This window comes from Saccostrea echinata, unplaced genomic scaffold (assembly GCF_033153115.1).
Source record: "Saccostrea echinata isolate AGI-Se365-2 ecotype Australia unplaced genomic scaffold, CSIRO_AGI_Sech_v1 ptg000032l, whole genome shotgun sequence".
In the NCBI taxonomy this organism is placed as follows: Eukaryota; Metazoa; Mollusca; class Bivalvia; order Ostreida; family Ostreidae; genus Saccostrea; species Saccostrea echinata.
Genome location: NW_026889781.1, coordinates 7,210,388 through 7,282,476, shown reverse-complemented (window position 1 = coordinate 7,282,476; position 72,089 = coordinate 7,210,388). Strand labels below are relative to the sequence as shown.

Genomic DNA, 72,089 nt, shown 5'->3' with positions numbered 1-72,089 from the left:
TAGATGCCTTTTAACCTAAAAAATAATCCATATAAATACGAAAATTCAACTCATTTTCTCAACGTTTTTTTCCTCGCTTCAAATTTAACGCCATGTTGACATTCGGGACTCTCTGGATTATTCATAAAAAATGCACAGAGTTCGGGTTATCGCCCGTGTTTATTTTGCAGCATTGCCAATACACAGAACGAATTCTATCGTTGAACCGGGTCCGTACGACAATATCATTTTAACGATAGAACGTTCTATCTATGAAATAGCATGCTCACACCAAAGAGGGCAAAAATGACTATTTCGACGTATTTTACCATATTAGTGTGTTTTCTCTCTTTTTTTGAAAGTATTATATCTTCAAAGTATTCATAAATATATATACCATTTTCTTTACAAAATCAAAACCCAGTCTACCTAAAAATGTTTTCTTTTTATATGACATCTTTTTTTTTTTTTTTTTTTTTTTTTGAAATATTCGAATTTCAGTTATTCAAGGGTCCTATCACAGACAGGATTTAAATGGCGTTTTCTGTTATAAGCTGTTTGGTGTTTTGGTTAAAGTGAATATTTCTTAGAAAAGATACTATTAATGAGGATTTTATCGCTTCGGTTCAAATACTAAGATTTTTGCTTAACCATAAAATATTTTTTTTTTGTCGGGAGATTTGTCCATAGATTAGCTTTATTTGTCATCTTTACATCCCATTCAATAAAAAGAAATATGCTCTGAAAAACCTAGTCCATAAAATGAATTTAATTCTTATACATTTGAAGCCAGAGGCATTTTGAACGCCTTGTTCGCTTATCATCTTATGTACAAGAAAGGTATTCTCTCATCACATTTGCTTTATTCAACAAATTCAGAGCTCTCTATAGGACTGTTGTAGTAAGTTATGATTTTTTTTTTAAATGAAATAAAATCTTAGTGTAACATAACATAGTTATCGAAGTAAATTCACTTACCTTTGATGTATGCATGATTATGTTTGTCGACAGATTGTATGCGAGTGTCAGACACTATTTAAAGACAATCGATTCGAATAAAGATAAAGACATGCCTTATGATTGGCTGTCTATTTTTTAATTGACAACTTCAAGTTGAAATGAAAACCATTTTATTGCTTTGTTTCTGAAAACTATACATTCTAACTCTCAATTCTGCGGTTCAGTTTATATAAAACATGTTTTAACATTTTACCATAATGAATTATTTTTTTCATTGTAAAGTAGAGATTATATTACTAACAGATTTATGAATTTTATTCCGGAATTAATACATTTAATGCTTCTCATAACAACCCTCTTAATGAAGACACATAAATATTGTTCATTGAATTTAGACCTTAAACGTCACCAATTTGAAAAGGAACTACTTCTATTATGGGTTGTACTTCTGGGAAATATGGCATTAACTGCATTAAATCATGGCTTTTACATTTTTTATAATCTAATGAAGAATATTTTTTTGTCCGCATCGTTTGATGTTGTACATGTAAAATAAAGTTATAATTGATATTGTTAACAAAAAGACAGAGGAAGGGTGTGATCCGTGTATAAATAAAAGTCGTAGGGCAAACGTAAAGAATAAAAAGTATTGATATGGCAAACAGTCTTTGTAAAGTACAGAAACTATAAGAAAGATCTTAAAAGGTAACTACGATAAAATACTGTAGAAAATGGAAGTCTACGTAAAATCTTTTCAAACTCTGTGGAAATAAAAACTATAATCGCAAACAGAGTCAACATTGTAACATTATTTTGAATTTAGTTTCTTTTTTTATATTATTTTCATCATAATCATATTTTGATCTATTTTCATTATTGCAGAGAGTGTTTTCTTATATTTTTTTGAAAGAAAACAAACAAATGACAGGTACTAGCTAGTAAGTATTTGAAATCTCAATCAAGATTTCTTTTACGAAATAATCTTCCATCAGAAAATATACATTATTCATTCAAGGCTTGCAATTTACGCAACGAGTTGCATGTTTTTATGCCCCAGCCTCTATGTATAGTTATGGAAAATATAGATGGAGTAAAGCTTTTGAAAATAAGAAACACATGGTTAACAACGTTTACCTGATTCAATATGGCTATGCTGTTCTTCAATAGAAAGTTTTTTTTTCCTCCTATATATTCCTATGTAAACCTTGATCCCCTGTTGTTGACCCACCCTACACTTAAATGCCACGATTTGAGCAGACTTTAATCTAAGCTATCTTAAAATGCCTCCATATTAAGAAGAATAATCATGGCTGTGGTGTTCTCGAGAAAAAAGAAATATTTTTTAAAGATGTGGTCCAATCTTAGCCCTCGGGATCATGATTTGAGCAAACCGTAATCTATACTACCTGTGGATACTTCCATATCAATACGACTTATCATGGCTTTACTGTTTTTTAGAATATTTAAATAGATTTTTTTTTCATATATATTCCTATGTAAAAATTTGATCCCCTATTGTGGTCACATCCTATCTTCGTGGGTCATGATTTGAACAAATTTGTATTTACCCCATATGATGAAAGTTTCACATAAATATCATATTTGGAAAAGGAAGATCTTGAATTTATTTTGACTTTGGTTCATAGAAAATTGCAGGTTTGTATGATTCTCAAATTCATACACACTTTGGAAGTTTTGTGTCTTTATCAAAATTATATCAAAAGTCTTTTTTTTTCTTTGAAATGTTGTCGTAAGTCTGTTTTCAGTTTTTGGTCTTTAGGGCTGGCGTTTCCCATATTATAATTACACATGAGTTAAGCAAGGGTTTTTGCACTTAATTTTTGCCTTTAAGTCATTCAGTGCAAAATTATTTCTAAAAAAATAACATTATGTTTTTAGTATATATAGTAGCTTTCAAGTGTATTTATAAGTACACTTATTTTCAAAAAGAGAAATAATAATAAATATAGTACATGTATAACTATATATTACGTGAAAATTAGTTTCACAATTTACGTAAATATCACCTACTTTCATGAACTCTGCCTATAGGTGTTACATAAAGATTTTTTTTTCCTGATAATCGAATTCATCATCTTCAACACAGACATTCTAAAAATGATTTTTTTTTTAAATTTTGAATAATTTTAAGATGAAACGCACACAGATATTAGACTTGGTGTAATAAATACATATTTTTTTCTCAATTAAGATTTCCTGTTTACCGAATAATTTGCCACAAAAAAATACGCTATTTCATATCAGACTTGTATTCTACGTTTGTTTGGTTATATATCTTATGAAAAATAATTAAATGTACTACTTGAGTAGGTGATACAGCCATTTGAATTTCTTGATCAATATCTACATATGCATACTAATAGTCACAAGCAGTATCACTATCATTAGTGACTAAGAGGGTTGATCTAAAAGTAATGTACTGTCAAACCTCGTTACCTCCAACTCGAAGGATAAAAAAAAAAAAAAAAAAAAACTTCGAGATATCTGACGATTCCAGATACCTGGGGATAAAATACAATCCGAAAACTGTGGTTTGGACTTCCAAAATACATCGAAATATAAATAGTACTCGATATATCTATAACCAGTTAGATTTTGGTTCTAAAGTTATAAAAGTAATTCCTAGACTATATCCGCTGTTTAAGGGCAAACGGGGAAGAAGGAATGTTGGCGGTTAATACAGTAGCGGCGCTGTGGGGCCGTAATACAACATAAACGAGAAAGGTGCCGTATTCCTAATGGTCTTCCAATATAAAGTCCAAGAACTGGTAAAATCAGGTTTCCAAATTTATTGTGGACGATGGTAAATAACAATCAACATGAATTTCAACAATAGCTTACAAGTCAACCGAGTTGGATGTGGCCGGTAGAGCATCGGGCCTCCAAAACTGAAGAAAGTATAATGGACATAGCTTTTTGTAATATTGGGAGTAAACAATAATTTCATCATGACACTGGCTGAATTAATTGATGGACAGGTGTGTTTCTTTGATAGAATGGATATAAAAGACATTGCTAAATAATTATGTAAACAAAGTTATTGATATAAGATTAACAGGTCCTGAGGCATTTACACCTAACGAGTATCAATTCTTTTGACAGTCACTTTAAAGTCAATTGGAATGTCTTAATCCTGCTTCAAAGAGAATGAGAAATAAACAACTAAATAATAGACATGCAATGTTAATAGTTAGAGAATTTAACAGATAACGTCCAAATTTAGCATAATATTTTAAAAAGTTATTTATTTCAAAAACGTTAATTTTGCTCGGTGATAATATCCTTTGGCCTCCGGGAAAACACGTCCTCATGTTTTAAAAATTAAAAGAATGGTGAGCACTGTCACTGGTAATGTCTGTGGAAGTTGTTGTAAGTGTAGTACATGTACGAGTTGGGTCCATTCTGCCTTTCGTAATCAATGATGTCCTCTAACCTATCGATTTCCTGGTCTTGGTCATCGATTTGATCGCGGAGATTTTCGATCTCTTGACTTTGAGAGTCAATCGTAAAACGTAGGGAATTGATCTCTTGAATTTGACCCTCAACTTGAAAGCGAAGACTACTGATGTCGGCGTCTTGCTCCTCTGACCGAATCTGTTGTCTTCTCATGGTTTGATCTGCGGTGTATAGCTGTGTTGACAACTGTAAAATTTCCTCCGTTTGCTTCTGATTCTGTGCAGAAAGCTCTGATACACGCTCTGAAGTCATTTTATTGTTTTTATTTGCATTGTTTAGTTTTATCTTAAGATCGATTTTTTCCTGCTTTAATTCCGGATTAGCTTTCTGTAGGTTTTGGATATTTGTTTCTTATTGCGAGACTTTTGCGGAACTTTCTTCTTGAACGGAGATGAGTTGTTGTTTTTTTTTTTTTTTTTGTTGATTCAAAGTTTTGCTCGGCGGTTTGCAGTTTCTGAAGCAATTCCTTGATCCTGATTGTTGAGTTTTTAAGTTGTTCTTTTGTTCTTGAAATTTGACATCGAAGGGTAGAAGTAATGTCCACACATCTATGGAAGGCAGTTTGTCTGAGGTTGTAGAATGGTAATTCTCTCAAACATTGTTTTCTGTCCAGAAAATGACGAATTCTATTTGCATCACGCAGTTTACTTAAATTTGACTTTTTAGGGGGAAGGTTTTGGCACAGTGTCCATATTTTCCACAGTTATAACACACTGATGGAGATGGATGCTTAAAGATGCAACTATATCGCGGCCGAATGGAATTTGTTGAAGTCCATGGTGGTCAAAAATAAAAGTCCATCGTGAGGTTTGTTGATTTCTGGGGAAATTAAACTCATGGGCAGAACATCTCGCTTGCGTAGTGAAAGGTACAGCACAAAAGGGAACGTCCCGATTCTATCACCAATTATAACCAGTTAGATTTTGGTTCTAAAGTTATAAAAGTAATTCCTGGACTATATCCGCTGTTTAAGGGCAAACGGGGAAGAAGGAATGCTGGCGGTTAATACAGTAGCGGCGCTGTGGGGCCGTAATACAACATAAACGAGAAAGGTGCCGTATTCCTAATGGTCTTCCAATATAAAGTCCAAGAACTGGTAAAATCAGGTTTCCAAATTTATTGTGGACGATGGTAAATAACAATCAACATGAATTTCAACAATAGCTTACAAGTCAACCGAGTTGGATGTGGCCGGTAGAGCATCGGGCCTCCAAAGCTGAAGAAAGTATAATGGACATAGCTTTTGTAATATTGAGAGTAAACAATAATTTCATCATGACACTGGCTGAATTAATTGATGGACAGTGTTTCTTTGATAGAATGGATATAAAAGACATTGCTAAATAATTATGTAAACAAAGTTATTGATATAAGATTAACAGGTCCTGAGGCATTTACACCTAACGAGTATCAATTCTTTTGACAGTCACTTAAAAGTCAATTGGAATGTCTTAATCCTGCTTCAAAGAGAATGAGAAATAAACAACTAAATAATAGACATGCAATGATAATAGTTAGAGAATTTAACAGATAACGTCCAAATTTAGTATAATATTTTAAAAAGTTATTTATTTCAAAAACGTTAATTTTGCTCGATGATATATCCATGTTCGAGATACAGAGGTTTCGCTGCAAAACTAATACACCTTTGCTTTTTTTTTTTTTTTTTTTTTTTTTTTTTTTTTTTTTTTTTTTTTTTTTTGCGCCGAAGCTCTCTTTTTGATGTTCTTTGTAACTGTATGTAGTAAAGCAATGCACAATGACTAATAATATGACGTCATAATGTGTACTGGTTACAGCATGTACATGCATTGGACAATAAGTTTAAACTTTCTCTGTATAAGAAGTAATAGTCCTTAAGCATTTTAATTAGTTTATTTGCCTAGAAATACCTATACTTAGCCTTAACTCATTTGCGTAAGTGTTTTCACATTACTGAAGAAAATTTAAACTATCTTCCAACCATAATCCCTGTTTTTTTTTTTCTTATATTATACATTGTTCTATAATTTTTTTCGGACATAAAAAAATCTAAGTCATTTGGGATTCCCCTGCTGAGCGTATGACTATTTTTAAATACTGAAGCAGACGCTGTGAAATGTCGTCAGCTCTAAAGAAACAGATCGTGCTATTTAATAAAGAAGGTAGAAATAAATCTGAAATTGCCAAAATTACGGGATATGATCGCTGCACAGACTCCAAGTTCTTCAAGAGATTTTCTGTGCGGCAACGTGTCATAAATAACACATGAAGCGGACGACAAAAGCATACAACTGATCAGTCAGATCGCGTCTGAAACAGGCTGGTTCGTAGGAAACATTGAGTGATCTAACATCAGAATTAAATAGATATATACCAAATGTCAAAGTGATCAGTTCAGCGTAGATTACTTTTAAAATAAATCATAGTCGTCAAAAATTGCCAAAAAATAAAAAAAAAAGTTGCCAAGACTCTTCAACATCTCAAAAGTAAACAAATTGTGATGAATGGTGTCTTGATCAGAAATACTGGTCTCTGGTTTCAAAATTGGAAAACATATTTTTACTGATGAAACTCAAGACATGTTAGAAAGAGAAAAAAGTTTTTTTTCTGGAGAAAGACAGATACAAATTGGAGATCGGAGTGCCCTTTGATACGTTCAGTCCGTAAAGGTGGAATACGCCTCTCTGTTTCGTTTTGTGCTGTATTTGCTATTAAGGAGTGGACTTACTAACGCCAAAAAAAAAAAAAAAAAAAAAAAAAATGGAAATTTAACAGAGATAAGTACATTACACATCTGGTTAGTAATTTGTGGCATGTTTTTGTCATAATCTTCAGTATTAACACCTGGATATTTCACAACAATAATATTCCTGCCCACATGTCAGCTAGGGCTATAGATCATAAAAGAACAAACTAATGTCCTTCCTTAGACTGGCCACCTCAATAACCACTCCTTATTCTCATAGAAAATTTAAGAAAGTAAATTAAAATTAAACTTTCCAAGGAGCAATATAGCATAAAACAAAAGAAGAAATTGTTGACTGTGTACTGCACATCTAGACGACCCTCACCAAAGCGCATATACAAGGTTTATATGGGACCTTACCCACAAACTAATAAATGCTGTAATTAAAACTAAAGGTCATGCAACCAAATAGATAAAAAAAATGTCAGAAGTCGGTAATCAGCTATATTAAGGTAGGTGGGTTTTTTGTGACATTGAACTGTAAGTTCTGAGCAAGATCGACGTCACGATAACGTGAAACACTTTTTTTACAGGTATAATTATTTCAATTTATATAACATGTATAATTAATTCAATATATTAACAGTAAGCTAACAAAACACAAAAATGTTGCCATTTAGGGGGGGGGGGGGCTCAAACTAATTTGTAGAATTATTAAATGTTTACATGTATATTGAAACATTTTTTTTTTAAATGCCAATATGGATATTAAGATTTCATTGCTTATTCTTGAATATGTGTATATATAGAACATTCTTTTTGAATTACAGAATATTTAATTTATCACACTGTAATAATGATTTTAGTGTGTACACGCCAGACATCATAAACTTTTCATTTCACATGTTAAATAGTATCATTTAGTAAATCAAAAAAAAAAAAAAAATAAATAAATAAATAAATAAAATAAAATAAAATTAAAAAATTTAAAAAAAACAAAAAAAAAAAAAAAAAGAGAGAGAATCGTCCGGGGATTGAACGCGGGCCTCTCGCTTGCTAAGCGAGCAACATACCACTACACCACGGAGGCACTTGATTATTCAGCAGATTAAATTCAAACATTAACTCACATATACATGTAATGTTTACTTTCACGTTTGATATTGTCAAAATTTTAATCAATACATGGTGTCTAATTTAGCCTTTACTAAACAGTTCTAATAGATGTAATAAGAATATAATGTCCGCCGACAACTTGTATTATATGTAATAACTCTCCACAAGCATTTAATACAATACATGTAAATAACAGGTTTGGCTTTCCAGAAAGCCTGAAATGTCCTCTCTTTGGCTTCATTAATGTCACAGAATAAACAGTGGAATGTAACATTTTTTCCCTCAGCGATTACAAGCAGAAGAACTTTTTTTAAAGGGGGGGGGGGGCAGAATAAACAGTGGAATGTAACATTTTTTTGCTCAGCTATTACAGACAGAAGAACTTTTTTTTCAAAAGGGGGGGGGTACAGAATAAACCATGGAATGTAACATTTTTTTCCTCAACGATTACAAGCAAAAGAACTTTTTTTCAAAAAAAAAGGGGGGGGGTAGTCAGAAAAAAAAAATACAACTTACCTGAATAATCTTTCACTAGGAAAAAAAGGGGGTGTTCAAACTCGAAATTCTTATTTCGTGGATGGGAGGGAAGATTTAAACTTTTTTTTGACTTTTTGGGGTATGAATATGCTGCAACAAAGAAATGTGGGGAAGGTAGAGGCAAGCTACCTTTCAGTAAACATTTGCAACAGTAATTTCAAATATTTTTTGTATATGTGTTTAAAAAATGTAACCTTTGAGCAGTATTCGTAAAATTTGTAAACAATTGTTATACAAGATGATGGGTTAAACCTTAGCGTTCCTATTGACTTTACATCACAGCAGCTTACTCGGACAACTAGCCAAGAAGTTTAAAGCGCTAACTTGAATTAGTCCGGTGCCATATAGTGAGACTCCCACCCCCAAAGTGAGACGTCCCCCCGGAAATATGGCTATATATAGCGGTAAGACTCCCCGGTGGGGGGGGGGAGAATTACTATATAGTGAGTCTTCCCCCCTAAACGACCATAGTGAGGCTTCCCCCTTCCATGTTCAGTAGTATTTTATTTACATCGACGATGTATATATATTTGCATTTTGATAATGATCTTATAAAATACATGTAGATACATGTATGAATAAATATAGAAGTGCGCATTAAAAATTTACCGTGCACAGTAAATAACTGAATTGTTCCAAAATGATTCTTATCAAAAGAAATACATTTAACAGTTAATAGATCATTACTCGTGGACTCTTGGAATTTGCTTATGTTAACCTTCATAGGGAATGCAATAAATACAATATAGTAAAGAAAGATGCATACTTGTAACAATAACGTACATTTTTCATTCAGTTATCTCACATCAATATACATGTACATGTCATCCCAAAATTATTTTTGGCTAACAAACTGGTAAAAGGCTGTTAAGATGTTTTAATTATTAATTAACGGAGAACTTTTATTCATATACTGAAAAATATTGTTTTACAATGAAATAAAATATTCCGAAAACTACATTTGAGGGAAAGTCTCACTATGAAAGAGGGGAGAGACTGGCTATATAGTGAGACCTCCCCGTGAGAAGTCGATCTTTCGGGGGGAAGTCCCACTGTATAGCCAGTCTTCCCGGGGATATCTGACTATATAGCCAGCCTTCCGTTGAAATCTCACTATGGGGAAGTCTCACTATACGACACTGACCCTCAATTGATATCGAAAGATTTTCCACTTTTAAATATATAGTTTATCCAAAGAAATAACTCTCACATGCATTTAAATATAGGTCAATAATAAAATTTACACGTTATAAGCTAAAATTAGGCATTTATAAATGATCTGAAAGAGTACCAATTTACCAACCCTGATATTTAGGCTGTTCAAGGAAACAATCATTTTATATAATAATATTTCAGGAACAAGAGAAGTGATTTGATAGCTTTTTTGCCACTAACCAATAATGTAATTTAAAATTACACAAAGAGAATGATTGCAGGTGCTTAATTTAATTATAAATTCTCAAAATACGAGTCGGGTAAAGAAATTGCGTCTTTTATACAAAGGTAACAATATTGTATTTCTGACATTTATTTTTTATATAATAAAAAACAAAGAATAGTGCAGACATGCGTAAAAACTCACAATGATTATAATCTTTCTTCCAATGCCTGTAGTTTTAACATTAACTACTTGTTTAAAAAATATTTTAAAAATGGCATCAGGTTATTGAATGACTAAGATGCACATAAAGGTAAAATTTTCGACATCAATTCACATCAGTCGTATTTAAACTTTTAATGCGAGTATTTACTTTGATTTTGTTTTTTGTAAATTCTTGGATCCACGCCTTGGCTGATCTAATCGATGCTATGTAAAGTGTACTTTGATACACACGCGCTGGCCGTCATTTACGTAACAGCCTAGATAACTGCATGTTATTTGAAGACCCATCTTCGCAAGCCAAGGGTTTTCGGTCCGCTCCGCTCCCCACAAACCCTTGGCAGATTACGCCACTAAAATTGTGGCCCGCAGTGGCGACTCCTAGCGGATGTTCTCTATATTAACTTCAAAATCCAGCCAATCGGGTAAGGGCTTTCATAATACTGTTGGTATAAACACAACAATGGCGGAGGCGATGAAAGAAAAGGTTGAGGAAGAATTTCAAGTGAAATTAACGACAGATCAGTTACGCGCTATAGAAAGCATACAACAGGGGAAGGATGTATTCGTAGGACAGGGAGTGGAAAGTCACTCATCTATGAGAGTTCTCCCGTTATGTTTGGACAATCGGCCGTTTGTGTCATAGTTTACCCGCTTTTCAGCATCATGAAAGAGTAGGTGAACAGATTCTCAGGATTGGGTTTCCGAGCAACATATATCGGAAAGTCAGATTGCCGAAAAGATGATGTATCGAGGGGTTACTACCAGTTCGTATTTGGAAGTCCTGAAGCCTTGGTTGGAAACGACGAGTGGAGAGAAATCTTTCGGAATCCAGAGTTTTCAGCAAGACACAAGTTGACAGTTGTCGACGAAGCCCATACAGTTTATCAATGGTATGTACCTCTAAAAATTTCATAATTTCACAGCTATTTTATTTTTTCTAGGATTCCAACTATATTAGAACAAAAAAAAAAAAAAAAAAAAAAAAAAAAAAAAAAAAAAAAAAAAAAAAAAATGGACAATGGTGTAAATTAAATTGAGATTTATACAACCACATCTACCTGATTTATTTTACTCTTAATAAGTAGCATATAAGGTCCGGGGGTTTAAAAAAATCTTATTCCCTCTATTTATAAATACAATACACATGTGTATATATTGAGCATTCTTTGCTACTTATTGATCAGGTACCTGTGTTACAACATAGATAAAATCCCTTAAGAAAATAAAATTAAGTTACTCTGATATTTTTCAGGGGTAAAGGGCAGAAGAATGAGGAAGCCTTCAGAACATTTTTTTCAAAGATTGGTGAGCTACGATCCCTTAGCCTGACTGTGCCCTTACTTTCGCTGACAGCAACAGGTAGTCCATCGAACAGGAAAAAAAATTAAAGAAAAGTTTATGCTTCCGTGAAGATTATGTGTGCATACTGGACAGTCCAGACAGACCAAACATCAAAATAAATGTGAAATGTGTAAAAAATAATTTGGATATTAGTGAAACATTTGCATGGCTAATTGAAACTCTCAAAATAAAAACCCCAAGACATGTTGTATTTTGCAACAGCATAAAGGACTGTGCGTTACTTTATAGTATGTTTATAAGGAAATGTGGTTCCTCCTTGTTACAGATGTTTCACAGCAAAACATCAGAACATGTTAAAGAAAAAATTCGGATGGACATGGAGACAGAAGAAGGACAAATCAGAGTCCTTATCTGTACAAATGCAGCAGGAATGGGTGTTAACTTCAAAGGTCTACATAACGTTGTACATTATGGTCCACCACGGGATTTGGACACTCTTACTCAGCAGATGGGCAGAGCAGGAAGAGATAATGAATTTTCAAATGAGTTAATATTTTACAAGAACCACAAAGGACATTTAAAGAAATGGACCCAGAAGTTTTATCATTCATTAAGACAGATAATCAGTGCAGAAGAAGCATTCTGTGTAAAGCGTACAGTGCACATAGTCACATTTTTGAACAGAAGCACAAATGTTGCGATGTTTATGAGAAAACATGCAATTGTTTAGCCTGTCCAAAGTAGACCCATCCAGCTTTTCTAACAATGGAGGAATCATCCCAAGCTCAGGACACATTCCATCGTGAAGTGTGTGATGAGGACAAGACTACTTTAAAACATAAACTAGAATCGCTGCAATCAGCTCAAAGTAACATGCCAGATTTATTTGGTGATCATTCTGAACTTAGTGATGAAACCATTAACAGTTTATTAGTCAATTGTCACAAATATTTACAATTAATGATTTGTTGGAATATGCAACAGTTTGGTTGTTTGACACTGCTAAGCAAATAATTCAGATTTTTGATGATGTATTCAATGACATTTTGGCTTATGGTTCTTCCGACACTGAGTCAGATTAGAATATTATCATCCATAGTTTCAGTAGGAAACTGCCAGTTATGCTCCTTCTCCAAATGGTGTTTGAAGCAGCCAAGTGTCTTGTATTTCTTGTTGCATGTACACTCATATTGTTTCAACATTGGGTCATACATATTTCGAATAAGAGTATCTTGTGTATCTTCTTTCAGCAGATGCCTGGGCCATTTCTTGAAGATCTCTTGATTCTAAGAGTTAAATAGAAAAAAAAAAACAAGATGTGTTTGTGAAACACTAATGCCCCCATAGGCAGCTTGTGGCGAGGGTTGAATTTTCTCAAATGCATGTCCAACTCCAAAGGTCAAGGTCAAAAGGTCTAAATTATTGATACCCAAAGGAAGGTCTCGTCACAAGGAATGCACCTTTGAAATATGTTCCAACTGTTCAAAAGTTATGGCCAAGGTTAAAGTTTTTAAAAAGTGGGTTAAACTCTAAGGTCAAGGTAAAAAAAAAAATTCCCACTGAAAGATCTTGTCACAATGAATACACATGTGAAGTATGAAACCCTTAGTACCAACTGTTCAAAAGTTATGACCAAGGTAAATGTGTGATAATTTTTGAAAATGTGGGTCAAACTCCAAGGTCAAGAGGTCAAATTTAGTGGTACACAAAGAAAGGTCTTGTCACAATTAAGGGATACACCTGTGAAATATGAAATCCAAAGCCCCACCCACTCAAAAGTTACGAGCAAGGTTAAAGTTTTTGCGGACAACGCAGTTATCTTAAGGCTGTCCGAAGGCTTAATATGCATTAGATATATACTATTTTATTTTGAGCCATGTTTTGATTCCCATTTCTAATCTATGTTACATACACAGTTGTAAAGAGAGTTGAATAAGGTATTATAAAAAAGGATTTCTGTGATGTCACATGACTGTGTTGATCACGTGACGGACACTTGTACATTTTCTTAAATGTTGCTCAAAAATCGCATCGGCACAAGTGAAAAACAAAATTATTGTGAACAGCTTGTTACATAAATCAATTAAACGTATTCTTACATATATATAAAGTGCTGGGGGCAAGTCTGAATTTTATTTCTTAAGAAAATATTTCACGAGAAATTCAACTTACCAACATACAAGGGGTCATTTTCCACTCTTCATCGCAATTTATACAAAATGGGATAAATCACATACAATCCCCCAGCAAAATTCAGTTAGAGGACATATTTCTCCAGTAGATTCACACAGAACATCTTCAATTTATCCTTATTATTCACTTGTGCCAATCTAATATATACACGATTTAAATTATAAATTCTCACTCTGTCTACAGACGCGTAAAGGGGAGCGTTTCACATTTTATTTTGTAATTGTTTGAATACGTACATATCAGACAAGAAAAAGGAATAACGATATTATACTGCAAATATTCACCATCATAACACCCTTAAAACAACAATAGAGACACACGAATTAAACATCAACGTAAAAAAAATTCTACATGTGATGTGAAAAGGAAATAAAAGTTATGACACTTTCCCCGTCATGTCTGCTCAAATTTGCAGTGACTTGACGTCATATGCCATTATGACGTCATATCTAGGTAGTTCAGAGAAGTTACTGCGGCTGGTACACTGTGACATTCTTCGGACAGCCTTATCCTTGCTGCGAAACAGAGTGAGACAAACAGACAGATGGACAGGGCAAAAACTATATACCCCAAATCTTCAATTGCGGGGCATGAAAACATTCAAATCAGTCTGATACGCATGTGCACAACAATTGACTCTCATTACAAAAATCAAGTTTACAAAATCTCTCTCTGTATAGTACAGTTTGGATTCAAATATTTTCTTAATACTGAATAGTTATTTGCTTGAAGAAAATATGCTTACCTTGTAGGTTTATGTGCTTGTCAATGATGGCCTCTTCCAACTTCTTTAACCATGAGAATTGGCCCTCAGCACTAAACAAGGATAAGGTGTTTGGGTTAAACTGTTGAGGAGATCCATTGATATCTTCTAAACCCATGACATCCATTGCGGTCCCAAGAATAAATGCATCTAAAGCATCCTCCACAAATGCAAAATGAGCTCTAAATTGACAACCACAGAAATCAGTACATGTAACACATCTGAATGTTGAACAAAAGACAACAAATGCCTGGATTATTCATAAAGTGAGGTTCATTCTTAAAACATACCTGAATGCCTCCACAACTCTTTCTTTTCCAGTGACATCAACTCTATGAATGACATTTCTTAACTGAAATAAAGTCCCTTGTTCAAAGGAAGAGGATGGTTTGTAGAACTCCTGGTATATGAACTGTAAAATAAATTTTAGTTTTCAAATAAAACAATTTCATCAAGTAGAAATTTTCACATCAATGAGAACTTCATTTTGTAAATCAATAATTACATATGAACTTTAAAAACTATGGACAAATGAGCTTTAAAACTCCCCATTCTGTAAATTAAAGCATATATGTTTGACTTCTACTGTCAAGTCTAGTGCTGTGCGAGATGAGGGCTGGGACGATATATCAGTATATCACAAATATTGATTCTGTATAAGGATGATAATGAAATATTACAAAAACATTAGATAGGTCGGGTAGGATCGAACTTCTTTCAGTACATTTTTTTTTTTCAAACATTACCACTTACCCTTCTTTTACTATGCACTGCAACGTGTCTGCTGAAAGTGGGGTGGGGAGGGGGGGGCTAAACCTACGCCCCAATGTTCAATGCTTATCTTATGTCTATCTTTGCAAAAAAAGGGGGGCTAAGCTCCCCACCCCCCTCAGACGCCTATGTGTATAATAATTAATACCACTTGTATAAAATAATGTTGTTTTAATCCTGATATCCTATCGTGGCTCAATTATCATATGTATCGATATATAAAAAGTTGTATCGTCACAGCCCATGTGCTAGAAGTTCACTAAGATTTGCTTTGCAGTTGTACTTTCATAATGCATAATCATGATTTGAAAGATTCTAAAATCAAGCACTAACAAAAACAAACTAATAATATTAGTAAAAGTTAAAATTAGTATTAACAGAAGGTTCATGTACCAGAATGCTCACCTTGGAAGTTTTAGACAGACAGATTTAAATCAGAAAGGCTCATAACAGGTGAGCTTATTGAATTCAGAATTCATGCTTTTAACTTAACTATCTATTCCAACATTTTGTCCTGCCAAGAAACTTGAGAAGTATATTTCAATGCTCTAGGATTATTTTGATTATATAAATTTTATTTATGTACTTGAGTGGTTATTTTTGTCTACTGTGTTTTTATACCGATAAATTTCATAATCACTTATCTTTGCTTATATTCAAGAGCCTGGAGGTGGTAAATATGACCAATAGGTTATTTACTTTTTCACACAAATATTGATTTGTTGACAGTGTGTAGAAATGTTGATCTAATTCAGAACTTACAACAAGAACAAATAAAAACTGGCAAAACCAGAATAGAACCATTGCATGCTGAAATACCAGCAGAAAGTTCATCATTCTATGAAGGCCCTCTGGTCTATGAATAATTCCTCCTAGTTTGTGGTAATTTGTCTCACAATTAAGCATAGCTAGCTGTGCTGTATAAGCACGCTCGTTGGTCAGTACATCCCCACCAAACACTTTTCTCTCTATCACCTCTGCATTTTCTCCAGAAGTGTGTGCAATATACATCTGGTGAATGTGTTCTAGAATACTAATCATGTCATCATGCAAGTTTTCATTTTTGTCCATCAAATCCAAAATAAAGTACTTTGATCTTTTGGAAGTTTGCTCTATGAAAGGATGACTGATATATTTTGGTACACATTGTGCAAAGGGTTTTAGACATCCGACATGTTTTATAACAACTTTCAAGATGTGATGTGCCATGTTACTCTCAAAAATTTTAATTTCTTGAGAGTTGGGTAGAAATGAGTGGTTAGGCAAGGTTAAGATGTCATGTTTTGGTTTATCATCTGACAAATTTGAAACTAAAACGCTTCTCTGGAGGCCAACCAAGAGGAACCAGTGAAAGCTCATTCTCTGCTTTTCTTTTGTCATTGAAGATGTTGATTTGAGTATGTCCAAGTTGTCGCAAGTGAGTTAAGGCTAGGAAAGGCATTTCTATGCAAAGAAACTAATTCAAATGTCTAAGGACTATACCTATTATACAGAGAAAGTTGAAACGTATTGCCTAATACATATTTGGTACCCACGACATGTTATAACCAGTACACATTATGACGTCATATTATGACGTCATTGTTCTTTATTTCACAAGATTATGAAGGACATCAACAAAAAAGCTTCGGCGCAAGGGCATGCTCTATTTTATTTAACTGGAACAAGATATATTTAGAAGCAAAATATTCCAAGTATTGCTGGCAGTGCTGCACAAATATCAACAGATCAGTTGTTTAATTACTATTTGTAAAGTTTTAAGTTAAAACAGGGTAAAATGTACAGTCCAGTACAAGTTTCCTCAAATTCCGATCAAATGTGAAAATGCCTAGGATTTGTGCAGCAGTTTTATTAATCTATTGAATATTCTTCTTAGCATTATACAATTTTTATGAACAATTAAAAAGGATAATCCCTTGCGCCGAAGCTGTTTTGTTGATGTTTTTTATTACCTCCAGTAGATAAGAACAATGATGTCATAATATGACGTCCTTATATGCACTGGCTATAACTTATCGTTGGTACTAAGTATGTATAAGAAAATATATCAAAACTTTCTCTGAATAATAAATATACCTCTTATGCGTTTTTATAAGCTAATTTGCATTAAACGTCTATACCTAGCCTTAACTCACATGCGGTCACCAATTACATCGAATGGTGGTTGAATGTCACATTCTTGTAATTGAACTTCAAGTGGAGAAACATACTTCTCACCGTAAAGTCTATCAGCTTTACTATTTGACTGGAATACCCGACAATTTGGACTATCTTCAAAACATGAGAACATGAAGACAGCAGGACAATGTATCACACCAATACTAGTAAAAATATTAAGTGGTGAAAGCTGAATGGTTTGTAGGGCTGTACATCTAGATTTGCAAGAATCTATTGTATTGTATGACATGGATGACTTTGCAACTACTATTCCCTGATTTTCATTCTTAGTTGAAAATTTCACATCAAAGTATGGGTGAAATATTGCACTACCTTGTAAAGTTTGTAACAGACTGGAACTTGTGAACTGGTTTGAGATGCATGTATCAGTTACATCCTTTTCTTCAAGAAAAGATACCATTTCTCTGGTTTTCTCCATTTTGTACTGAATATTTGATTGATGTACTTGACGTATGATTGTTTCTTCAATCTTCTCTTTCTGTCTGTTCACCAGTAAAGTGTGTTTCTTTTGAGTTGACGAACGTCCCACAGAGAGTCCTAGATATGCCAGCAAATCTATTGTCTAAAAACAAATTCAGTACATAGCACTATGAATACCACATTCCCTGATGCATATTATATTAAACTTGATCTTATCATTTGGGGCTGACTTTTACAAATTCAGCTTGGTTTTAGCATTTGCTCAATATTCACTAAAAATTACAATTTCTTATAATTCCTACCAAGAAAAAGCATTACCGGTAATATATTTATTGTTACTGAGCAAAATTTTGTCAAATGTTTCAATGGTAGCAAGGAGAAATGTCAACTGATATTAGCATTTGTAATATGGAGATATGCAGAATGCAGTTGAAGTTGGAACTGTTTATAATTCATAATATGATTGAAATGTATTACTGATCAAATTCAACCAGCAAAAAAAAAAAAAAAAAAAAAAAAAAAAAAAAAAAAAAAAAAAAAGGGGGGGGGTTAAAAAAAAAAATTATCATTTATGTCATTTATATGCTGATACATATTTATATTTTACACATTAAATCATTTTGTAATCATGATAATGAAACATATATTCATTTACTTCATCTATGGCTCCGCCATTATCCAGTGGCTGACCAACAACATGATGAATCTATGACATATTTTGATTTCTATGATGCAGCAGTATGGCTGCTGATGACACCAAAGCCACTGTTTCTGTAGTGTTCATAATGTCTGACAGCAATTGGGAAAAACCAGGAGCTCTTTTCCTCAATTCAGTAGCAATCTTCTGAAAATCTACAGAAGCCAAACAATCAGGAGAATTGCCTCACAAGACAGATGCATCCTTTTTGCCGCAAAGTAACCTACATTCTTCTTTAACATATTTCCTCGAACAAGTCCAACAACTACACCATAGAGCCCCTTTTCTTTGATAATTCTTGACCTCACTTTCTGATCATTCTGACCTCTATAGGACACCTACACATGTATAAACAATGTAAATTTAGACTAACAGTTACATAATCATTTTGTCAATTACATAAAATGTCATGTATCCCTTAACTTTGAAATCATAAAAATTGATAGATATAATTCCAAAATTCATTATATAAATCGAAAACAAACCTTTGCTTTCAATGGCGATAATAAAAGATGTCCTAAACGCTTTCTGGATGAAGGATTTGCTGAAATTGTTTTCCCTGAAGTGACTTGGACCTTAAATTTTCTTGGGGTAGGTGTGTGTACAATTGTTCTCTTTGTCCGAGTTGTACACTTTGTTGGGGTGGCAAGAAATTTACTACTTGTAAAGCAGGAAACATTATCGTGATCAGAGGAAATTCCAGTTGATGTTGTAAATGTCGATGCCGAGACTTGTATCGAGGAATGTAAACCATGTTTATATCGCATGGTGAATTACAAACTTCACAAGGTAGTGCAATATTCCATCCATACTTTGATGTGAAATTTTCAACTATGAATGAAAATCAGGGAATAGTAGTTGCAAAGTCATCCATGTCATACAATACAATAGATTCTTGCAAATCTAGATGTACAGCCCTACAAACCATTCAGCTTTCACCACTTAATATTTTTACTAGTATTGGTGTGATACATTGTCCTGCTGTCTTCATGTTCTCATGTTTTGAAGTTAGTCCAAATTGTCGGGTATTCCAGTCAAATAGAAAAGCTACTAGACTTATCGGTGAGAAGTATGTTTCTCGACTTGAAGTTTAATTACAAGAATAAGACATTCAACCACCATTCGATGTAATTGGTGACAACTTGGACATACTAAAATCAACATCCTCAATGACAAAAGAAAAGCAGAGAATGAGCTTTCACTGGTTCCTCTTGATTGGCCTCCAGAAAAGAGTTTTAGTTTCAAATTTGTCAGATGATAAACCAAAACATGACATTTTAACCTTGCCTAACCACTCATTTCTACCCAACTCTCAAGAAATTAAAATTTTTGAGAGTAACATGGCACATCACATCTTGAAAGTTGTTATAAAACATGTCGGATGTCTAAAACCCTTTGCACAATGTGTACCAAAATATATCAGTCATCCTTTCATAGAGCAAACTTCCAAAAGATCAAAGTACTTTATTTTGGATTTGATGGACAAAAATGAAAACTTACATGATGGCATGATTAGTATTCTAGAACACATTCACCAGATGTATATTGCACACACTTCTGGAAAAAAATGCAGAGGTGATAGAGAGAAAAGTGTTTGGTGGGGATGTACTGACCAACGAGCGTGCTTATACAGCACAGCTAGCTATGCTTAATTGTGAGACAAATTACCACAAACTAGGAGGAATTATTCATAGACCAGAGGGCCTTCATAGAATGATGAACTTTCTGCTGGTATTTCAGCATGCAATGGTTCTATTCTGGTTTTGCCAGTTTTTATTTGTTCTTGTTGTAAGTTCTGAATTAGATCAACATTTCTACACACTGTCAACAAATCAATATTTGTGTGAAAAAGTAAATAACCTATAGGTCATATTTACCACCTCCAGGCTCTTGAATATAAGCAAAGATAAGTGATTATGAAATTTATCGGTATAAAAACACAGTAGACAAAAATAACCACTCAAGTACATAAATAAAATTTATATAATCAAAATAATCCTAGAGCATTGAAATATACTTCTCAAGTTTCTTGGCAGGACAAAATGTTGGAATAGATAGTTAAGTTAAAAGCATGAATTCTGAATTCAATAAGCTCACCTGTTATGAGCTTTTCTGATTTAAATCTGTCTGTCTAAAACTTCTAAGTGAGCAATCTGGTCCATGAACCTTCTGTTAATACTAATTTTTACTTTTACTAATATTATTAGTTTGTTTTTGTTAGTGCTTGATTTTAGAATCTTTCAAATCATGATTATGCATTATGAAACTACAACTGCAAAGCAAATCTTAGTGAACTTCTAGCACAAGGGCTGTGACGATACAACTTTTTATATATCGATACATATGATAATTGAGCCACGATAGGATATCAGGATTAAAACAACATTATTTTGTACAAGTGGTATTAATTATTATGCACATAGGCGTCTGAGGGGGGGGGGGGAGCTTAGCCCCCCCTTTTTTTTTGCAAAGATAGACATAAGATAAGCATTGAACATTGGGGCGTAGGTTTAGCCCCCTCCCCCTCCCCACCCCACTTTCAGCAGACACGTTGCAGTGCATAGTAAAAGAAGGGTAAGTGGTAATGTTTGAAAAAAAAATTGTACTGCAAGAAGTTCGATCCTACCCGACCTATCTAATGTTTTTGTAATATTTCATTATCATCCTTATACAGAATCAATATTTGTGATATACTGATATATCGTCCCAGCCCTCATCTCGCACAGCACTAGCATTGACAGTAGAAGTCAAACATATATGCTTTAATTTACAGAATGGAAAGTTTTAAAGCTCATTTGTCCATAGTTTTTAAAGTTCATATGTAATTATTGATTTACAAAATGAAGTTCTCATTGATGTGAAAATTTCTACTTGATGAAATTGTTTTATTTGAAAACTAAAATTTATTTTACAGTTCATATACCAGGAGTTCTACAAACCATCCTCTTCCTTTGAACAAGGGACTTTATTTCAGTTAAGAAATGTCATTCATAGAGTTGATGTCACTGGAAAAGAAAGAGTTGTGGAGGCATTCAGGTATGTTTTAAGAATGAACCTCACTTTATGAATAATCCAGGCATTTGTTGTCTTTTGTTCAACATTCAGATGTGTTACATGTACTGATTTCTGTGGTTGTCAATTTAGAGCTCATTTTGCATTTGTGGAGGATGCTTTAGATGCATTTATTCTTGGAACCGCAATGGATGTCATGGGTTTAGAAGATATCAATGGATCTCCTCAACAGTTTAACCCAAACACCTTATCCTTGTTTAGTGCTGAGGGCCAATTCTCATGGTTAAAGAAGTTAGCAGGGGCCATCATTGACAAGCACATAAACCTACAAGGTAAGCATATTTTCTTCAAGCAAATAACTATTCAGTATTAAGAAAATATTTGAATCCAAACTTTGTACTTTACAGAGAGAGATTTTGTAAACTTGATTTTTGTAATGAGAGTCAATTGTTGTGCACATGCGTATCAGACTCATTTGAATGTTTTTATGCCCCGCAATTGAAGATTCGGGGTATATAGTTTATGCCCTGTCCATCTGTCTGTTTGTCTCACTCTGTTTGTCTCCAAAAACTTTAACCTTGCCCGTAAATTTTGAGTGGGTGGGGCTTTGGATTTCATATTTCACAGGTGTATCCCTTAATTGTGACAAGACCTTTCTTTGTGTACCACTAAATTTGACCTCTTGACCTTGGAGTTTGACCCACTTTTACAAAAATTATCACACATTTACCTTGGTCATAACTTTTGAACAGTTGGTACTAAGGGTTTCATACTTCACATGGGTATTCATTGTGACAAGATCTTTCAGTGGGATTTTTTTTTTACCTTGACCTTAGAGTTAAACCCACTTTTTAAAACTTTAACCTTGGCCATAACTTTTGAACAGTTGGAACATATTTCAAAGGTGCATTCCTTGTGACGAGACCTTCCTTTGGGTACCAACAATTTAGACCTTTTGACCTTGTCCTTTGGAGTTGGACATGCATTTGAGAAAATTCAACCCTCGCCACAAGCTGCCTATGGGGGCATTAGTGTTTCACAAACACATCTTGTTTTTTTTTTTCTATTTAACTCTTAGAATCAAGAGATCTTCAAGAAATGACCCAGGCATCTGCCGATAGAGATACACAAGATACTCTTATTCGAAATATGTATGACCCAATGTTGAAACAATATGAGTGTACATGCAACAAGAAATACAAGACACTTGGCTACTTCAAACGCCACTTGGAGAAGGAACATAACTGGCAGTTTCCTACTGAAACAGTTAAAGAAACCCAACACAAAGACAAGATTGCAGTTTGGCGTGCATCATACATGAAAACTGCTCTTATATTAAGAGACACTTGGGATGCATATAAAATGGGTGATGGAGATAGAATATTCCTCAATGCCAAATTTGAAATGCTCTGTGCCAGTGTTGCAGGGCACACTAAATACCAGTTGTGGCTGTGGAGCATGATGGCATATGAACAAGCTGTGCTTTCACCTAAGAAAGCAATGGAGTATAAGTGGAATACAACCGCAAATATCAGTGGAACTGTGGATGGTAACATTCCAATTGACAATTTAGTTGAACTTTGTGTCCAGTTAATCAAGAAGAAGCTGAAAGAGCAGGGTGCAAACTTCACCTTCAAAAGTGCACAAACAACTGCATTAGCTTGCCAAATTCAGGAGGAATTAAAAGAGAACATAATGCAGCAGTTGTCAAAAAAAGCTGCGGGAAAATCAAGAACCAGATCTGACAAGTCAGGAGACATCACTCTTAGGTTAAAAGAAGTGATTTCAGGCGGGCTATTTAAAAACATTCCAGGACGACAATTTGAAAACTTTAAGAATTTTAAGGATGTTTTTGAAAAAGTTAATCTTCATAAGATTCATCTGTGGATATCAAAGCACAAGGGAATTGCATCATATGAAATGATTTGAAGCTTGGATGTTTACATTGTACATGCATTTTGATATGTATATAAATGGATATATATTTTAAAAATATATATAATAATATCCATTTATATATATATATATATATATATATATATATATATATATATATATATATATATATATATATATATATATATATATATATATATATATATATATATATATATATGTATCAAAATACATCTACAGTGTACACACCCAAGCTTAAAATTGTTTCATATGATGTAATTGCCATCATTAAAAATATTTTTGTTTGATGTATTCCAACCTATATTTCTCATAGGGGTAGGTAGTAGGTATTTTTTTTTTTATTTTTTATTTTTTTTTTTTTTTGCTTTCTAATATTTAAACAAATTGATAACTGTCATATTAAAAATCACAGACTCAGAAATTTATTGATGTTTTCATTATATACTGGATAGCTAGACATTTAACATTTATAAATCAAAAAAACATCCTAGAGAAATTATACACCTTAGCTTTAAAATGTCTATGGAAATTAAAGGAAAAAAAAAGAATTCAGTGCTGAAAAGAAATAATTGGGTAGCGGCGATTTTGACGGGTCAGTCGGAGTACATCACACAAATCATTTTTTATTGTTGGCCTTATGTCATTATATATTTTAGATTATTTGGCATTGTATGAAAAGAATCAGACTGCATCTTTTGTAATTCTCAAAACAATTAAACCATTTCACTTTGCCACAAAGATGTTTAAACTTGTTGTTTATTGTTCTGTATAGTGGATAAATGATGACAAAATGATATTGTATTTTTAAATATTTTCATTATCCAAAAATTAAGAAAGATAAAAATAAATGGACCAATCTTTAATGTCATTATACAGAAGATATTTTGGCTGTAGAAGAAACTACGGATGATAATATTCTAATCTGACTCAGTGTCGGAAGAATCATAAGCCAAAATGTCACTGAATACATCATCAAAAATCTGAATTATTTGCTTAGCAGTGTCAAACAACCAAACTGTTGCATATTCCAACACATCATTAATTGTAAATATTTTGTGACAATTGACTAATAAACTGTTAATGGTTTCAACACAAAGTTCAGAATGATCACCAAATGAATCTGGCATGTTACTTTGAGCAGATTGCAGCGATTCTAGTTTATGTTTTAAAGTAGTCTTGTCCTCATCACACACTTCACGATGGAATGTGTCCTGAGCTTGGGATGATTCCTCCATTGTTAGGAAAGCTGGATGGGTCTACTTTGGACAAGCTAAACAATCGCATGTTTTCTCACAAACATCACAACATTTGTGCTTATGTTAAAAAATGTGACTATGTGCACTGTACTCTTTACACAGAATGCTTCTTCGGCACTGATTATCTGTCTTAATGAATGATAAAACTTCTGGGTCCATTTTTTTTTAAATGTCCTTTGTGGTTCTTGTAAAATATTAACTCATTTGAAAATTCATTATCTCTTCCTGCCCTGCCCATCTGCTGAGTAAGACTGTCCAAATCCCGTGGTGGACCATAATGTACAACGTTATGTAGACCTTTGAAGTTAACACCCATTCCTGCTGCGTTCGTACAGATAAGGACTCTGATTTGTCCTTCTTCTGTCTCCATGTCCATCCGAATTTTTTCTTTAACATGTTCTGGTGTTTTGCTGTGAAACATCTGTAACAAGGAGGAACCACATTTCCTTATAAACATACTATAAAGTAACGCACAGTCCTTTATGCTGTTGCAAAATACAACATGTCTTGGGGTTTTTATTTTGTCCCTGTTGAGAGTTTCAATTAGCCATGCAAATGTTTCACTAATATCCAAATTATTTTTTACACATTTCACATTTATTTTGATGTTTGGTCTGTCTGGACTGTCCAGTATGCACACATAATCTTCACGGAAGCATAAACTTTTCATTATTTTTTTCCTGTTCGATGGACTACCTGTTGCTGCCAGCGATAGTAAGGGCACAGTCAGGCTAAGGGATCGTAGCTCACCAATCTTTGAAAAAAAATGTTCTGAAGTCTTCCTCATTCTTCTGCCCTTCACCCCTGAAAAATATCAGAGTAACTTAATTTCATTTTCTTAAGGGATTTTATCTTTGTCGTATCACAGGTACCTGATCAATAAGTAGCAAAGAATGCTCAATATATACACATGTGTATTGTATTCATAAATAGAGGGAATAAGATTTTTTTAAACCCCAGAACCTTATATACTACTTATTAAGAGTAAAATAAATCAGGTAGATGTGGTTGTATAAATCTCAATTTAATTTACACCATTGTCCATTTTTTTTTTTTTTTTTTTTTTTTTTTTTTTGGTTCTAATATAGTTGGAATCCTAGAAAAATAAAATAGCTGTGAAATTATGAAATTTTTAGAGGTACATACCATTGATAAACTGTATGGGCTTCGTCGACAACTGTCAACATGTGTCTTGCTGAAAACTCTGGATTCCGAAAGATTTCTCTCCACTCGTCGTTTCCAACCAAGGCTTCAGGACTTCCAAATACGAACTGGTAGTAACCCCTCGATACATCATCTTTTCGGCAATCTGACTTTCCGATATATGTTGCCCGAAAACCCAATCCTGAGAATCTGTTCACCTGCTCTTTCATGATGCGGAGAAGCGGGGAAACTATGACACAAACGGCCGATTGTCCAAACATAACTGGAGAACTCTCATAGATGAGTGACTTTCCACTCCCTGTCCTCGTGCCTACGAATACATCATTCCCCTGTTGTATGCTTTCTATAGCGCGTAACTGATCTGCCGTTAATTTCACTTGAAATTCGTCCTCAACATTTTCTTTCATCGCCTCCGCCATTGTTGTGTTTATACCAACAGTATTATGAAAGGTCTTACCCGATTGGGTGGATTTTGAAGTTAATATAGAGAACATCCGCTAGGAGTCGCCACTGCGGGCCACAATTTTAGTGGCGTAATCTGCCAAGGGTTTGTGGGGAGCGGAGCGGACCGAAAACCCTTGGCTTGCGAAGATGAAGCTAAATATGAGAATAGAAGTTGGTTTACAGTGGTTCTATGCAACTGTGTGGAAGAGATCAGCATTGTTCAATGAAGTAAGGGATTAAAGTCTTTTTTTCAGTTTTGTTAAATTGTGCAACAGTAATGTGAACGTATGAAAATGATGACTGATGTGGAACTAGGGGTATGGAACAAAATTACCTCACTTATTTTCAAATGTTATATCTTTGGTTTCTGTTTTCGTTTGTTACTTTAACACGCCGTTCTTCTCTATAATCAACCTTGTACTGTTATTTGTTGAGAAAATGTGAGGGAGGGATACACTTTTCTGTTTGCCCTTTGAAAGAAAATTTTTTTTTCCTTAATGAGAGAAGTCGTTTTTTATATGATTCTTACATGATGTGTTTCACTATTATGCGTATTTCTGTTCTTTTATTGAAATGGTTCAATGTCATATTTGTATTTTTTTCAAAGAAGAGTATAATAATTATTCTTCTATTGTTTTGTTTTTATTTGAAGTCTTTGTGTGTAATACAAACATCAGAGAATGAACCGGTCACGGTAGCCTGAAGTAGGACGCTTCTTTTGTGGTCGGGAGGCCAACGTTTGATTCTAGTTAGCCACGCTGCATCAACCCTAAAATGTTAAAATAGGTGTTCACTTTTCTTTACCAAACGCCTGGCATTAAAATGAAATAAGGGGTAATTCGAATCAGAGGTCCCTTGCCACGCCAGTTGTTGGGACGCTAAAGAATCCTCACTCCTCAATGATCCCTCTTGATCGAGAAAATATAAAAGCCCTTCAACGGTATATGGCTACGTCCCTATATGATTAAAAAAGTTCTGGCATGAAAAGGAAAACAACAAACTCAAACATTTAGCTTGTGTTTATTTGTATACAGGAATGAGATCATCATTATACACAGACAACGCACAATATGTTCAGTAATGCCTATAATATTTGTGTTTAAACGACCTTATGTTGACATCAGGACAACAAGATTATTTGTATTCTAATAATATCTATTCCGACACATTGTCATGTCAAACTGCACAGCAGGTTCTCAGGGGGTAAATTTAGCGTATTTTGGTCGATAAAGTATACTATTAATTTTCTTATTTGTTTTCTGATTATAACTAATTTTTAGCATGTTATATATTTTATTATGTTTTACGTCATTGAAATTTCTTAAAGTATAATAATTTTAAATAACAACAAATAATAATTATTTTGAATTCACGTATACTATTGCTCATTAGAGCTTTAAATGAATTGATGTTATCTTTTAGAAAACTTTATGTTTCTAGGTATATAAACTTCTTGTTCAGGAAAACATGGGAATGAAATAAATGGTTTTGGTTAACTTGATGCTAAGCATAGCGCACAATATAAATTAATAAATACAGAATTTACCAAGTGGATATAAAAAGTCACCTTATCTTGGAGTCTTATAATTATCACCGTGTACAAAATGGCTTTATGGTCCCTTAATTAATAAAAGTCCCCAATTGTTTCCATTCCTTTTCTTTTCTCGTCTTATGTCTTAACAAAATCATGCATTTCATGTTTTTCCTATGCAGCTCTGTTAAGGCTGCATAAAGGGGGCGGGGTCTAATTTATACGGGAAAAGATTACTGTGACATCACAAAAATATAGCAATTCCTCACAATAACAGAAAATGAAATAATTTGCGAATCTAAACTGCAAAAGAGTAATGAACTACATCAAAACTTACCAATGCATTCATTTTTGTCGCTAGTTAAATCCCACACAGCAAGATAAAAACAAGTCACTGATAGCAATACACTTGTCGACATGACGTCATCATGGTAAAGTTTGACGCATTTATGTGCAGTGAGAGGCGGATCAAGTAGTTTTTTCACAGAGAAAAATGCATTTTATTATTATTATTAATTATTTGCAAATCTTAGGTAGACCATTAATACAAATCTGAAATGATTGATTAGTGCCATTATTTGAAAACTATTGAGAGAATGTATTGAATTAATTCTACCGTGTTTTTGTCTACAGGGTGTGCATGTTTCACGTCGTGGTGCTTCATTAAATCGCCTTTTCGCAAGGGCATACACTTAATAGATCTTGACCATTTTTTGAATACACATAACGGACGTATACCTTAACTTGAAAAGTGCTGTTGCTTTCCTGAAATCAATAGCATAACTTAATAAATACATAAAATACTTGGTAAAGGTTACACATATTTAGACATTAGCCAGATAACTTGAAATTTAAACTAATAAAATGCGAATTCTATGTAAAGCAGCAGCACTTTCCATAAACTACAAGTTATGTAGAAACAATCTATTACTTTAATTTTTAATTTTAACTAGGGTATGCCCTTGCGATATTGAAATTTGTTTGTGACCTACATACAGTACACATTACATGCATTTATCACGTGACTATCAAATAACATGACCAAACCAAATTCAGTACAGAGCGGGGTAATCAATGTTATTTCAAAGAATGTTAAAGTCATCAGATAATATAGTACCTTTACAAAAATAAATTCAGTTTAAAAAGGTATGTATTTATGCACGTTTATATTCTGTTGATTTCTTCGAAGTACGCCTTAACAGTGCTGCGTACTTTTCCTCTTTAAATATACTACATCCCTTTGTCTGATTTAAACTACTTTTTGATTGTCAAGACATGTCATAAGGAATGCATTTTTGTCTACTAAGTAAATCATATAATTTCAAAAGTTTTTTTTTCTTAAGCTAATTTTGTTCTTGTTCTTTTGAAAAATAAAATTAAAAAACTTCTTTGCTTGTAAATTTCAATTGTCTTGTTATCTCATGTAAAATCTACATAAATATATTAAAAATTCCCCAATGTTGTGCTCAAACTAGTTAGTTCACTAACAATTATATCGGAAAGGCATATTCACTACCTACTTTATTTTTTTACCATCTAACGATCAGATTTTTTTTTTGTTTTGATTGACTTGATAATTTTTTTTTTTTTACCAAACAAATACTTGTTTCAGATTTACAGTTCGTATTCGTATTTATGAATATATTATTCGCTTAAAACGATGTCTTTATTTCATAGAACTAAACCACATTTTTCATCAAGATATATTAAAAAATTGCAGTCAGTGATTACTTGATTCTATAGTTTTAAGGTAAAATTTATATTTTTGGGCAATGTTTTAAAAAAAGTTGCTTCTTCAGAGATTATTATCAGAAAGAAAACAAACGGTCATTATCCTGGCCTAAACAGGGATCTTTTTTGCATTTTTTACATTTCCTTCTTTGTTCCGATATCACTAAATTCAGTTTTCTGTAACATTTCTAGCTTCCTATATTGCTAAATTTGAAACATAGATTTGATGACTAGTTTTTGACGTAGTTGGCATATCTGTATAAATACCAGCTCTTATGGAGTCCCGGTAGACAACTTGTCTTACGTTGAGCTTGGTCTGGCCAGAACTTGGTTTGCAAGTTCTGGGCACTTTTTGGTCAAAGAAAAGCTTGCTTGAAGGTCTTAACAGATACAATTGGTCTTGCCTCTGAAGTTGATAATCATTAATACTAAACATATAGTAGAAATATATAATAATTAGAATATTTACCTCCCAATACCGTTACTTCTTGATTAATCTTTAAGTGTTCCCGAATCTACTTTACCATACTGCGTGCAGCGTAAATTTTACATGAAGTGGTACAAGGTAATGTCCACTTCCGATACGGTCAACTCTAATGCTGGCAACATGTATTCATATTTTTTGGATTTTCAGCTTTACATTTCATGTGATTATGTGCAACAGATATACATCCTTTTATCACTTACTAAAGGTATAAACTTTTATTTTAGTTTAGCTAAATTGCTTCATTATATGTTGCAAATATATATGTATAAAAAAAAGATGATGACTGGAGTGCTACTAGGTGTATGAAACAAAATTGCATTGCAAATTGTAAACTATACAAAAATCCAACAGTAATAAAAAAAAAATCCTATGCCCTCCAATATTCAATTTATTTGGGAGATAGGGGTGGGGTAGGCTCTATTTCAACCGTGATCACATTTTAAAAAATCTCCTTTTTTATCTGTTTTATTTTTACACAGCGAATATTTAATAGTTTTTATTTTGTTGAAAAGTATAGGTAAGAACCTTTCCTTCTTGGCTTGAAGAATTGTAATTACTTTTTTGCTTTTCATCCAGGAGACTACTTTGTGTATATAAGGTGTATATTGATTGATTGATTGATTGTATATTGTTTTACGTCCCATTCGAGAATTTTTCACTCATATAGAGAAGTCACCATATACCGGTGAAGGGCTTCAAATTTTGACCTTTACTCGGCACTCAGGGCCATTGAGCAGTGAGGGATCTTTATCGTGCCAACGCCTGCCGTGACACGGGGTCTCGGTTTTTAAGGTCTCATCCGAAAGACCCGCAACTTTCACTCCAAAGTGCCGAGCGAATGGCGAAGGAACAGTTGCTACCTATTTTTTATTGACTTAGGTCTGTCGCGGCCGAGATTCGAACTCACGACCTCCCGATCACGGAGCGAGCGCTCTACCGACTGAGCTACCGTGAACGGTATATAAGGTGTATAGGACAAAACTTTACCGCAAATTGAAAACCATACAAGAACCCCGTCTTTTAAAATCCGTTAAAGTCCTGGTCGTATTTAATTTTTACCTCCTTTGCAAATTCTAACGTAAATGTGTGTCTAAGGAGAGTGAGTTCTATCTATCAACGGAAGTACCATCTTTGATGTTTATTTCTTTAGTTTGTGTTTTATTGTAGTTGTTCGTTTCACATACCAAGAAAAGGTATTTTTATTTTTCCGTTCGTTTTGTTTCCAATTCATTTTTTTTAAAATTATTTTCTAAGTTATTATCCATTTGCGTCAATTATCTTTGCTTTCTAGGTCACTTGTTTTATCTTCTTACACGAGCTGTTTCGCTTCGAAGACGATAAAATAATGTTCTTCCCTTTTTTTTTTTTTTTTTTTTTTGTCTTTGTCTTTTTCATTATTTCTTTTTATTGTTTTGTTTTGATTTTTTGCATGAGAAAAAGTATGTTTATCACAAATTTGTACGGAATGTCAGATAAATGGTATATTAGGATGTTTTATAAAATTCGCGAAGTCACATAAACCAAAGAGAAGAGACAAATAAGATATTTAAAAAAAAAAAAATCAATGATTAAATAAGCTCACCCAGAGCGGTCCCAAATTTTCTGAAAGCGGACCCGCAGCGGACCCCGAGCGAACCCAGGAAGCGAACCCGGGGTGCGCTTTGGGTTCGCTCTGGCGTTAGGATGTGTCTGGTCGGTACTGTATACCAGGTAAGAATAATGTTCTAGCAGATAGTCTTTCTCGGTTGCAGGTAAAAGAGTTTCTACATTTGGCACCAGATGCACGAAAAGAGCCGTCAGGAATTCCGGAAGAATTGGTGCCAAACAACTTTTGGACAACATTGCAAAATTGGCCTTAGGTGCATTAGCCCCTTCTACAAAACTTACTTACTAAAGAGCATGAACAACATTTGATACTTTCTGTGTGTCCTTTAAGATACCCAACACTGTTCCATTGAGTGTAACTACAGTTGCTCTTTTTGTGACATATTTGTTTCAAGAAACATTCTCTCCCAGAACAATTTCAACATATTTGTCTGCAATAGCTTTTTTTCATAAGATGTTGAACTTTAAAGATCCAACTCGTTCATTTTTCATTCAAAAGCTAGTGGCAGGGGCTTATCAACTGGGCAATACATTTGATATTCGTTTACCTATTACGACGAATATGCTGAATCGTCTTCTTGACGTTATCCCAGACGTTATTAACGATAAGTATACACAAACATTGAATAAAGCATTATGTTTGTTGACATTTTCATCATTTGCTAGAATAGGAGAGCTGATATATGCGGCCCCAGAGAAAGCTAGTGATGTAGTACAATAAGCAGATGCAACACTTTCCTCCGTTAACGGTAAAATTACTGCTATACATGTGTGTTTCAAAAAATTCAAACATAACATTGATGGTATACCAAGGTCATCTTCTTTGCTCATGGTGATTGTAAAATTCCAGCTATATCAGCAACCACTGATTATTTGAAAGTTAGAACTAATTGTCAAGGTCCAATGTTTGTTTCCAATACAGGATCACCAATTCTGCGTACCACTTTTGACAGAACTTTGCAGAGTTGGTTATGCCTTTGTTATTTGGATAGTACACGTTATAAAGGCCAAAGTTTTCGTATCGGAGCTGCTACTGTAGCAGCAGAGAAAGACATATCTGATGCCCAAATTAGGTCAATGGGTAGGTGGCATTCAAATGCTTTTTTAAAGTATATCCGCTCTAATTTATAAAGATTACCACAAATTGTACCATGACAATGAGTTTTCCCCTGCTTAGCCATATATATATATATATATATATAACCCCTTTTACTAAAATTCCAAGTTACCTGCTTGGGCTGGTAGCTTTCATTTATTTCATCTGTTAGAAGATTATTCTGTTTCCTGCTGGGTATGGAACCAGTTTTTCATTTTTGTTGCCTGACATTTGTGATCTGAAATTTGCTTGCTGGGGCCAGCAGCTTTCCTTGTTTGGAACATGAAAGACTATTAAACATCACAATTCCCCAATTTTAAGTTAACTGTATAATGACTTGTTACTTGCTTGGGGCTAGTAACTTAATGTAAATAAAACCTCAGTGCAGTTTTTGTTTTATTCCTTAGAGTTTACCTGATCTAGTCATTAGTCAAAACAATTTATACTTCCTTCTAGTCATTAGTAAGAATTTGAATGAAGTTTTATGACAGGTTATTTGATTGCTTGTGATATCCTTTGCGTTTGAGCATAACCGGTTGATACCTTGTTTCATGTTCATGCGTGGCTTCTGGTGGGGTAGTTTCAGAGATTTTGCAAATCTCGTCAACTTTTGGAGCCTTTGGACCTCACCTTCTGCCACTTACAATGATTTTTCTAGTCATGTCTGTTTGCATATAAATATTTTGGAATATTGTAATTTTGATGTATTATATCACTTACTGTGTTTGCAATTGGTTATAGTTACCAAACTTCTAAGATATTTGTAAGTTTAGACTTGTACATTTTGCTAATGCATATAATTTTTACTTGGTCTCAACGGGTGTTTGCTTGTCAAATTTTGGTTTTTGTATATACTAGCTTGAAATCTATTAAGCCTTAATAAACAACAATTTCAACACATGCATGTGTTAAGTTATAGTTTTCTAGGTTACTGTTTATTTAATTTTTGTTGGAAAGAGGAAGCATAAAATAGGGTAAATAAATGAACCAAAAAGAAAAAAAAAGAAAAAAAAAGAGTAAGCTTATATCAAAAGGTCAGGTGCATAGAAGGAGTGGATATACCCTTTCGACCAGAAACCCCCATTGTGATCAGATTCACAGTTAAGATAACAACATATGTTTACCATATGAAAAGAGCGCCATATTTCAAACATATGCATTGGTAACAATCTGCCTAACATAAGTTTTAATCATATTTAACATATGTTTTATCTATATCAGATCGAGCATGTTTTAAACATATTCTGAAATATTCAATAATATTTTATTTTAAATATTTTATACTTGATTTTAAATATATGTTCAGAATTTAGTTTACTTTTTCATAGAAAAAAAAATATTTGGAATGACTGTTTGTTTGTTGCTTGCGTTTCAACGTAAAATCTTTGTTTGAAACCTATGATACTCACTGATGGATGATGATATGCACAGTGAGGAAAGGTACACATTGTTGCCGGCGACAATATGAACAGGACGACAAAATGTACCGTCGCAATCACGCTGCATGAAATAGCATACGAGACACGTCAGTGTGACTCTCACACCAATATCATTCACAAAACTACAAAAAAAAAAAAAAAAAAAAAAAAAAAAAAAAAAAAGACATCTTTAAACAACAATATCAATATCTATGGGGCGACAATATGTACAGTGAGGGTGAGGCACATAATGTCGCCAGCGACAATATGTACATATGTTACTTTTCAGCCGGCGACAATATGTACCAATGGATGACAATATGTGTAGTGAGGGTAGGTACATATTGTCGCCGACGACAATATGTACGAAACGACAATATGTACCGTCACAAATCCCCTGTTGTTTAAAATCATCTTTTTTCTTAAGCTGTTTATTTTTTTCCGGTATGGAGAGACCCACAAATTCATGTCTTCCACGAAAAATTGAAATGAGAAACTTTAATACCATATATTTTATGCAATCATAAAATAAAATCCCCACGAGCGAACAGATTTTCCTCAAACCAAGAAAATTTGACTCTATCCAAATAAGTAATTTACAGTAATATATTTATGTCACCTCACCCCCCCCCCCCTTTTCTGACTTGATCGCTTGCTCTTGTTGCCGACCTGTCTTTGTCTATAATGATTTATCTAAATTAATTCAAATGGAGATGCGTCAACTGCTCTATTTTTTTCGCTAACTTGTTTGTTCACCGTTTCTAGGTAAAAAGGAAAAATACAGCTAAGCGGATTTCTTTACAGGGAGTAAAATTTGGTGTTTTTTTTTTTTTTTTTGTTTTTTTTTTTGTTTTTTTTTTTTGTTTTTTTTTTTTTTGTTTTGTTTTGTTTTGTTTTTTTTTTTTGCTCGAAGGAATAGCACAAATTTTGTCGAATCTTGATTTTCAAAACTACACAGACCCCGTTTTACAAAAAAAAAACTTACGCACGACCTCAGCTGAAATGTAGAAACTTTCTTTTTTTCCATTAATATGAAAATTAATTTCATCTTCTGAAAAAGTAAGCTTTATTTTATAAAAGCAATTTTGCACAGAAATATCAATTTGCAACACGATTATCTATTCAAATAGATGCATGAAATTTCAGAGTCATTGTATTAATATACATCACATCAATGAATTAACATACATGTGTACAGATGTTGAAGATATTTTGAAAAAAAAAATATGGGGGGCATCAATCTCTATTTAGGAATGGACTTCGATTTTTAGGAGATGAATATTCATGTTTGATATGTATGTGAATCAGTTATACTTAATTTTTGATTTTTTTTTTAAAGATATTTTTTAATAATCAGTATAAGTGCTATATGAGACAAAAGACGTATCTCCAAAAAAGTTCTTAAAAAACGGCAGGACATCCAGTCGTCTACCAGGAAAAAAGAATGTGAAAGGAGGAAATTAACCATGAAGACAGGGGGAGATTCTCCACTTTAGAACACCAAAGACTGGAAAGAAGAAATTGACTAACATTAGCTATAGTAAATCAAAGCTTCAAAGTTATCACTACAGTAAATCAAAGTTTTCAAAATGATCACTATAGTTAATCACAGTTTTCAAAGCGTCAAAATGATCACTATGGTATATCAGTCAAAGATTTATCACAACTTTGTACAATGTTATGTGATAGAAGTCTCAATTAATTTCACATTAATTGCACAACATATATAATAACCAAGTTTTACAGATTTCACCTTTTACAAATTATATTCCTTGATGTACATAAAACAAGATCTCCTTTTATGCTTCTCAAAATTACTACAGAACAATTAATTTAAAAGGTATTTTTGAACAATCAAAGGCTTCAGGAAAGTTTTGTAGTAACTGAAATTAATAATAATAGACTAAAGTTTTAAAATATATCAGATAAATATGATTTTCTACACAAATGACAATCTTATAGCCTTTGAAAACTAAGGACTCTAAGGACATATTGCGGTAAAAATTCAGTAAGGCATGTTTTTCTCTTATTAAACGGACAAAACTTTAGGTTTTTGTATCATTTTGTACCTTAACATGACTACTTTACCACATATAAAAAGAATAGAATTTTAAATATACAAAGCATATTAAAATAACTAATAATCTCAAAAAAAGGAAGGAAAAATAGAGGAGATTCGGGTTACACAATACCTATTTAGATTAACTTTTATCTCAATGTGATATGACCATCTTGTAGACCTTCTGTTGTGTCCACTTGTTATGTAAAAAGAGAAAGATCAAATCTTTTAAAATCAAAATAAGCACCGCATGATTGGCAACAATATTTTTTTATTCTAAATGACAAAGTAAAGATAATGACCTTTACTTGACCTTAACCTTTTAATCAAACGGTCAAATATAATGTTATTGATGCCATCACCTTGTGATATTGTCTTTTGAATCAGTGCAAATTTCATTGTTTTTTAAATATGTTAAACACGAGAAGTCATTATGGAGAATAAATATGAAAGACAATTCCTCAGTGTATAAACTAATTAAATACTTGTATACTATAACTAGGACCCATAGACAGGTTAAAAAGAAGGATTAAGCATAACATCTTGAACTGGCATTCTAATGTATCCATTTTGATTCTATGACACGGAATGTGATATGAACTTTCGTATGCATTGCTTGTACACCAAAAAATCGAAAGATATGAACCAATATTAAGGAACTTGTCACGGAAACTTCTTATCTTCGCCTGTCCGTCCTTTGTTTAGTTGTCTCCATGTTTGTCAATCCGTCAGACTGTCCCATCTATTATATTATGGACTATTCCATAATTCAGTGTATATCTTTTCTGTCCTTCCCACATTTTTTTTTTCAAAAAGATGTTATTATTGTACATTATTCTTTATTTCAAAATCATTCAAAAGCAAAACAAAAATGATAAAAAAAATTAAATAAAAAAAAATAATAAAATGGGAAAAGAGTAAGGGGGGGGGGGGGGGGGAGTTTCAGGCAAAGTATGTATACATAAACAGGACAATGTAAAATAAAAGCACATATAACAAAAGATTTTTTGCACTATATTGTGTACAAAAGGTTACAAATAAGATAAAAAATATTGGGCAAAACCAGCTTGTACTTGTGTTCCAATGTGTACGTACCTTAAACAGTTTCACATATATTGTACACAACAGTTATAGATTTATTGTAAACTTTATTTGTACTGAATTTCGCATTTTTTGTAAGCAAAGCATTTCATAGTTAACAGGTAAAAGGCTTAGTATATATTTTCTCTTTGTTTTCATTGAAACTGAAACACCAATCCATCATGGGCATTCCCTCTAGGTGTTGGCATACATGCTGTCCATATTCAGATAATCATAAACTGCCTTGAAGCAAAACTCGTAATCTTCCTATGAATCAAAATTTAATTTAATTTAATTTAAATGTAACTAATCTAATTTAATTAATTAATGAATTATATTTTAAAATCCATTTTTTAATGTTCCAAATCTATTTTAATTTATAAATATATAAATTGTCTAAGCATAAATACATGTACCACATACCTTCGTAGATATCATTTCCGGTCTGCGGCACTGCAGTTGCTGTACTATGGTTAATAGGTCAACCTCGTCATCTTTTTGTAGTTGTTCTATTGCATTATAGATAACTATGAATACTCCACAACACGTTGCTCCATCCCTAGTAAAAAGAAAAGAATCTAGTCTTCAACAGAATTTATAGTAACAGAAACATAATTTGCAAAAATTAATCATCGTCATCATCATTATCATCATCATGCAATACTTAGGAAAAGGCATCCTTAAGCCTTTCATATATAGGCATAAAGCATTCAGCTATTGGAAATATTAATACATACTTAGAAACAAGGGTAATAGGACCATCTGGATGAGATTTTCTATCCAAACAGAATTGTTTTATTACATTTGTCATCGTAGAGGTTTCTTCTGGTAGAATATTACGAAAACTCCAATTAAGACATTCAAATATCTCCACTGGATGCAATTTATCCTATAGATAAAATTAAACAAGATGTGTATGTGAAATACTAATGCCCCCGTATGACAGCTTCCTGCAAAGGTTAAAGTTAAAGTTTCTCAAATGCAAGTCAAACTCCAAGGTCAAGAGATCAAAAATGTTATAACCCCAAAAAATGGATGTGTCAATGGATGTACCTTGTAAATCTAAAAGCCCAAGCACCAACCATTCCAAAGTTATTGTCAAAGTTAATGTTTTCTTAAAGTGGGTCAAACTCCAAGGTCAAGGTTCAAAATTAATGGTATGCAGGAGACAACCTCTCATTAGAAATACACATGCAAAATTAAATAAATAAATAAAACAAGTGTTCAAAAGTTAGGGTCAAAGTTGGATAAAGTTGGATAGATTTTTGCAAAATAGGGTTAAAGTCCAAGGTCAAGAGGTCAAATATGTTGGTTCTCAAAGGAAGGTCTTGTCAAAAGAAATAAACATGTGAAATATGAAAGCCATAGCTCCAACCAATCAAAAGTTACTGGCAAGGTAAATGTTTTTGCGGACAAACAGACAAACAGGCAGACAGACAGACTGACGGACAGGTCAAAAACAATATACTCTGCATCTTCGATTACGGGGGCGTAACAACTGGTTTGTAATAATTTAACCTGTTTATTATCATATTTGCTTTTGGTTTATGTTAGTTACATAAATATAACTCAGTCAAAATACTTGAAAACATGAAAACAAAAGACAAGAAATTACATGTATTTCTGTATGAATACCCATTATGACTTCAATGACCTCCTTCAATGTTTCTCATCCCGGAATTATCATAGAAATTTCTTGTAATGATTTTTCTTGCTGTAAAATCTATTTACTTTATCAGCACTGTCTTGCAATTATCGGATGACGATATTAACTTACATGATTTCTTTTGATTTGAATGTCCGTCTTCCGCAAAGTGTTTGACACCATTGCCTGTGTAATCATTGTGATTTCATATGGAGCCAAATTAATTTTTTTCATTCTACTGTCAACCCAATCTTTTATCTTGTAAAAGAGAAAAAGTTATACGGATAAATGCAAATTACAAGAACTCTTCACTTCAGTCTATTTAACTCATCATTACCTCTTTGATTTCTGATAAAGGGTTCAGCGAGATCAAGAATGTTGAATTCTGATCAACCAGCAATCGAACAAGATCAATGGCTGCTCCTGATACCGGATATTGCGCAGAGATAAACTCCTCAGCTCTGGTAAACGACTTAAATAAATATTTCAGAAAATAAATCTGCAAACTTTAAACACTTGCTCTCAAATAACGATACTGTATGAAAAGTAAAACTTCCATGTATTTTGAACTTACTGTGTACATTAAAGTGACATCAAACATACTCATTATAAAATGTAAACAGAATATATATAAAATAACAGAAGTCATTTTAAAATGAGTTGAATCATGATAACATGAGAAGTCTCACATTTCTTTTTCTATTCATAACTGATTTAAAATAGGATATAACAAATGATATTTACCGAGACATTTACTGCATTGTAATATTGCTCTCGTCCCTTCACAGTTGATGTTAAATACACAATGTACCTTTCAACTGAAATATATTCTAACATATTAAAAATTGCTTTGCCTTATCAATCTGAATTTCTATCATCTAAATTTTCAGATCTATCTTTTTTCTTTGAAATAACTTGCTTTTTTACAGGCCTATTTCAATTAGTTTTCATTTTTTGAAAAATTACATTACCTGGTAAAACAGAATTGGCAAAACTAAGCTTTATGTGCTGTCGCCCTGTTTTGAAATCGTCTGCTGTGTAGTTTGGCTTTAAACTTGTTACCGCCTTGAAATCAAAATGTATTTTTAAACACGATACAGTAATAGTAAGTAAAAATTCCTTTGACCTGTAGATGACGTAAGCTATAGATATTTATAGGATAAACATAAATATTATACATTATCATTGATTTTAAAGTGATTTTTAATTTAGACAAGAATTTTCCTGTAAGGATTAATTTGGTTTAAAATGTTCACAATACTTTACTGTAATGTCTTGTATTCGAAGCTTTCTCCTTTCTTAAAATTGACAACCCTGATAGAAATAATTGTAATTGATTGTCTACAAATTTAACAACAAACTACATTTTAACTACATTTTAAAAAATAAAATTATTTCACTATTCCTATCAAAGTTAATACAGTAAGTGACCCTATAAAGAGTGATTTTAATAATAAAGATATCAGGATGAGTACTAAGACTGGACAGAGCCGTTCATATTGTAACAATTAATTGAATGAGATTTTGATTTCAATTTATCTAACTCTGTTTAGGTAATGCCTCATTTTTCTTTCTTCAAAGCAGTTCCTCTTTAGTACCCAACCATGTTGGGATTCTTACGTTGTCCTAACGTTGGTCCAACATTAACTAATTCCCTTTTGCTATATTTTCTAAGGAAGTTGGGGGTTCAAAGTTGACCCACCGTTGGCCCAACGTTTGTAATGCAACCTTAACGAAGTTGAAAATTTAATCTGGTAGCAGTATGTTGGCCCAACGTTGGTCCAATGTAAGTTTGAGTGTTTTTGAAAGTTGTCTTTTATAGCTAGAGTGAGTACGTTGATCCAACGTTGGTCCAACAGTTGGAATGCAAACTAAAGGACGATGTGCATGAGTTGGGAGCGTTACGTTGGCCCAACGTTGGCCCAGTGTTTGTTATACCCTAGGTCTAAATGAAAAGATCATTTAAGTCGGTAAGACTACGCCTGCCCAACGTTGGTCCTATGTTAGGGCGAGTGCATTTGCCCTTTGTTGGCCCAACAGATACATTGTTAGTTTTTATTACTTAAGCGTACTTAATTTAAGGAGATTTAGATTCTGAGATAAGAGCTCAATCTTTGTCCATGCAATATGGTAAGATCTGCAATTAGGTAAGCTTCTTCTATAGCAATGAGACTGGTCAGTTTATTGATGACAATTATATTGATGTTCAGCTTTCTTGTTACTAGTATCCACTTATCAAAAAATATGGAGTTTTCCTCTACCCTTTATTGTTAATCAGAATTTCACGATAAAATAAATGTTTTATCATTATTCAAATATGTTATTATTATTATTATTATTTTTTTTTTTTTTTGAAGAGGTATATTTGAACTAGACGGGAAAATATGTTGTATGCATTTGCAGCAGATGTAGAAATTGCAGCAATTGTTAAAGACTGGTTCTGCTTTGATGACAATTAATGAAGAAGGAGGAAGAAATATGGAAAAACAAGTGAATTTGTGGAAAAAAAAATGCAATCCGAACATGACCAAAGAATGATGTCATCTATTGTTCCTGGATAATACTATTATTATGTCCTTAAACAAGATTTTAGTGAAGACCAAGTTGACCAAGTTGTGATGTGAACAAAGCTCCTTAATATACTTTTTATGGGATTATACAAGATTTCTGTGAACAAAAAGATGATTTTGGAATTGAAATGAGATAATGTTTGAAAAAGTAGATGGTGTTTGCAATTGAAATGTCCACTGCCTCATTATATTAAACGTTTTAGACTTGACGGTGTGCCGAATCCAGAATCAATCATAGATGCAAGTGATATATAGGAAGTGTTAAGTATATTTGACATTTTGAATAAACTTTAAGGCAGGAGCGTGAAAGCAAGACATACAATTATACAATTGGATATTAAAAATATTGTTTTATGCTTAAACTCTGTAAACTTTTGCAAATGTTTTTGTTTAATTATTTTTTATAATATTGAAACAAGCGTAATAAAATTTGTTAGGGGCTAAAACTTAATAATAATAATTAATAAATTGTACAGTTTATCATTTTTCATTTGCCTCTTTGTCAACATTAGCTAGTTATTTCTTGTCAAGATGGATAAATTTTGAATGAGAATCATTATTTATATAGGATACGTTGGGCCTCTGTTGGCCCTACGTTAAAAAAATTCACTGTCCGTAAAAGAACAATGGGCCATTGTTGGGCTAACACAAGTAAAGGACACTGGACCATCATTGAGTCACCGATGGTATGTTGGTTAACGGACGTTGGGCCATTGTTGGGCCAACACAAAAATTATGTTGGGCCAATGTTGGGCCTTTGTTGATACAATCACTGTTGGTAGTGGACGTTGGTCCATTGTTGGACCTACATTGACCAAATGCAGTAATAATATTGACAAACGTTGTGCCAACGTTGGTCAAACATGTTGGGCCAACGTAGGGCCGAAGGGCAAACTTGCCTTGGGCCAACGTTAGGTTGCCAACGTTGGACCAACGCAGTCAATAACTGTGCGCCAACGTTGGCCCAACGTAGACATGCTATCTGGGTTGTTACCTCATCATTTGGGAATGATTTATATTAATTTTAATTATCAATCAATTTGACTTAATAACTTATTCAATAATTCATCAATGTTATTGTTCTTCTCTAGTGGCAAGGTAGTGATATATGATCCCGTTTTTAAAGAACATACGACTAAGATCGAAATCTCATTTAGCGAGAACCCATTTAGAAATGTATCTTTATCATGAATTTATTATGAGTAAGAACAATTCAATTAATATAAAAGATTTTCCTCTAGCAAATTTATGACGTTAAGGCAATATATATATATATATATATATATATATATATATATATATATATATATATATATATATATATATATATATATATATATATATATATATATAGCTGTTGACTTTTCTGTGTAGGAAGTTCCTTTATAAATCTTGAGATATTTTTTTTTGGAGTTGAATAGATCAAAACTAATTCTTAATTTAGAAAATTTGTATCCCCCTAGTAAGGAAAGACAGATAGAGGAACCGAAAAAAATGTGCAGAATGAGAAATAAAAGGAATAACCTTGACCTTTCGGCCTTAGAGTCTATAGGGTCTTTTTTTTTAAATGAAAGGTATTAATGACCTTGAGTTTCTTTTAAAAGCTTACAGAGAATAGAACTATATCTTGAAAACTATATCTACAATAAATAAATTTCTGACCCTTGTCTTTGCTTGTTTGACCTCAGATCAATGGCACTTTTTCAAGTCATATTGACGAAAGGTATCATTTTTTATTGCAAAACCTTGAAGAAAGGTAGATTATTACCAGGAAATCATTTTATTCAAAATATAAATTTTTGACCTTGACATTTGGACTAAAAAAAGCAATCTTCCATAAGTCATTGGGGGATATGATGAACAGAATCAAAGAAAAAGCTCATGAGAACTAAAGTTAACATCCGGATACCATTTTTGTTATTTTTTGTATGAATTCCATACCTGACATTTCACAATTTAACCTCAATGTCAATAATTCCAGTATAAGGCAAAAGGAGTAAAGATGATATCTTTATTGAAAAAAAGCTCAAAGAGAACTAAAGCTTTCATCTGGAAACCTGTTTTTGCAATATCTAAATTTCTACCTTGATCTTTTGAAATAAAAATCAACTGGTGCTTTTTCTCTGTCACAGGACGTTATAATGTAAATTTGGATGCGAAATCTCAATGGGTTTTATTTTTTTAGATATCGTCCTGAAACGAAAGTGTGACAAAAAGACAAATTGTCTGGATTTCTAACCTTGATCTTTGAAATTTTTACCTCAAAATCACAAGTGCTATTTTTCTTGCCCAAAAGTAGTTGTGATATTATATCTCATTGAAAAAGCTCAAGGAACACTTAAGTACCAGTCCACATAAAAATCAGACAAAGGGTGATATATGAGGGTTCTCAGAATTTGATGATTTTCCACACATAGATTTGTTTTGAACTATGAACAATGTATGTAAAATGAAAAATGTTTTGAGTCATGGTTACCATGGAAACTCGGCCAAAGAAATTTCCTTAGCAACCTGCAATTTTTTCCATGTTGATGGACAAAAATTAACCTATCTTTAAGGCTTAAAATAAAATTTTAATACCATGAAAATTATTCTCAATTACTGGTGTAATAAAGATACACATTTAAAGTGTTTTAATAATGCAATGAAAGAAATTTAGGTCTTAAGTTAGTTCTGTGCTAGCCATTGGAAGGTACACATGTTTTGCAATTTCTGCTGATTCAGCATTTTTCGTGATTTTGGCAATATTCAAGGCCAAATTTAAAAAAAGGCCAGATTAATACAGCTGTTGCGTGTATTTCACATAAAATCAGATGAATTTCTCTTTCAGAATTTGAAGTCAAATCCATGGGCCTTTTTGAAAATTGAATCTGTTGCCTAGCAACAAATATGGGCATTTTGATACATAAAATGAGAAACAATGTAAAAAGTTTACGGAAAAATCAAATGAATTGTTATCTACAAAAACGAAAAACAAATCTTAAAGTAGTAGTATTAAATTTGGACTTCCTAGCAAATTATTGAATATTGTATAATTATTTATCTCCATAGCAACAACAGGTTCTCCATAGCAACGGGCAAAGAAAGTTAATTTTGACATGTATTCATGTAATCTTATTAATATTTATTCAAATTAAGTCAGAAAAATGTCGTTGAGCAAAATTGACAATGAAATGTTGGTCTTATTAAAGTTTATTTTTGGTATACTTAATCAACCCATGGCAACTATTACCAGTACATGACAACCAATGTGCACTGTGCCTCCTGTAAGACAGATCTGACTTTGGGATGATATTGTTTGTGATGGAAATGAATATTTAATTAATGTGTTGATGATTGTATATGTTGAGAGAGCGGAAAGAATATAAAATGTTCTATCAGTTGTTGTCATGGCAACATGCAATCTCGTAATAATTAAGCCATGGCAATATGCAATCCCCTTAGCAACTAAACATAAAATTCATAATTCACCGAAAAAACATTCCAGTTCAAAGTAGGTATGAATGATGTCGAATGGAATGTAAAACAAATTCTGCAATACAGACAACTAAAGCATGTAGCAGGTCTTTTCAAAGTATTTTATTGCTTTATACACCTTAAGTAACAACACTTGAAAAGTTAAGAAGAATTAATTTCATTAAGAATGAATGTAACAACAAATCTCTTTTTTTTTTTACTCCCACTTCGACCAGTGCATGTACCATTTTAGCCCTCTGTGTAAATTCAGAAGTGTAACTTATTAAAGCTCTCTAAAATGAATTGATCAAGATTCCTCAAATTACTGATACAAAGAAGATCAGCGAACAAGGCAAGCGAAGTGCCTATAGTGTAACAAACATAAAGGTGAAAAATTAAATCTCAATTACAAAATTTTCTTTGATATATCATCTAACATTAAAGTATACTTTATGTAAAATTTCCACAATTTGCAAAAATCTCACGAAGATTGAAATTATTTGCCTATGAAATAGCATACACACACACTAAAGATGGCAAAACGATCATTTTCTCATACTATAACACATTTTTTTGATATGAGTGGGTCATCGCTCCATTTTATTGAAAGGTTACCGTCAAAGTTTGCATAAAAATATACATTTTTGGTAAACAAAGACAAGGAGCAAAGACCCACTATACCTTAAAAATACACTTTTATGACACAACATTCGCATCCTCTAAGAAATACTTTAAGTCCATTTAGTCAAGGGTCATATCACAAACATGATTTAAATGCCACTATTTATCAGGAGTTGTATAGCGTAGTGGTTAGCGCGTTGGTATCAAAGGAAAATGATACTCAGGATTTTTATTGCTAGGGGGTTCGATCCCCATGAATACCCCATTAATTTTTAATAACAGTATAATTTTTGCCGGGAAAATTTTCCTCGGAAAAGTTTTATCATAATTTCAGGAATTTCAATAAAAAGAAATTTACTAATACTAATTTCACAAATTGAATTTGGTTTTTTACATATCTGAAGCTATAGGCATTCTGCACGCCTTGTTCACCTACCCCTTACATCTATCTCTGATCTGTTACCAAAATAAGGATGTATTCCATAAATAATGTTTTTCATGTAACTTGTACACACACATTAGTGTGTATTGTGGACTAACTCCAAGACATGTGCACGATATTATGGGCATAGTTTCAATGGCTGCATTTCATCTCCGGAATTTTTTGAAATTTTCATCTTTTATTTCCAACATTTTAAAGTTTTTATCTCCGACATTTTTTCAAGTAGTACTTTTCTGCAATGAAAGCAGGATTGAAGACTTCACTTATGAAAAATTTTAATCAATAAATCATGGAGAAATCATTGAAATCCAAATAATGAGTTTTGCTTGAAGCCAAAATAATGATTAAAAAGATTCCCTGAGACACATGTAAGTATTGTGAACTTTCGTCATCTCCTTTTTTAAATGTTCAGATTTAAGTTTGAAATCAGATATGCTAGGATATAAATTATAAGGCATACAGAAACCAGTCGACGTAAAAACAGGCCCATAGGAAGCAATTTCAGTTGAGGGGGGTGGGGGGCAACCAAACACTTTCATTTGGGAGGCACTATCAACTACCAAAAATTCCTTGGCAAAAAAGGTCATCAGACTTTATTATTGAGTAGGCACAAACATATTGTAGCGAAGTTTTCTATAGTATTCTATATATTGGCAAAATTATTGGGGGGGGGGGGGGGGGCACGGGCCCCCGTGCTCCCCCGGTTCCTATGGCCATGAAAAAACCATCATCGTTGAAGGGATTCTCTGAAGACAGAAGAATGTTTTTATGTTTTTAAAAACAAAGACATCACATATGCATGTACATGCAGCACAGGGAAAAATGCTATAAATCTTAATGCTACCTGTATAAATGTATTGTATTATATGTTTTTATTTATATTTTGAAAACGTAGTTTGAAATTAATTCTTTAAAAATTCTATTTCCACCTATTTGGCTAACATAAAATTGCCAGAAAGATATCCTGCAAATATTCTGGAAATACAAAAAATTGTCGGAAATGGAAAAAAAAAGTTGTCGTAAATGAAATTAAAAAATGTCGGAAATGCTATGCAATATACCGGAAATGAAATGCAGTGAAAGAAAAGGTAGAGATTAAGTGAGCAAGCACATAAAATTATACTCTATACACCTAATAAAACCCTTAAGCCTGGTAATGTTGATCTAGCATATATTGTGTTCATTTGAGATAATTTCTGTTTTTCAAAAGATCAGATATAAGCTTGTATCTTTTACTTGTTGTTAAGAAGCTGACATATACTTTTTTGTCTCTGTGTAAATCCAAGTTATTTCATATCATGGTCTTAAGAATTGAATGAGGTTTAAAGGGGGGAGGGACAAGTAGAAAAAACAACCTCGAATTTGTTACATGTACGTAGGCGTCTATGATAACCCATTTTAAGAATCATTTGAATAAATGTAGGGAGACTTTTTTTACAATGGAGTATGCAACTGATCTTCATTGAATGTAAAGATATTAAAATATACTACAGAAGGAACAATCAACTATGTTTATTAAATATTTACATAAATTATAAAATTACATATCACTTCATTTTGTACAAATTTTTAACATCCAGTGATTTAAATACATTAAATGTATTTTCGGGGCTTGCCGGAAAGGCCTGAGAAGATGCCATTCGGGGAAAAAATCTTAAAGAAGATTATAAGTATATTGATAACCAAGCACCTCATTCAGTGCAGATTCAGTTTGCCAAAATCATGGACCTGATAGGTAATCTGGCATGATCATATTAATTTAGGAAAGGGTCATTTCAACTTCTTAAGAATATATAGCGAAAATATTCAAATAACAGCAGGAACAGATAGATTCAGGTGAGACTTGTGGCCCATGACCCCTTATTTTACAAAAAGAAATCCTGGAGGGAGATATAGTTTTTTAGTGAGAAATTCAAAAAAAAAATTCAAACGTACATAAATAAATAATGCATACAATAGCAGATAAAAAGCAAAAACAGAGATTCAATACATAGATTCCCCTAAAACGTTTTGTTCCATATTTTAAATGTATGATATTGTTGGTTTCAAATTTAATTTAAATTTGTTTAACACAACCTGTTTTTAAGTCTACGTTATTCTTTTAGTCTTTCGAAAACTTTAAATCCAAGTCACATTTCCAAAAATGACCAATGGCCGAAGTTTTTTGAAACAAAAATAGGATTCTTCGGGGGACAGTCGGCAGTTCATCGGGTGTTGTCTTGTCTGATTTTGAGTTCTTCTTTTTGCGTCAACCGGCCAATTTTGTGTCTGTCGGGACAAGTTATACTTTTTTCTACGTTGGTGGCCGATTCCTTCAACATTGCTAGGATGGAAATTATAAGGCATCATTGTCAATATAAGGATCATTGTCCAACCATCGCAAGACAGTTTGTCATGTCGGTCGTAGGTCGATCGACATTTCAGGATTGGGTTTTCATAAAATGTCAGCCGACGGTGAAAATCAAACAGCGGCTCAGCAAACGATGATCGGGTAAGGGTTGGCCTACTTAGCGATTTTTAACATGTAAAGGCATCGGTGTTCCTAGGAATTAAAAGGACATTGGCAAAGTTCCTGGTTATCGTATAGAATTTTTCAAGAACTCTTGAGTAGGTTTAATTGTATTAAGCAGGCTATATTCTGGATTGTTTAACCTACCAAGCCAACCTTCCTTTTTAGATTTTGTCATATCAGTGTTTTTGCAATTCTCAATGCATTTCCTACCGGTATGTAAAATGTTGATAAAAGGGACCTACATAATTTTTCATCATAATATTTCTCCAAAACCCACTTATTTCATTTAGTTTTTGTATTATATACATTACTGTATCTTCATTTCCTATGACTTATAGATATTTTGACTGAAAATGTATATATAAGGCATGGACATACCAGCACCGATCTTTTTTTTTGGAGTTACTTCCCTTAACAGCTATAATTACATATTATTCATAATGGTCAAGAGAGTCAGACTGGTTGATTGATTCTATCATTTAATTGACTAAATTGATTGAAACACATTGTTATAAAAATATTGGCATGGATTTATTTCAATTTTTATTCGTTGTTACTAAATGCTGCTTCCTTCATACAACATAGGAATTGATCTCAGTCTGTCTACCTTTCAGCATATATCACATCTTTGCTCTTCCCAGCATACTGAGCACAACTATGGTAAATGACGACCTGTTGGTTCTTTGTCCCCTGAATACAATGTATAAAAAAGCCATTACTATTTTTCTTTCTTGCTGTATAGATGATTCTACCCATTGAAGGAAGTACATGTGCTTTTGTTTACCTCTGTAAACATTGGCTTTAATTGGTTTTCACCGTTTAGAGAATTCTACACGGGAGATCACTCTCAATCACTATTTCATAAGTAAAAAAACCCATGTATTAAACCTTTTTTCTCCGGAAAACCTTGACTTGCCAATGTCCTTAATGTGACTACTCTGCATCGCCCGATACTATATATAGAATCGTCTGATTAAGTTTTTCAGCCGACGATACGATAATAATTTGGTCGCCCGACCATCGGCTTAAATCATTTAATAAATGTGACCTAAGTATTACTCGAGGTTATTGATGCATAAAACTCTATATTTAGATATGAACAAACGTGTTTATCCTCTAACTGTTTGAAAAGAAAACTCTGCAATCTGTAATAAGTATAAATAGAATAATTAAATCCTGATCTTCCTACTCAATTTGAATCCTCTTACCAAATATTATTAGATACGTTTCCATAGTAACGATATTCTTTTTATTTATCTATTTATTTTTATGAGGAATAATTGTTACATTGTAATGCTTTCTGTAGTGATTATTTGAGAGTCGTACATGTATCCCCGAAATCTGTGACGAGTGCCAAATCTTTCAATACAGCGGTTACAGAGAATGAATCCCATACTGACAAAATTGCTGGCTATGTGCTAGGAATCGTTGCTATGGGTTAAATGAGTACAAAAATATTTTCCTAAAACAAACACGACAATGTCAATTTTTCTCAAACACATATTTGTGACTTGATTTAGATAGATTTTACAGGTTTACATGAATATGTGTCAAAATTAAGTTTCTTTGCCTCGTTGCTATGGGGAAGTGTTGTTGTTGCTATGGAAATAAGTCAATGTACGATATTCAATAATTTGCTACAACATTTTACATTCTTTCCACACACTCAGCATATACAATTATCAGCACATTACTTGAATATTCAATTCCATGACAAACAATACGATCCCAAAGTCAAATCTGTTTTACAGGAGGCATAGTGCACATTGGTCGTCATGTACTGGTAATAGTTGCCATGGGTTGATTAAGTACCACAAAAACTTTAATAAGACCAACATTTCATTGTCAATTTTGCTCAACGACATTTTTCTGACTTAATTTGAATAAATTTTTAATAAGATTACATGAATACATGTCAAAATTGACTTTCTTTGCCCGTTGCTATGGAGAACCTGTTGTTGCTATGGAGATAAATAATTATACAATATTCAATAATTTGCTAGGAAGTCCTTTAATTCTACTATTTTAAAATTTGTTTTTCGTTTTTGTAGATAACAATTCATTTGATTTTTCCGTAAACTTTTTACATTGTTTCTCATTTTATGTATCAAAATGCCCATATTTGTTGCTAGGCAACAGATTCAATTTTCAAAAAGGCCCATGGATTTGACTTCAAATTCTGAAAGAGAAATTCATCTGCTTTTATGTGAAATACACGCAACAGCTGTATTAATCTGGCCTTTTTTTTAAATTTGGCCTTGAATAATGCCAAATTCACGAAAAATGCTGAATCAGCAGAAATTGCAAAACATGTGTACCTTCCAATGGCTAGCACAGAACTAACTTAAGACCTAAATTTCTTTCATTGCATTATTAAAACACTTTAAATGTGTATCTTTATTACACCAGTAATTGAGAATAATTTTCATGGTATTAAAATTTTATTTTAAGCCTTAAAGATAGGTGAATTTTTGTCCATCAACATGGAAAAAATTGCCGGTTGCTAAGGAAATTTCTTTGGCCGGGTTTCCATGGTAACCATGACTCAAAACATTTTTCATTTTACATACATTGTTCATATTGCAAGAGAAATTTATGAGTGAAAAATCATCGAATTCTGAAAACCTTCATGTATCACTTTCATACAATTTTGTCTGATTTTTATGTGGACTGGTACTTAAGTTATTCGGAGACTGTTTTTGCAATGTATGAATTCGTGATCTTCTTTTGATCTTTTGGACACAAGATTAATGGGGCACTTGATAGGTGATAGGGAATTGATATATAAAATTACATTTCAAAATCTTAAAGGCTTTAAATATACCGTCCTGAAACGAAAATATTACACAGAGACATATAAATTCCTGACCATGACATTTGACTTTTTTCACATCAAAACCGAAAGTTTTCTGCTTTTATACCCAAAGGGAGTTGTAATATTAAATCCCATCGGGGAAAAAACTCAAAGTACATTAAAGTTATTATCTAGAAACATTTCTTTATAATGTATTAATTTTTGACCTTGACCTATAAAATTTTAACCGAAAGATCAAAGGGGTCTTTAGTAGGCCATTACGAGTTTTGATATAAAATATCATTGCAAAAAGCTCAAAAACTTTGTGAGATATCGTCCGGAAATAAAATTGTTACATAGAGGCAAACCCATCTACGAACGGATAGTCCCAAAATTAGTATTTCCCATTTTCAGTGAAAGCGGGAGAAAATCCGATAAAATATTTTTATTTGAGAGTCTTGAAAATCTCATTATATTCAAACTGTCGTAATGTACTTTTGAGAACCAATCATCTGATATGTTGAAGTAATATTTATTTACTAAACATTATATTCAAACTGTCGTAATGTATTTTTGAGAACCAATCATCTGATATGCTGAAGTAATATTTATTTACTAAAGTTTGGAAATTAAATACTCACATTGAACTCATTCCTAAGTCTTTTCCTTGTTTCCGGTTTCTCCATTTCCCCATATAACTCAATAAAGTCCGTCCTGCTGATGAAACTCCCCTTTCTTCTGAAGTACTCAAATAGAGCGTGGTAAAGGAAGACGTATTGATCCTATAATATGTTGGAACTGAATTTATAGTATGAAACAACCTCCGCGTGATCTCAAATAGCATATTGGATACAACTGCATTCCTTTAATAATGATTTTTTTTTTTCGTATATACTTAAAAGGAAATGCCTTCAATTTCATTTCAAAAAAAAAAAAAAAAAAAAAAAAAAAAAATGCGCATTACAAGCAATACAATAAAAAGATAAATACTACGAATAAAAAAAATACCCTTCATAATACAACTGAAAACAAACAACTAATTAAACTGCCTAATGGTGTGCTATCGAGCGGGTAACCTATGCATTGAATATCATTGCTTCGTAAAGGCTCTGTTACACTATTACTTTCGTAGGATAGGATGATAAGTATTTAATTATTTAGTATTTGATCAAAAGATAGTTTTACTAAAAATGCAATTTATCACATAAGATGTCATAATCATTATTTATCCTATTTTTCTTACAAAGTGTAAAAAAAATAATAATCATTAAATTCATTTCATAATTCTCCTTCCCTTTATTCATCTTTTAATATGTACATTTCCAATGTCTTTGTCCGAGATAAAATTTCAAATAGTAAAAATACTTTATTTCTACATAAATTTACTGGTTCATCGATAGGCGTGGTGAAAAAAAAATCACCTGCGGGGCGGGACAAATAGAGACAGAAGAGGGGCTTGTAGCACGTGAGTTTGCAGAATCAAGAGCATGTAAATATAAGGAATAACTATCTAATTTTTTGATTTCATGACGATGATCAATCGATTGATCACATCATGGAATAAAAAAAAATTAGACAGTTATTCCTTAAATCATAATGTTTTATTAAAAATGTTCTATTTAGAGACTATATACAATTTATATTTTAAATCCCTTTGAATCTGTTATGATTCACTTCCCAGAAGACAGATCATATAGAAAGTTAGGGATTTTAGACGGGGTACACTTAGCACCATTAGCTCATATTTATAAGCAATACAAAAGATACAAATAAACCAAGTTCAAGCTCCTCGCCCACTAAAAAAACTTACAGCGTTTTGAATCATGGTCATCCTATCTTTACGCATGGCTTTAACAAACTCGATGACGTTGATTTTATCATGTTCTTCTCCGTATCTGGACAGAACGTCCAGAGCAATGAACGTTCCCGTTCGACCGATACCAGCACTAATTAATGAACATCAATTAAAAAAGATGTAATTAAGGTAAAAATCTAGTAAATGTGTCTATACTGTTCGTTTAGTGCTCGAATGTGACATCATTTTGCATTTTTTTTTGGGGGGGGGGGGATAAAATTAAGCTTACTTTTTCCCGTACTGTGTGGCTATTACTGGATTATGTAGAAAATAAAACATTTTCATTGACTTCAATTTGGAATCATATCAAAATAACCCGGATACCTATATTCAATTTAAATATTATTTTATAAAGGTGTAAAATACTTTTCTAATTTCCTTTTTCTGAGGATCCGTGAGCAATATGGTCAGAAATGTATTCAAAAAAAAAAAAAAAAAAAAAAAACTCCTACGTTTGTGACTGATTTTCTTCATAATAAAGGAAAAAAGAAAGTTTAAAATATGTCTTTTCCATATTTACCTAAATTTTTTTACCTCAACACCTTTTATACCAAGCTATAGATAAAGAGAGCATCCTCATGGCAATAAAGTCCTCAAATTTGAGAAATTTTATTCACCTTGAATTTATTAGATCATGACCTTAGGCAAAATGTATAAATATATTTTGATCTTCATCTGCTAGAAATATAAACTCAGACACCTGCAATGAACAATAATTGGATGTTAGGATGGTCTAATTTTATGCCGGAAATATCTGAGAAACACGATCAGGTTCAGAGGATTAGGTGTCCCATGGTCTGGCCACCTAGTGAAATGGAATTGTACGACCGTCCTTAACCCAGTGACCTAGTAAAAAGACGTAAACTGTAATTTATATTTGTAATAGAAGAATGATTACAAACGTATCGTACGTTAAACATAGTATTAATGAATATTATATTGAAAACCCACCCTTTTCTTCCAAAGATTCATTTTCCTCACAACATAGTATGCATATATTTTTTCTTCAATCAACTTCACAGAAAAAGCACCGAGATTCAGTTCCTTGTTCTCGTTTGGCCAATATTGATGGCATTTCATCTAATGTAAGATATTTTCAACACAGAATAAGGCACCTTGAATTTACTAGATCTTGACCTTAGGCAAAATGTATAAATATAATGTATAACCATATAAATCTTTTAAATGAAAAGGATATCGGAACGAATTAATCATTTTAACTGGATCGATCGAGAAGATCGTATGCGAGAAAGAAACGAACGATCACAATATAAAAATGTTCAACATTTAGCTATTCATGTATACTATATGTTTGATCTTCAAACCTTGGGTCCTTCGATAAGATTGGTTAACATAACAATGTATTCAACATTTTCCTGCCATATCATTCTCCAGTGGTCAGCAATAGTGTTACTTCGTGGACCTACAAGAAATTATATATATATATATATATATATATATATATATATATATATATATATATATATATATATATATATATATATATATATATATATATATATTCGTTATAGATTACATAGTAAACCGTTATAAGAATATGCTTAACAATAAATTTATGGCTACAATGTAGTTTTTTGAAGTTGGCACAAATCCGTCTCTTATGAGCATTTGACTTAAGAGCTTTAAAAAGCTATTGAAACTATTATGTAACGTAAAGCCTATACCTTGACAAGCTATATACTCGCGCTTCCCATCCATATTCTAAACGAAAAATATAATATTACTCTTTATTTTCAACTTAATTTCAAATATTAAAAAGTAATTGGTCTTTTCATGAAGTATTCTGTTTATACGTACTTCAATGTAATTTGCATTTATATAATCTGAATCAAATCCGTCACTCATTTCTAAAATAAGTCTGGAATGATCATCTACAAAATAAAATTTTATCTTTTTTTGAAAAAAAAAAAAAAAAAAAAAAAAAAAAAATCTTAGTTTTAAGCTGTAGAAACAAAAACACAGATACATGATTGTTTAAAACATACTAAAAGTATGCATGACTTTTTAAATACATCATTTTATGCATTTTTATATGCATGTTCCTTAAACTGAAACGAAGCACGTATTGCATCAATAGCCGTGTTTCGAGTAATTCTGGAACGCCGTTTTTATTCCGTGTTTAGTCACGCTGCATCAAAAATGTTCCTCGACGTTACTTCCGGTAATATTCAATACCTTGTTTATATTGAAAACTTTTATCATTTTATCATTAACTCTGTTACTGTCATGCAAATTTCCTTTAATTTGAAAGGATGGAATTGTCTAGAAAATTTTTGTTGTCCTGGTAGAAAAAACTCAACCAGACGTCAATTAAGATCTACAGGTGCGACTGAGCAAAGGTACGAAATCAAATGGTTTTATTGAAAGTAGTGCCAACCACATGAGATAATTATTTTAAAAAATAATGGAAAACTGATGAAGTTACTTGTACTATGACACATGTACAGTGCTTACGGTAGTTCCGGATCATCGGTAGTTCCGGATCACTTTTTTGTGTAATAATTCTTAAAAAAATAATTGTTGAAGAAAATTTATTATCGGTATATCACACGCGTAGAATAGGGGGTATTACTACTTCCAACAAAAAATCGAACTTTACCATGCATGATTTCGATACTTAGTTGCGTCAGAAAATAAGCGCCCCAAAGACGAAGATCGGTGTTTTGACAGTTTTACACGTGCTTTTGAAGAAGAGTTGTGCTTTCTGTTATACTTAAGACGAGTAAGGAATTGACTGAACCTCATAAAATGTTTACTTGTTATATATTTTACTTCACCATATATAAGAAACTTATATCAATTAAACCTGTATATTTAAAACAAATAAACATTATGAACCCACCGTTACTGCAGTTCCGGATCACTTCACTCCGCAAGAAGGATTGTCTGAAACATCGTTTAATCATGTTAATTGTATTATTTCGTCTGATCACTTTTATGTGGTGAACACATTATCAAATTAAAATTAAAAAAAAAATATTTAAATTTCTTTTGTTATTCAATCTCATTCCAGCGCAGAATACTGACAACAAACAGTCATGTACATGTATGTCAGAGCTGCATATTTTAAAGGATTTGCAATGTAGAAAAAATTATTATATAATATTCTAATGTCTTAAAGAATGTAATCAATTAGTTATAAACTCTGTAATTATCATTCTGTACATTGTTTTTTAACCTCTATAATCCACTGTAAATTGTTGGTGATATTCAAATAAAAAATTAATTTTTTTTTAATCTTAATTTTCGATCTATACTTCGATCTACTTTTCGAAAAACATGCAAGTATGATATAACAGTTAAAATTTATTTTCTATTTCTTCATCTTTCCAAATAAGGCCTAGACAAAGAGTTTAATTTCTAATCCATTCTTTGAAAAAAAAAAATAGGGTAGGTAGGGAAACACCTTATTTTATTTCAACATTTTATTGTTTTACTTTGACAATAAAACAAAAAAGGGTCTTTTTTACCAAAAGGCCGCAGAAGTCGTCACAAAACGAGTATAGGATAATTTTTTTTTCTCCCAAACCACGAAAAAGACCAATAAAGAATTCTAATAGTTATAATTCAATGGTTCAATTCTTTTTTACTAACATCCCTTTATTTTGAATTAAGAGAAATTAAAGATGTGTTTTCTTAAATATTTCATAATTACTTAAATGGTGACATTTTGATAATATATACAGTATAATTAATTAATTGATAAGCGTGATATATATACTTCACCTAACCAATTAAGATCTACAGTGTAACTATAACATAATCTTTTCAATTAAAAAATAAATATATGTTAAAAAAATATATTTATTTACATATATTATAATAAACTCAACATAAATAGCATGTATTCGGAACGAAACATTGCGGCGCGAACCATATCAGCGCAGAAGAGTATCGGCGCAAACTATCATGTATATATATCGGTGCGAAAAATCCCGTTACTAGTAATAAGAATAGGCTCTCCCCAGCTTAATTGTTTAAAATATATATCTACTATACTATAAAGTATACATATATATTTTTTAAACAGTCAATCTGGGGAGGGCCTAATGGTAATTAGAGTGATCCGCAACTGTCGTAAGTGATCCGAAACTGTCGTAATTTTAGTTGTTGCATACACTTCGATTACTTACGAAAGAAGAGTAATAAATTAACAAATCTCATTTTATATGAAAGGTACGAGAATGGGGCTCTTAACAGTATGTAAATATTTATATTAATCTCGTTACTAATTTTCACCACCAATGTATAAATGAAAACTGATCCGGAACTACCGTAAACACAGTATCTTAAAGCAAAATGCAGTTTGAAAGTGTCACACTGGAAGGGGGGGGGGGTAGGATTTCACTTTTATTTTTAAGAAATAATGCAGAAATTAAAAACATCTATTTCAGTTTCTGTTAATTTAATTTATGAGGACTTTGACACAGCAGAGATGTTTGTCCTTATGTTATTTCCCAGAAAGCTACAGTTCTGTAACTAGTTGAAAATGAATTTTAGAGAACTCTACACAGAAACACTGATAAATTTAAAAGATAGGACAAAATGTGTAAGGCATAAGTATAACTATATAAATTATACATGAAACTTGACTGTGTCCATTACAGATATCATTGAGATAAGTCATACTAGGTATTTTAAGGAAATGCATTGTATAACTTTTTCAAATTTTGATTTATATAAAGAATGAGCATTTTTAATATGATCAGTAATGTACAGATAACTTTACACTGCTTCCAGGAAAGTATATTCACTGAGAAGAAGTATAGAAAAGAACATTCCATTTCTACCATAGTTAATGAAAAAGCTTTGCATGCAGGATGTTTCTGGAGTACCACTAAATTACATTTCATTGCAACTGTAAGGCATGGCTTTGAAAGTTTTGTGTAAGTTATGATTTTCACAGGATTGATATGTATACCTGCTTATGAAACATGAACGTCTGCTATATTAAATCATCTTAATTGTATATATATATATATATATATATATATATATATATATATATATATATATATATATATATATATATATATATATATATATATATATGCTCTGAATTCTCAGTGTTTGAGTAAATTTTCATGGGCTAATCAATGAAATATACAAGACAGAATCCATATCTTTATTTTTTTTTTTTAATTTGATAAAGTGAAGTTATTACATGTAATTATTGTGCTAAATTGTATATAGAGTACACATAATTTTAGCAAGAATATTTAGGCGACGTCAATTGTTACGTAGGGGAGAAGAGCTTGTTTAAGTCCTAACAATCAGAAGCTTGCTGTTTGTCTTAAATCTTAAAACTTACTGTGTACTCCTCGACCGTATCAACATATATATGGTTTTTGGCTTATCATAGGAAACAATATTTGACTGCAGTGAAACATGCAAATAAAATTGCAAAACAGTTGAACAGCTTTTTCTTTGCTTAATACTCTAAGGTTGTCTTAGTATCTGAACTAAACAATTTTAAATACATCGAAGAACTGTTTTGTATGTTGCTAAATATTTTCAAGATCTTAATTATATTTTCACTGTATATGTGTATGGACATGAAATTTTGTAAATTGATAATAACTGCATATTGGTACCTGCCATTATAATACAGCCATTTTGAGGGTTATTGAGTTTGTGGTATTAAGGCAGATTTAATAACTGGTGGCCAGATAGCTCAGTTGGTAGAACACCTGACTATTGATGCTAGTGTCTGGGTTTTGAATCCTGGTCTGGTCCCTCACATTTTTCTTCTTTCCAGTTACAAGTGTATGTAGATGCCTAAATATTACACAATTGATGCCTGGGTTTTGAATCCGCAGTTGGGTTTCTGTGCAATATTTTGTACACCACTGAAGCAGTACACTCAACTTTAGATTGAATTCGTGTCAAGTTTTATACACTTAATACAAGATACATGTACATGTTATTCCTCAGTGTACATCTTTGGAGATCTTGGACACTTTTCGTGTCAAGCAGTAGCAGATTTTTTTTTTCACACTGATTTATTGAATTAATGGAATTTACATATTTATATTGATGCAGTTTAAGAAACCGAACATGTCTTTTTTTTTTTCAAAATTCAGGCATTAAAAAGCCTTGGTCTTGTGCGTGAAATTTGGAATATTAACAATTCATGAGAAGACGACTTATGAGCTGATGTACCCAACTGTCAGGATATGTACAATCAATTTCCAATTTGTCACATATTGGAATAATGTTTAAATATGTGTTACAATCATATATACATTTAAAACTTTGTGTCTTTACAAAGGACGCAACAATAATATGTAAAGTCTCCTTTTCAGCCCCCCTCCCCTTTTTTTTTCATTTGCTTCAATTTCGCCCATTGACAATTCACGACAACTTTTGTTGACACTAAACGTTCTAGAATGAAAACCATGTAAATCTTAAAGAGTAAAATGCACCAAAATAGTCGTTCTACAGTGTTTTACTATTTACTATTTCCTAAATTACGTAACTAATACTGATATCACGGGATACATGTACAAGGATTGGTTTTAAGAGAGGAGAACCCTCGATATTTTAAAATAAACGTACATTAAAATATATTTCCACCTTCATGGTAAACACACATTATATTAAACACATAAACAGACGATTTCAGACGTACACAATCTCGGTTTCTGGCGTAACTAAAGTAAACAACCCGAATTCAATGTAAACTGGAAGTAACCCTGTGAAACATTTGTCTAAAATCACGTGATCGACGTAACTAAATGGCGAATAACGGGTTCCGGCATAACTCAAAACACGGTTATTAGGATATTTTTTATCATCGCCAATAATTAAAGTTACAAGTATATAAATCAAAGCCTTCTATTGATGTCAGTTAATGATTGTTTATAATTTTCAAGAGCATACTCAAATGAGTAAACATTTAGTCATATTATGACATACACACTGGTAAGTTTATTCATATAAAAAAACGAAACCTTATATTGTGGTTTATCATACCACTTAAGTTTAACGCACAATGTATCACATAAAGCAATGCCTAAAATACTTGCAAGGAAAAGTTGTCTTAAATCTATTTTTTGGCATGTTATCGTCCTGTTTTGCAATGGTACAGTCAAACCTTTCTCCATAAGGAAGCGACTAAACAAAATAAAAACATTTATATAAGCATGTGAGGATTTTTTAGTACTTTAATAGGCAGACCATTTAAACATTGCATTTAAAAAAAATTTCAGAAGTGATATTCAAGATACATGAACTTTTGCAAAATAAAGTAGATTACCAAAATATATTTTGATTTTTCATTGTACTTACATGTAATTGATTTTTATGATATAATGTGCAATACCTTGAATTCTTTGATAAATCCAGCGTTTTCATCAGCCTCTCTTTGCTTTATCACATCATGTAAATCTTTTACGGGAATATCTTTAGCCACTGTTAAGTTTTTATAGTAAACAGCTTCTTCCGGATACTCCTCGTAAGGTTCTTCTTCCGGATCTTCTAAAGGAGCAGCCGCAGACATGATGTTGGTATATACTTTGCTTTGAGCTATTTGTACATGAAGAAACATTTCGTTCTGTTTAAAATTATTGAAATGTATTTATTCACACCATACATGTATCATTGAGTTTCTTTCAAGCATAGCATAATGAACGTCGAATTCTGTAGGACAAAAAAATATTTGTTTAAAACATTTCCTCGTACAACTCATTATTGTTATCATTTTTGGCGATTCGAGCAACCTGACAGAACTTTGAAACAAATAAATGATACAAAGTATATATGCAATTTAGTAATAATAGTAGGTAGTTATGGACAATCTGGAAACTAAAAGAATATCTCAGTGGTAATTTACAATGAGTATAATATATTTAAATATACCTTGCGAAAGATTTTCAGCACCGTGGTCTGCAATCGGTGGAACAGAAATGTTGCCATGCTTACCTCTTCGAAATCTGTGATATAGAGTCATATTAAGTTCATGTCTTTTAGGTATGAAAAAAAAAATTCTTTACGAGAGGAATTTCCTCTGTTAAATACCAAACATGTTACTGTAACTGTACGATTGTTAATGTGTTGTAACGTATCTTATCTCAACAAAATATGTACATAATAATCTTTTGATAATGATTTTATTGTAGAATCCTTTACCTGAAAAGTAAGATTGCGGTCACCACTATCATAAGAAGTATGAAAAAAGAACCTAGTTCCGCTCCAGTTGCAGTCACTGGGATATCTGATTGGCTGATTTTAGACAGAGCTATGATGAGATAAAACTGTGTCTTGTTATTTCTTTAATATATCTATAAACATCTTAACATTATCATCATACAAGGGTTGCTTTTTCATACTGAATAAAACCCATACGTCATACAAAAATGTGCTGAAAAATAATAAAATAAAGTTAATCTGAAGGGACCCAATTCAAATTGATTTATAAGAATTAATTATAAGCTACAAACAGGAAATACATACTGCCGTCTACGATTTAAGAGGCATTACTGACTGAAATAAAATCATTTTTTTTAAGCATGCATGTTTTAACCTTAAATGGTTTGATTACATAGTGAGCAGCTCGACAAACTCCTATGCGTTAATAACTAACCTTAAAGTATTAAAAGCAAATAAGATATGTGAAATGTTAAAAACTTCTACATATAACACATTATAAACTTTCAATGTAAACGTGCTTATCTTTAATAACACATAATAATTGCTAAAAACTTGATGGCACCTACGATTAGCGCATTGGTCGTCTAAAAATTCTCCAGAGCATCCTCCTACACAAGATCCATTCTTGGAATTGCATGTCCCATTGTAACAATGTGGGCTACATCTATGCTCACAGACTTCACCGAAAAATTTTGCGTCGCATTCTAAAAATGTCATTCAGATGAGTCATGTCCGAAATTTGATTGAGAGATACATTTTCATTTTGAAAAATTCTGAAAATCCCATTTAATTTAAAGAGCAAGCTACTGAAACATATAATTTACTGAATACTAATTTCATTTTTTTTTTTAAATAAAAATAAAATTTGATTTCGAAATATAACTTAATTCATCTGCAATTGACAAAGTGCGCTCGCTATAACATTTTTTTTAATTCGTTATAATGAATGAAATCTGTTAAAACAGTTTATTAATTCGTTATAACGAATTTAAAAAATGTAATAACGAATCAAATTTCTTTAAATGGATTCTATAATTTGTTATTACGAATTTAATTCGTTTAAACGGATTCGACAATTCGTTGTAACGAATCAAATTCGTTCAAACGGGGGGGGGGGGGATTAGAGGGGTGTGATTTGAACTAACTTGAATCTACACTTCCTTAGGATGCTTTTGAATTCATGTAAAACAAAATGTCTTTGTTGTTTTCAAGAAGAAAATATTTATTGATATATCCCTTATATTCCTTTGTAAAACTATGATACCCTGTAATGGCCCCTCTTTTCTCCTGAGGGGTCATGATTTGAACAAATTTGAATCTATATTACATGAAGATGGCTTTATATTATTTTTATGACCAATCAAGGCTTTATTGTTCTTGAGAAGAATTTTGAAGATTTTTCCTATGTATTCCTATGTAAAAAGTTTGAACCCCCGTTGTGGTCTCACCCTTCCCCCAGGGGTCATGATTTGAGCAAACTTGAACCTACACTACCTGAGGATGCTTGCATATAAATATGACCAATCATGGCTTTACTATTTTTAAGAAGACGATTTAAAAGATGCTCCTATGTATTCCTATGTAAAACTTTGATCGCCCATTATAGTCCAACCCTACACCCATTTGTCATGATTTATACAAACTTAAATCTACACTCCCTCACAACGACTCCATTTAAGTTTCCTATTTTCAACCACAGTCGTTCTTGAGAAGAAAATTTTTAAATGATGTTATTATTTTTTCACGAATTCATAATTATCTCCCCTTCATTTGAACAAACTTGTATCCCCTTTAGCCAAGGATACTTTGTGACAAGTTTGGTTGAAATTGGCCCATTGGTTCTTGAGAAGAAGATGAAAATGTGAAAAGTTTACAACGCCAACGACGACGACGACAGACAACGTGCACATTTCGATCAGGAAAGCTCAGTTGAGCTCCGGCTCAGGTGAGCTAAAAATAGTGTTGAGTAATGGAGTTTCTGAAAACCTTATATAGATGTTAAACTTTCTTTAGTTTAAGATTCCTACATGTACATATGTGGACAAAGACTACATGAATAACTTGACAGATATGTTCCATAAACTCTACATGTATATAGTATATCACACATCTCAGTAGGTGTAGGAAAACAGAACAAAAGTCCTTAAAATGATATTGATTTGTCTATTCCTACCTTCACATCGTTTTCCTCTCCATCCGGTTTTACAATTGCAACTTCCGTCTGTTCGGTTGCAGTTAGAAACACAACCAGAGTTAGACATTTCGACAGTTAATTCCAAAGTGTCTGTCAATGCAGCCATTGTCACATTTCCCAGAATTTCTGTTACAGCTGTCTTTGCAGTAAGGATTACAAGTTTCATTGCACATGTCTTTGTAAAAGCCAGGTTTGCAATCATTACTGCAGAAACCAGTGATATTATTACAAACACTGTCTTTGCAATTAGCACTACACTTTAAAGAACAATTAGGTCCATAATGTGATGAATCGCATCCTGCAATTTAAAAATTCAGTGTATTTAAATAATTTTTTTTTATCAGAAAACTAAGTTTTCACTCATGGTGGAAAATTAGACAGGTAGATCGACAGCTCAAAAGGAATATAATACACCAGTTTGAAAAGTCAATAAATGGCTTTAAAATGGATCTGATATAATTATGCATTACCGGATGTACAGTAAAAAACAAAGGGCACATTCGATAAACTTACTGTCGCAAACACTACCAGTCCAGTTTGAATTACATCCTTCATCACATATTCCATCGTTTGAATTGCAGGTCGCTAATTTGCAAAAGGGGCTGCATGGCTTTTCACAGAATTTACCGTAGAATCCATTTTGACACCCAGTACATTCACCAGTAACTCTATCACATTTCTGAGGATAGCACTTAGAACTACAATTTTGTTCACATTTGAATCCATAATGAAAGTCCTGACAACCGTTCGTGCAAGTTCCATTCTCCTGAAAACATGTGTTTTCCAAACACTGATAGTTACATATTGCTTTGCATGATTTATGCCAAAAACCGTCTTTACATCCACCACATAGTCCGGTTGCTGGATCACATGAGCCATTCAAACAATTAATACTACAAGCTATTTAAACCAAATTAGAAAAAAATCTGATGATAATGAGAAAATAATCTATTCTGATATATGTTTTGGTAAACTTCCTTTTATTGGATTCTAATTAAACTTGAAAATAAACATGCCACATTACCAAGTCATACTTACAACAAGCTCCACTGATTATATCACAAGTCGTGCATCCTTGACACTTCGAGCAATGTTCCCCAAAATGACCGACAGCACAACCTTTGAAATAAGATGAGTTTTGTGAAACACTGATACCCCCGTATTTCAACTAATAGCGAAGGTTGGACTTTCTTAAATGCAAATCACAGTATGTTGGTGTCCAAAGAGATCTTGTCTCGAGGAATATACCTATGAAATATGAAAGCCCTAGCAGCAACCATTTAAAAGATGTGGAAAAAGGTTAAAGTTTTTTTTTTTTTTCAAAAGTAAGTCAAACATCAACGTCAAGATCAAATGGTGAAAATTATTGAAGCCCAAAGAAAAGGCCTTCTCACAAAAAAATACACAAGTGAAAAATGAAAGCCCTAGCATCATCATTTCAAAAGATATGGCCAAGGTTAAAGTTTTCAAAAGTAGGTAAAACTCAAGGTCAAAGAGCCAAAGTTGTTCATATCCAAAGGAAGGTCTTGTCACAAGGATTACATATGTGATTGAAGAAAGCCCTAGCATCAACCGTTAAAAAGTTATGGTCAAGGTTAATGTTTTTTAAAAGTAGGTCAAGCTCCTAGGTCAAGTTCAAAGGGTCAAAGTTGTTGGTATCCATAGGAAGGACTTGCTTAAGGATAACACATGTGAAGTATGGACGCCCTAGCACCAATTGTTCATAAGTTATGACCAAGCTCAAATTGGGTAAGTTTTTTTTCAAACTCCAATGTCAAGGTCAAAGAACAAATATGATGGTACTCAAAGAAAGGTCTTGTCAAAAAGAAATACACACGTGAAAAATGAAAAGTTAGCTACAACCAATCAAAAGTAATAGGCAAGGTTAATGTTCTTGCGGACAAACAGCTAGACAGACAGACTGACAGACAGACAGGGCAAATTGAAACTATATGCCCCCGAATCTTCGATAACGGGGACATAAATATGTAAGTTTCTAACACTGAACTTAATGTATTATGTATACATTTTTTACTAAATATCACGTTCTTCATTGAAATTCTTTGCATATTATATCTTGTATATATTGTATATATTCGATATAGTCCAAGCCTTTGACTACCTGATATTCCCCTTAGATCGGATATTTCGATTACATTTAGATGATCACACATCGAGTTTTTTTATGTGCCGCTTGTTTTGTCGTAATGGTATACTGAAAATGAAGTCGCCGTAATATGGGACCATTTGTGAACATCTTCTCAAATTAAAATAATATCAAAATCTAATACAATGATTGAGACAACTAAACATTAACGGCACGAATTAAGTTTGAAAATTATGAAAGAAACCTATCTGCATAAGTGGGTATACGTACAGAAATAAACGAACAGATCATATAATATCGTTGCATGGTTTACAGCTACAGTGAGTTTTTCTTTTCTTTCTTCTTTTTAATTGCATAATTTTCTGAGTGACATGCATATGTTATGTTTGATAAGAGAAAATTAGATAACCAATAAAATTAGATAATCCCCATGCAGGGGGTGGTGGTAGTGCTGTTGTGGTGTCAAAATTATACTCTAGTTCGACTATCATCTAAAGTCGTTATTCGTTGATAAAAATGATCGGCACCAATGCCTTTTTCCTGAGTAATTGAACGCTTTCAAAGGTATTCAACGAACAAACAAGCTGAAGCTAACAGTTTGATTGATGTAAAGATTGTAAATTTGTGAATTGTTTGGATTACTTTTATGTTTAGATCTCAAACCATCCGATTGCATTGCGGAGAATTATTTATTACCAATAACATCAATTTCACAGATTTCTAAAACAGGTCCAGTAGAATCCTTATCTTCTGGTGCTTTATATTTGGTCTCTACAATGATGTATCTGGCCGTCTGTTTACACGGGATGTCAATCACAGGAGAGGGTGTTGATTGGGTTGTAGTGTTATCTTTGTAACATCGCACTCTCTGCGTCGCCGTGTTTGCCGATGAATTTGACACATCTAAGTAAAATTGGCGAAGCCGGTATGGAGGCCAGGAAGCTGAGACAGAGAATGTATCTTTTGTAGTATCATATCACATGATTAATAAACAAATTTATAAATAAATAAATATAGGTGAAAACAGAGTTTTACTTTACATTTTTGAAGGTACGACATATACTTTGACTCCAAATGGACCATATAAAATTAACAGATGTATACATTTGACATATTATAATATGTAACCAAACATCATTAAATAGATATGTTTAGTTTCTCTTCACCTTCATTTCTAAGATAAATTTTAACAGATTTGAGACTGTAAACTTCTTGGAGATCCAGCTGAAACCATGCTATTTCTTGGTTTTTTCCAGTATGCGCACAGTTTGGAAAAACCTGAGCGTAATTGTTATCTACAGCCAATGATGCATATTTAAATGTTGAGCTTTGGGAAGCCCTGGCTGTAGTAATTCTGCTTAGATTTTCTGCAAAACCAATTATTATTAGTATTAAATGACGCATCAACTACCAAATTAGAAAGTCATAGAAATTGAAAGTAAAAATTCTATAATTTTACTAGGGTAAAAAATTTACTAAAGTAAAAAATTACTTGTGATTCGTATTACCTCGTACTTTTTTCTAATGCGTGGAGTGCAAATGAAAGAGAAGTAGCATTCAATTGTGACGTAATAAAGCATTTATGTTGACGTCACCATCTACTTCTCCGTTACTCTATATAGGAGTTTGAAAATTCGCCATAGCAAAATAGAAATAATTCCCTTGTCGTCGGAATTGTTGAAGAATATACCCCTCAGTTTCGAAATTTTGTTGGCAATTGCCAACAAGATTTCTTGACTATCGGGGTATATTCTCCAATTCTTCCGACGCGGAAATTATTTCTTAACCATTTTATATAGGGAAAACTTACAAACTTTTATATATTTTTTTCAGAAAAAGCGTATAAAAGCACCAACTATTCAGTTTATAATGAAAAATCAATTAAATATACTTTAGGATGGAAAAAAAAACACCTATAGGAATCTAGGTATTTTGATAAAAGTGCACATTTTTGTTATACAATATATTTATGCTTACTTTAGTTCTAGTTACTTCAATTGTTAATATAAATACAAAATGTAAAAAAAAATGTGCTATCATTGCAATACATTACATACATGTATCACATCTAATTTCATAATATGCTTATTAACTTTGGTATCTAAGGCTAGATTAAGGAAATTCAATTTCTCTACAAATGTATTTTTTCCCTACTTTTATGAGGTACACATTTCAATTATTTTTACACACTGTTTCTTAGACTTCAAAGAACCTTAAATCATATTGAAATGCATGAAATGAAAAGTTTTCCATAAAAAGACTTCAAGCTTCATTTTGAGACTTCTTTAATTAGCTAATAATTTTAAGAGTCATCGTTCCTGGCTGAGGAGACGATATCATTAGCAATAATATGCTTTTTTAGGTTGTTAGGAATGAAAGAAGCGTTAGAGGTTTGCACATTATGTTAATTCTGAAATAGCTGCAACAGTTACTCTCGTACTAAGAAAGAAAGATATTTTTATTGTTTATATTTACATCTGTATATGTAATCCTCATGTTTATATCTGCACATTTCATCATATATATATATATATATATATATATATATATATATATATATATATATATATATATATATATATATATATATATATGTATGTATGTATGTATGTATGTATGTATGTATGTATGTATGTATGTATGTATATATATATATGTATGTATGTATGTATGTATGTATGTATGTATGTATCCTGGTGAAGTCATTTCGTTTGTTAATACCATTAGGGCGGAATGACTTCAGCCTGTGCATTCAGAACTTTCCCTTGTCTTTTCTCTGAGCGTCTGTCCATCTTGGATTATGGTCAATAACCACTACTGTCATGTCCTCCCATTTGTGACCTTCATAATCATATTATAACATTGCCCTTCCATATTTTCTTTCTTTAGTTCCTTTTATCATGTATAGTAACGCTTTATTGAGAGACGCATGTGAGTTAAGGCTAGGTATAGGCGTTTCTATGCAAATGAGCTAATAAAAACGCATAAGAGGTATATTTATTATTCAGGGAAAGTTTTGATTTATTTTCTTATGCATACTCAGTACCCACGATATGTTATAGCCAATACACAATTTTACGTCATATTATGATGTCACTGATCTTACCCACTGTAGGTAATAAAACACATCAACAAAAAAGTTTCGGCGCAAGGGATTACCCTATTTATTTTTACATAAAAATTGTATAATGCCAAGAAGAATATTCTATAGATAAATAAAACTATTGCACAAATCCTAGGCATTTTCTCATTTAATCGGAATTTGAGGAAACTTATACCGGACTGTACATTTTTACTCTTATTCAACTTAAAACTTTACAAATAAAAATTATACAACTGAGCTGTTGATATTTGTGCAACAATACCAGCAAACTTTGGAATATTTTGCTTCTAAATATACTTTGTTTCAGTTAAATAAAATCGAGCATGTCCTTGCGCCGAAGTATTTTTGTTGATGTCCATTATAATCTTGTGTAGTAAAGAACAATGACGTCAAAATATGACGTCATAATGGTACTGGCTATCTCATGTCGTGGACCACATACCAAGTCTGCATTAGACAATAAGTTTTAACTTTCTCTGTATAATAGATGTATATAGACCTTAAGCATTTTAATTAGATTATTTGCATAGAAATGACTATACCTAGCCTTAACTCACCTGCGGAATAAGACAGTGTACGATTTACTGCTTGGTCGTAGTTAATTAGCGATAATTAATTCGTTAAATTATGTAAATTGCACTTCACCAGAGTACACCCGATAGACCAGACGCAATTCATAGCGCTTCACAAATGTTTATAAACTCCAAATTAAAAATGTAAAATTGTAAATATTTAGTGTTTGGTAGCTTAGTAGTAGTGCTAGTTGTTTTTGTTTCTCTGTTTCCTTCGTTTTTATGACTCCTTAACTTTTTTTTCTCAGCCCCCTCCTTTTTTTTCTCTCGAAATCACCTTAAAGCTCTCATGATTTTAAACACATTTTGTTCAACAACTATACAGAAAATCTTTTTCGTTTCCGAGATGTATGAAAAGAAATATTTAGAGGCCGGTCCTTTAACTCCCTATTGGGAATGTTTAGCAGAAATTGAAAGGTTGCATATTGTTCAGAACATTATTTTGTACATCTTTTATTCAATGTTGCTTATCAAAATATTTCCCACTTTCGAGATATAGAGTGCCAAATATCTGGCATTCTGGCCCCTTATGGTCGCTTATTATGTAACATATAATGTGAATTTCATAATACATTCGAACTGTTGGGATAAACATTTTTGCTTCAGTAATGTTTACCAAAAAAAAAAAAAAAAAAAGATTGTTGAAGAGTTATACATGAAAGACTATTGACCCTCTCGGCCCCTACTTTGAGGAGCCGGCCCTTTTTGATATCCTCTTAAAGCTCTCACGATTTTTAATACTTTTTATTTCTATTCAGAAATTTCTTTATTGTTTCCGACATATTTAAAAAAAGAAACATTTAGGGGCTTATCCGTTAGCTTCTTAGTGGGGCCGTTTAGCAACAAAATGAAATGTTTTTTGTTCGGAACATTATTCTAGACATATTTTGCTCAATATTACTTATCAAAATATTTCCCATTTTCGAGCTATAAAGTGTAAACGGTTTAGCATTCTGGCTTCTTCTAAAGTAAAAAAGAAAGAATACAATAATAGACAGCTCTTTTGTTGGAGACGGAAGATCCTTATAAGAATTTAGTATAAGAACCAAGGCCTAGCAATTGGAATGAAACATGTCATTCAAAATACGACACAATGATAGCTTATATTTGTGAACAAAGTCATTATGACAACGATGAAATTTACAAAATGCTGACTTTAAGCGAGTTTGTTGAAATCCCCGTAACATGAACTTACATTGTATCCGTCAATAGCCTGCCTCGATTTAAAAATTGATCGTACTCAGAGCATACTCTTGAGTATCTAGTAAGTTAGGAAACATTAACACTATATGCAGGTGATAGCGGAATATTACAATAAAAAAGGAAAGTTGACGTTTGTCATTCAATTCTGTTGTTATTTAGCCATTACCGTCTATAATCAGTAATATTATACCTGTACCGTTATTACTCTATATAATATTGATTCCGCAGGTAGGTCAAGGCTTCCTGTAGAATATCACAGTGCACTCTGTGCCTTCACATCTCTGAACTACCAAAATATGACGTCATAATGGAAATTGACGTCAAATCACTGCACACTTGAGGTGTTATGACTGGGAGAGTGTCATGAACTTTATTTCAAACTGCATGTAAAATGCTAGATAGCTATTTCAAAATTTACGGGTCGTTAAAGTTTTTTAAGTCTTGTATGTCCGAATAGTTTTAAAATACACCGCTTACCTACCATTGATTGAAATTCAGCATATTCAAAATGCTTATGAAAAATATACTTTTGAAATGTACCCTGTTTTATACCCGTGGTTGGAGGTAGAATTTATTTTGTGTATATAAAAGAGTCTGGTGCAGGTGATTAATGAGGATTAATCTGAGAATTTTTGTGGAAATCTGTAAGAAAAGGTTCTTCTCTAACTGAATCTTGCTTGGGAAAAATGTGTGTTGGCTTTGTTTTAATACAGATTACGATATTGTGTGTAAAATACCCTAAAATTTGTAGGTAAGTTGAATTTCTCAGGAAATATTTTGTACCCAAGTAATACTATGTCTTTTCCCAAGCACATTTCGGATATACAAGGATACGATGAGTTTATTTATACAACAAAATGTTAATAATTATTGTACTAATCAGCTGCGCCGAAGCGATTTATATGAAACACTTCAAAAAAATATAAATGACCGTCATGTGATCAACAAAGTCATGTGATATCATAAAAATATGATAATATATAGCCGAGGAAACCCTCTATATAAATTGGAAGTACTAAAGTTCAATACTTATAAATTAAAACCAAAACAGACCTCGCAATGACATATTATGTTTTGAGCGCATTTTAAAGCTTTGGAAAGCCTTAACATAGCTGCGTCCGTAAAACTGTCTATTTTACTGAGAAGATACTATTTCCCTCATCTGAGGACTACTCCCTGAAAATTCGGAACTACTCCTTTGGGATACTCCCTCATAATTATTTATTAATAATTTTAACCAATTAAAATGAATAGTGGGAGGACCGTTAAGGAATCTCGAGTCTGTGACATAATGTTATTCTCAATGTCTCTATGACGTCAAAACATGCGATGTCAAAATCATACTGGAATTCTAGCAAAATGAGGACAACGATAATCCA

The 72,089-nt window shown here is 32.5% G+C and overlaps 4 pseudogenes; 2 read left to right on the top strand and 2 right to left on the bottom strand.

Annotated features, from left to right (window-relative positions):
* Nucleotides 1-10,800: 10,800 nt before the first annotated feature.
* LOC133197910 (bifunctional 3'-5' exonuclease/ATP-dependent helicase WRN-like) lies at nucleotides 10,801-11,859 on the top strand (annotated as a pseudogene).
* An 856-nt stretch (nucleotides 11,860-12,715) lies between these two features.
* LOC133197909 (uncharacterized) lies at nucleotides 12,716-18,901 on the bottom strand (annotated as a pseudogene).
* A 596-nt stretch (nucleotides 18,902-19,497) lies between these two features.
* LOC133197908 (uncharacterized) lies at nucleotides 19,498-23,605 on the top strand (annotated as a pseudogene).
* A 14,054-nt stretch (nucleotides 23,606-37,659) lies between these two features.
* Nucleotides 37,660-60,881, bottom strand: LOC133197906 (receptor-type tyrosine-protein phosphatase epsilon-like; annotated as a pseudogene).
* Between the last annotated feature and the right edge of the window lie 11,208 nt (nucleotides 60,882-72,089).